Below are 72,089 nucleotides of genomic sequence, written 5' to 3'. Positions count from 1 at the left end.
AAGGTGGCTAGCGGGTGTCTGTCTCTCCCACTTTAGTCGGAACGGATTCGATGAAAAGGGTCCTTATGAAGGGTAAATAGAAATTGGCATATCACGTTGTGGTTTTACGTAGGTAAGAAACGTTCTTGCTAGAAACCTATACAAGCCACGTAAAAACTTGCAACAACAATTAGAGGACGTCTAACTTGTTTTTGCAGCATGTGCTATGTGATGTGATATGGCCAGAAGATGTGATGAATGATATATGTGATGCATGAGATTGATCATATTCTTGTAATAGGAATCACGACTTGCATGTCGATGAGTATGACAACCGGCAGGAGCCATAGGAGTTGTCTTTATTTTTTGTATGACCTGCGTGTCATTGAATAACGCCATGTAAATTACTTTACTTTATTGCTAAGCGCGTTAGCCATAGAAGTAGAAGTAATCGTTGGCGTGACAACTTCATGAAGACACAATGATGGAGATCATGATGATGGAGATCATGGTGTCATGCCAGTGACAAAGATGATCATGGTGCCCCGAAGATGGAGATCAAAGGAGCAAAATGATATTGGCCATATCATGTCACTATTTGATTGCATGTGATGTTTATCATGTTATGCATCTTATTTGCTTAGAACGACGGTAGTAAGTAAGATGATCCCTCACTAAAAATTTCAAGAGACGTGTTCCCCCTAACTGTGCACCGTTGCGAAGGTTCGTTGTTTCGAAGCACCACGTGATGATCGGGTGTGATAGATTCTAACGTTCGAATACAACGGGTGTTGACGAGCCTAGCATGTACAGACATGGCCTCGGAACACATGCGAAACACTTAGGTTGACTTGACGAGCCTAGCATGTACAAACATGGCCTCGGAACACAAGAGACCGAAAGGTCGAACATGAGTCGTATAGCAGATACGATCAACATGGAGATGTTCACCGATGATGACTAGTCCGTCTCACGTGATGATCGGACACGGCCTAGTTTGACTCGGATCATGTATCACTTAGATGACTAGAGGGATGTCTATCTGAGTGGGAGTTCATTAAATCAGATGAACTTCATTATCATGAACATAGTCAAAAGGTCTTTGCAAATTATGTCATACGCTTTAGTTCTACTGTTTAAGATATGTTCCTAGAGAAAATTTAGTTGAAAGTTGGTAGTAGCAATTATGCGGACTGGGTCCGTAAACTGAGGATTGTCCTCATTGCTGCACAGAAGGCTTATGTCCTTAATGCACCGCTCGGTGTGCTGAACCTCAGCGTCGTCTGTAGATGTTGCGAAACATCTGACATACACGTTTTGATGACTACGTGATAGTTCAGTGCGTAATGCTAAGAAGGCTACGTGGGCCAAGTGTAGGAGGGTACCAGCCCCAGGTGGGCTGGTGCGCCCCCCACCAAGGCCCAAGGCGCATGGGAGAGTGGGAGGGGGCAAACCCTAGGTCCAGATGGGCCTTAAGGCCCACCCTAGTGGCGCCCCCCCTCTCCTCCCCTTGGCCGCACCCTAGATGGGTTTGGGGGCTGCCGCCACCCCTGGGGAGGGAACCCTAGATGGGGGCGCAGCCCCTCCCCTTCCCCTATATATACTGGAGGTATTTGGGGCTGCCCAACACACGAGAACGTCTCTCTTTCGGTGCAGCCCTACCCCTCTTCTTCCTCCTCCTCTCCCGCGGTGCTTGGCGAAGCCCTGTTGGAATCCCGCTACTTCCACCACCATGACGTCGTGCTGCTGGATCTCCATCAACCTCTCCTCCCCCCTTGCTGGATCAAGAAGGAGGAGACGTCGCTGCTCCGTACGTGTGTTGAACGCGGAGGTGCCGTCCGTTCGGCGCTAGGATCATTGGTGATTTGGATCACGACGAGTACGACTCCATCAACCCCGTTCTCTTGAACGCTTCCGCTCGCGATCTACAAGGGTATGTAGATGCACTCCCCTTCCCCTCGTTGCTATATTACTCCATAGATTGATCTTGGTGATGCGTAGAAAATGTTGAATTTCTGCTATGTTCCCCAACAGTGGCATCATGAGCTAGGTCTATGCGTAGTTTCTATGCACGAGTAGAACACAAAGTAGTTGTGGGCGTCGATGTTGCCAATTCTTCTTGCCGCTACTAGTCTTATCTTGTTTCGGCGGCATTGTGGGATGAAGCGGCCCGGACCGACCTTACACGTACGCTTACGTGAGACAGGTTCCACCGACTGACATGCACTAGTTGCATAAGGTGGCTAGCGGGTGTCTGTCTCTCCCACTTTAGTCGGAACGGATTCGATGAAAAGGGTCCTTATGAAGGGTAAATAGAAATTGGCATATCACGTTGTGGTTTTACGTAGGTAAGAAACGTTCTTGCTAGAAACCTATACAAGCCACGTAAAAACTTGCAACAACAATTAGAGGACGTCTAACTTGTTTTTGCAGCATGTGCTATGTGATGTGATATGGCCAGAAGATGTGATGAATGATATATGTGATGTATGAGATTGATCATATTCTTGTAATAGGAATCACGACTTGCATGTCGATGAGTATGACAACCGGCAGGAGCCATAGGAGTTGTCTTTATTTTTTGTATGACCTGCGTGTCATTGAATAACGCCATGTAAATTACTTTACTTTATTGCTAAGCGCGTTAGCCATAGAAGTAGAAGTAATCGTTGGTGTGACAACTTCATGAAGACACAATGATGGAGATCATGATGATGGAGATCATGGTGTCATGCCGGTGACAAAGATGATCATGGTGCCCCGAAGATGGAGATCAAAGGAGCAAAATGATATTGGCCATATCATGTCACTATTTGATTACATGTGATGTTTATCATGTTATGCATCTTATTTGCTTAGAACGACGGTAGCATAAATAAGATGATCCCTCACTAAATATTTCAAGAGACGTGTTCCCCCTAACTGTGCACCGTTGCGAGGGTTCGTTGTTTCGAAGCACCACGTGATGATCGGGTGTGATAGATTCTAACGTTCGAATACAACGGGTGTTGACGAGCCTAGCATGTACAGACATGGCCTCGGAACACATGCAAACACTTAGGTTGACTTGACGAGCCTAGCATGTACAGACATGGCCTCGGAACACAAGAGACTGAAAGGTCGAACATGAGTCGTATAGTAGATACGATCAACATGGAGATGTTCACCGATGATGACTAGTCCGTCTCACGTGATGATCGGACACGGCCTAGTTTGACTCGGATCATGTATCACTTAGATGACTAGAGGGATGTCTATCTGAGTGGGAGTTCATTAATCAGATGAACTTCATTATCATGAACATAGTCAAAAGGTCTTTGCAAATTATGTCATACGCTTTAGTTCTACTGTTTAAGATATGTTCCTAGAGAAAATTTAGTTGAAAGTTGGTAGTAGCAATTATGCGGACTGGGTCCGTAAACTGAGGATTGTCCTCATTGCTGCACAGAAGGCTTATGTCCTTAATGCACCGCTCGGTGTGCTGAACCTCAGCGTTGTCTGTAGATGTTGCGAAACATCTGGCATACACGTTTTGATGACTACGTGATAGTTCAGTGCGTAATGCTAACGGTTTAGAATTGTGGCACCAAAGACGTCTTGAAACGTCGCAGAACATGTGAGATGTTCCGAACACTGAAATTGGGATTTCAGACTAGTGCCCACGTCAAGAGGTATGAGACCTCTGACAAGTTTCTTAAGCCTGCAAACTAAGGGAGAAAAGCTCAATCGTTGAGCATGTGCTCAGATTGTCTGAGTACCACAATCGCTTGAATCGAGTGGGAGTTAATCTCCCAGATGAGATAGTGATGGTTCTCCATAGTCACTGCCACCAAGCTAGTAGAACTTCGTGATGAACTATAACATATCAGGGATAGTTATGATGATCCTTGAGCTATTCGCGATGTTTGACACCGCGAGAGTAGAAATCAAGAAGGAGCATCAATTGTTGATGGTTAGTAAAACCACTAGTTTAAGAAGGGCAAGGGCAAAAGGGATACTTCATGAAACAGCAAGTCGTTTGCTGCTCTAGTGAAGAATCCCAAGGTTGAACCCAAACCTGAGACTAAGTGCTTCTGTAATGAGGGGAACGGTCACTGAAGCAGTACTACCCTAGATACTTGGTAGATGAGAAGGCAGGCAAGGTCGACAGAAGTATATTGGATATACGTTATATGAATGTGTACTTTACCAGTACTCCTAGCAGCACCAGGGTATTAGACACCGTTCGGTTGCTAAGTGTTAGTAACTCGAAATAAAAGCTGCGGAATAAACGGAGACTAGCTAAAGGTGAGATGGCGATATGTGTTGGAAGGGTTTCCAAGGTTAATGTGATCAAGCATCGCATGCTCCCTCTACCATCGAGATTTGGTGTTTGCGTTGAGCATGATTGGATTATGTTTATCGCAATACGGTTATTCATTTAAGGAGAATAATGGTTACTCTGTTTATTTGAATAATACCTTCAATGGTCTTGCACCTAAAATGAATCTCGATCGTAGTGAGATACACATGTTCGTGCCAAAAGATATAAAATAGTAATGATAGTTCCACATACTTGTGGCACTGCCATTTGAGTCATATTGGTATAGAACGCATGAAGAAGCTCCATGTAGATGGATCTTTGGACTCACTCGTTTTTGAAAAGATTGAGACATGCGAACCATGTCTATTGGTATATATGCATGAAGAAACTCCATGCAGATGGATCGTTTGGACTCACTTGATTTTGAATCATTTGAGACATGCAAATCATACCACATGGGCAAGATGACTGAAAGGCCTCGTTTTCAGTAAGATGGAACAAGCGAGCAACTTATTGGGAGTAATACATTTTGATGTATGTAGTCCAATGAGTGCTGAGGCATGCAGTGGATATCGTTATGTTCTTACTTCACAGATGATTTGAGTAGATGCTAAGTGTATTTACTTGAAGAAACACAAGTCTGAATTATTGAAAGGTTCAAGTAATTTCAGAGTGAAGTTGAAGATCGTCGTGACAAGAGGATAAAATGTCTGTGATATGATCATAGAGATGAGTATCTGAGTTACGAGTTTGGCACACAGTTAAGACATTGTGGAAAGTGTTTCACAATTAATACCGCCTGGAACACCATAGTGTGATGGTGTGTCCGGACATCATAGCTGCACCCTATTGGATATGGTGCATACCATGATGTCTCTTATCGAGTTACCACTATCGTTTATGGGTTAGGCATTAGAGACAACCGCATTCACTTTAAAAGGGGCACCACGCAATTCCGTTGAGACGACACCGTTTAGAGAAACCTAAGTTGTCGTTTCTTAAAAGTTTGGGGTTGCGAAGCTTATGTGAAAAAGTTTCAGGCTGATAAGCTCGAACCCAAAGCGGATAAATACATCTTCATAAGAATACCCAAAACAGTTCGGTATACCTCCTATTTCAGATCTGGAAGCAAAAGTAATTGCTTCTAGAAACGAGTCCTTTCTCGAGGAAAAGTTTCTCTTGAAAGAATTGAGTGGGATGATGGTGGAGACTTGATAAGGTTATTGAACCGTCACTTCAACTAGTGTGTAGCAGGGCACAGGAAGTTGTTCCTGTGGCACCTACACCAATTGAAGTGGAAGCTTATGATGGTGATCATGAAACTTTGGATCAAGTCACTACCAAACCTCGTAGGACGACGAGGATGCGTAATACTTCAGAGTAGTACGTGATCCTGTCTTGGAAGTCATGTTGTTGGACAACGATGAACCTATGAGCTATGGAGAAGCGAAGGTGGGCCCATATTCCGACAAATGGTTAGAAGCCATGAAATCCGAGATAAATGGATCTTTAAGAAGAAGACGGACGTGGACGGTAATGTTACCGTCTATGAAGCTCGACTTGTGGCAAAGAGTATTTCCACAAGTTCAAGGAGTTGACTACGATGAGATTTTCCCATCCGTAGCGATGCTTAAGTCCGTCGGAATCATGGTAGCATTAGCTGCATTTATGAAATCTGGCAGATGGATGTCAAAACAAGTTTCCTTACCTGTTTTCGTAAGGAAAGGTTGTATGTGATACAATCAGAAAGGTTTTGTCGATCCTAAGGATGCTAAAAGGTATGCTAGCTCCAGCGATCCTTCCATGGACTAGAGCAAGCATCTCGGAGTCAGAATATACGCTTTGATGGAGTGATCAAAGTTTTTGGGTTTATACAAAGTTTGTTAGAAACTTGTATTTACAATAAAGTGAGTGGGAGCGCTACAACATTTCTGATAAGTATATGTGAATGACATATTGTTGATCCGAAATGATGTAAAATTTCCTGGAAAGCATAAAGGGTTGTTTGAAAGGAGTTTTTCAAAGGAAGACCTGGATAAAGCTGCTTACATATTGGGCATCAAGATCTATAGAGATAGATCAAGACGCCTGATGATACTTTCAAAGAACGCACACCTTGACATGATTTTGAAAGAGTTCAAAATAGATCAGCAAAGAAGGAGTTCTTGGCTGTGTTACAAGGTGTGAGTATTGAGTAAGACTCAAGACCTGACCACAGCAGAAGAGAGAGAAAGGACGAAGGTCGTCCCCTATGCTTTAGACGTAGGCTCTACAGTATGCTATGTTGTGTACCGCACATGAAGTGTGCCTTGCCATGAGTTGGTCAAGGGGTACAATAGTGATCCGGGAATGGATCACATGACAGCGGTCGAACTTATCCTTAGTATCTAGTGGACTAAGGATTTTCTCGATTATGGAGGTGAAAAGGAGTTCGTCGTAAAGGGTTACGTCGATGCGAACTTTGACACTAATCCGGATGACTCTGAGTAGTAAACCGGATTCGTATAGTAGAGCAATTATTTGAAATGGCTCCAAATAGCGCGTGGTAGCATCCACAAGATGACATAGATATTCGTAAAGCACACACGGATCTGAAAGGTTCAGACCCGTTGACTAAATAACCTCTCTCACAAGCATAACATGATCAAACCAGAACTCGTTGAGTGTTAATCACATAGAGATGTGAACTAGATTGTTGACTCTAGTAAACTCTTTGGATGTTGGTCACATGGTGATGTGACCTGTGAGTGTTAATCACATGGTGATGTGGACTAGATTATTGACTCTAGTGCAAGTGGGAGACTGTTGGAAATATGCCCTAGAGGCAATAATAAATAGGTTATTATTATATTTCCTTGTTCATGATAATCGTTTATTATCCATGCTAGAATTGTATTGATAGGAAACTCAGATACATGTGTGGATACATAGACAACACCATGTCCCTAGTAAGCCTCTAGTTGACTAGTTCGTTGATCAATAGATGGTTACGGTTTCCTGACCATGGACATTGGATGTCGTTGATAACGGGATCACATCATTAGGAGAATGATGTGATGGACAAGACCCAATCCTAAGCCTAGCACAAGATCGTGTAGTTCGTTTGCTCAGAGCTTTTCTAATGTCAAGTATCATTTCCTTAGACCATGAGATTGTGCAACTCCCGGATACCGTAGGAATGCTTTGGGTGTACCAAACGTCACAACGTAACTGGGTGGCTATAAAGGTGCACTACAGGTATCTCCGAAAGTGTCTGTTCGGTTGGCACGAATCGAGACTGGGATTTGTCACTTCGTGTAAACGGAGAGGTATCTCTGGGCCCACTCGGTAGGACATCATCATAATGTGCACAATGTGACCAAGGAGTTGATCACGGGATGATGTGAGTTACGGAACGAGTAAAGAGACTTGCCGGTAACGAGATTGAACAAGGTATAGGGATACCGACGATCGAATCTCGGGCAAGTACCATACCGATTGACAAAGGGAATTGGGTACGGGATTGATTGAATCCTCGACATCGTGGTTCATCCGATGAGATCATCGAGGAGCATGTGGGAGCCAACATGGGTATCCAGATCCCGCTGTTGGTTATTGACCGGAGAGTCGTCTCGGTCATGTCTACCTGTCTCCCGAACCCGTAGGGTCTACACACTTAAGGTTCGGTGACGCTAGGGTTATAGAGATATTAGTATGCGGTAACCCGAAAGTTGTTCGGAGTCCCGGATGAGATCCCGGACATCACGAGGAGTTCCGGAATGGTCCGGAGGTAAAGATTTATATATGGGAAGTCTTATTTTGGTCGCCGGAAAAGTTTCGCACTTTATCGGTATTGTACCGGGAGTGCCGAAAGGGGTCCGGGGATCCACCAGCCCCGGGGGGCCACATGGGCTGTAGGGGGTGCGCCTTGGCCTATATGGGCCAAGGGAACCAGCCTCAAGAGGCCCATGCGCCAAGGGATAAGATAAATGGAGGGTCCTAAAGGGGGAAGGCACCTCTGAGGTGCCTTGGGGAGGAAGGACTCCTCCCTGGCCGCACCCTTCCTTGGAGGAAGGGCCAAGGCTGCGCCCCCCCCCTCTCCCTTGGCCCTATATATAGTGGGGGGAAGGGAGGGCAGCAAAACCTAAGCCCTGGCGCCTCCCTCTCCCTCCCGTGACACACCTCCCTCCTCCTGCAGCGCTTGGCGAAGCCCTGTTGGAATCCCGCTACTTCCACCACCACGCCGTCATGCTGCTGGATCTCCATCAACCTCTCCTCCCCCCTTGCTGGATCAAGAAGGAGGAGACGTCGCTGCTCCGTACGTGTGTTGAACGCGGAGGTGCCGTCCGTTCGGCGCTAGGATCATCGGTGATTTGGATCACGACGAGTACGACTCCATCAACCCCGTTCTCTTGAACGCTTCCGCTCGCGATCTACAAGGGTATGTAGATGCACTCCCCTTCCCCTCGTTGCTAGATTACTCCATAGATTGATCTTGGTGATGCGTAGAAAATTTTGAATTTTTGCTACGTTCCCCAACAGAAGAAGCAGGCTACGACGATGATCAAACAATGGAGGAGGTCGGACACTGTGATGATGGCTCCGGTGACCGAATGGAGGAAGAAGGACACCGTTATGATGGCTCCGGTGACCGAATGGAGGAGGAAGGACACCGTGCTGACGGCTCCGGTGACCGAATGGAGTCCGGCCACGTATATATATTAATTAAGCATGTGCTGACTATAGCTAATTGATGCATTAATTATTTTTGGTATGTACACATATTAACTCTCTTCTTTTTCTTCTTTTCTAGCCCTCCGGATCGAGCAACACTTCGGTAGTGAGACGAGGCCCGAAGAGAAAGTTGCGCACGAATGAAAGGTACACGATCATCGAAATTGATCGTGCTAGCCAACCGATTGAACCCCTCCGGACCAAGCAAAAATTTAATGCTCAGTGTGGGGTTCTAGTTAGGGACATGATCCCGATCAGCATAGAGCAATGGTTGAAGCCTAAGGACAAAGACTCTCAGGTGTCTTATGTCAGCGATAGGTAGAAAGCTGATCTTTGGACCGCGCTGCAGGAAAATTTCACCTTCCCGCCAGAGGAGGATCCGGAGAATCCAGTTAAAAGCCAATGATCAAGGCTTATGCTCTTAAGAAGATGGCTGAGCTATTCAGGAGATGGAAGAATGAGCTGAAATCATTGTTTGTCGACCAAGACAAGACTCCAGAATTCATCGGCCGATTTGAGAAGATCAAAGATCAGTGGGCCGCATTTGTTGCCAAAAAGAAATCTGAAAGAGCAGCGAAGATGTCAGCGACAAACAATAAAAATGCTGCAAATAAGAAGCATCACCATCGCACGGGGTCAGGTGGCTAACTGAAAGCACGGCCGTTGTGGGACAAGGCTGAGAATGACCTCCTTGATAAAGGGATCGAACCAGAGACGCGACACTGGGCAGACCGTTGCAGGACTTGGTTCTTCGGGGTTGGGGGAAAATTGGACCCTGTAACAGGGAAGTGCGTTTGGACCAACGAGAAGCTGAACACACCCATCGGGAAGCTTCAGGAGTATATCGAAAAAGCGCAGCAAGGGACGTTCGTTCCGGACAGAGAGAACGACGAGCTCACGGAGGCCCTCGGGAATCCTGAGCACCCCCACGCCAGGCTCCCTTTCGTGGAAGGCTGGATTTCCCGACGCAGGCGGTTACAAACGCCGGGAGAGGAAGAAGAAAAATGAGTCGACCCAGGCGCTGCACGCAAGGGTACAAGCGCTAGAGGAACGAGACGCAGTTCGCAGCACGCGACCTGCCGAAGCTACACCCGAAGCTACCCCGCCATCTCAGCGGAGAAGCAGCGTGGCTTCCACCGAGCTGCTTCAGGAGCCTGTCTTCACGGCTCCTGCTTGCTACCCCGTGGATGCTATCACTGGGTCTCAGCATTGCCACCTTATGACGCAATGGATGAAATTGAAAGTCAAGGCGGCTGTTGGCTCTGTTGCACCTCCTGAACTTGACGCAACTTTTCACTGCCGACAGATTCCAGAAGGATATGCTAGGGTGATGGTGGATGAAATCACGGACGGATTTGAGGAGCTCGAGCACCACCCTACGGGTGACGGGGAGACTTGGTTGGGTTCTTGTCTGAAGACTCCATGCCTATGGTGGAAGGTGCTCATCAACCTTCCGAACTGGACGCCTCCGCCTCCTCCTCCTCCTCCGGCGAGTCAGGGCACTCCGCCTCCTCCTCCGGCGAGTGATCAGGGCACTCAGCCTCCTTCTCCGGCGCGTGGCGGCACTTCGCCTCCTTCTCCGCCTGCGTCGGCGCGCCCGAGCAGCCAGCCTCCTCCTTCCAAGCCTCGTCAGCAAGGACGGAAGAGACCCGCTGCCGCTCCAGCTGCTCCGGCGCGTCGTAGTCCTTCTCCTTTGCCTCGTAAGCAAGGAAAGAAGACAGCTGCAGCCGCTCTGTCTGCTCCGGCGTCTAGCAGTATAGCCAGAGGCGGGAGGCAATACAGATTCGGCCCTTCTCTGAAGACTCCAGAGAAGTTACCATACGAGAGGACCGAGGAGGAAACCAGGAAGATCGTGCGAGCCGAAGTGACGAGCTTCTTTGAAGGGGTGAAAGCAAAGAAACATCCACCTCCGGAGGAGAAGATAGATCCGGTGAAAGCAAAGCGCACTCTGGCTGCCCTGAAGAAACCACCAAAGTCTCCGCCGAAAGGCAACTATGACCGCGTTATTGAGAAGTCATTTGTCGAAGCGGATCGGTCAGGAAGGACTATCAGTGATCAAAGGTTAGCAGAACGACGAGCTAGGAAAACAATTGCCCAGCTCGGCGAACAAGCAAACCAATCGTGCCCCCAGCTCAAGATGCCTAGCGATAGCGTCGCTAATGATCCGAGGATGGTGCCCGGTTATACCAATCTTGGAGATTACCTGCCCGACGATGTACATTATGATTTCTTGGAGGTGGACGAACACAGATACCAGTACGGGAAGCTCTCGTCAAAGATGAAAGATCCCTAACAACGATGATGCGAAGATTCCATGATTGGTACATGAAAACCTGCAGAGAGTCTGATGGGATGAATACTTTGACGCTGAGAGTTAAAGAGGAGCATGACCTCGTTGGAATTGATCTGTTGAATGTTCCATTTGAGGAGTTCTTCGAGTTTTTCAATCAAAAGGCCCTCGATAAATTAACGGTCACTTGCTACTGTCTGTAAGTACTACTTCTGTCATTAAGTCTCTATATATAGGTCAGCTCTTTCATTGCATGTATATATAATTATCCTCACTATATTATGCAGGTTGAAGATCGCCGAATTGAAGAAAAAACAAATTGGTGATATTGGGTTCATTAACACAAATCTCATAGATGCTTATCAGGTTGAAAAACATGCTAGAGACGCCGAGACCAACTAGCTACGATCGTTGGTATTAAATCAAAACAAAGCTATAATACTCTTTCCTTACAACTTCAAATGAGTGTTACTGTCTTTTGCATATTCGGTTTCCCTTATTACTCGAGGTTATAGTAATCTAATTGATGAGTTATGCATGCGTGCGCAGGTTTCACTATATTCTCCTGGAGATTAAGCTTGAGCAGGGACTAGTAACCCTCTTCGACTCGAGACGAAAAGATCCCCAGGAGTATGCGGACATGACTCAAATGCTCGACAAGTAAGTTAAATCGATCATTATCGCACCATATCGGCAACTTTGTTCATTTCTTGATATCAAGTAATTGTTTTCTTTGTCTGGCAGGGTTTGGAAAAAAATCACCTCAAAAGCTCCGGGACTGCCGAAGAAGCTGCAATTTAAACACCTGAAAGTAAGTACTACTAGCTAGTTCCGCGCATCTCCTAGTGATTAAAGCGCTAGTTTCATCAATACCATTTAGTATGCTTGCTTATCAGTTTGATTGACCTCTATTTCTTGTGAAGTGGTTGTGGCAGGTCGCCGGAAATAATTACTGTGGATACTACGTTTGCGAGTGCATCCGCCACACGACCTGTGAGCGGGGCTACTCTGAGAAACAATATGAAGTGCGTAAGCAATAATATTCATAATTTTATTTTATTACCATCATTTTGTGTTGAGTTTCATTCATTCATATATATGTATTGGCCCCATTCTTCAAATTTAGGTGTTTCGGATGCGGGATGAACTCCTAGCACCAGATCGCATGCGAGGAATTCAAGAGGAATTGGCGGCATTCTTTCTTGACCACGTGATCGATAAAGACGGAGAATACCATGTGGACCCTAAGTTCGTATATAATTAGGGGATTATATTGTAAGAGATACGAAAACTTGTTGTTCGACCAATCTCTCGGAGAAGGAGAGGTCGATATCACTTCTATCTGTATGCATACGTACGTTCATGACGATCTTCTGTTTCCTTCATTTGCTTAGTAGCTAGCGTGTCGAGTCCTCTCTATACGTACAGTACGTAGCGTCGACCGAGCAAAGGAGATAAGAGAGGACACGTACTTCTCTCTATTAATTAGCTAGCTAACATAATATATGAAACACCTAAATTAACCCCCCAAAACCCCCTAACCCCCCCCCCCCTCTTCAAAAAAAAATAAAAACCCCAGCCCCTGAAATGCTGACGCGTGGACGCTTATTGGTCCCGGTACCAACCGGGACCAAAGGCCCTCCTGCCTGGCTCGCCGCAGCGGCCACGTGGAGGCCCATCTGTCCCGGTTCGTATAAGAACCGGGACTAAAGGTACAGGGCATTAGTAACGACCCTTTAGTCCCGGTTCCACAACCGGGACAAATGGGCCTTATGAACCGGGACAAATGACCATTTTTCTACTAGTGCACGTTTTCGTTGTTGTCGATTATTTGCCACATCTTTCTCAGTTTCTTGATGATTTGACGGTACAGACCCATAGGGAAATATCTAAGATGCCCCTCGTGACACCCAGTCTCGTTCTCGTTCCCTTCGTCCTCGTCTCGTTCAAAAGCGTGGCAGACGAAAGCGGCTCCGGCTGATCGTGAGCTCGTTGTCGTTCAGACAAGTCAAGATGTGAGGACGAGAGCAGAGGCGGGGGAGGGAGCCGATCCTGATAAGTTGTTGCAAGGGAGGAGCATGTCGAGGCGGCCGGGGAGCAACGCGACGGGCAGCAAGAGCAAGGTCATGCAGCCTGTGCGTGCGTCGCACCCGACGCCTGACCAAGACCAGGGGTGGTTGTCGTCGTCCATCCACTTGGCGAGGCAGCCCAGCGGATCGGCGACGCCAGTTTTGATGACCACCACGCACCCACGCGGGCACGCCGTCGGTGAGCACGGTGATGGTCTTCGTCGTGGCCTAGGAGGACGGGCAACGAAGAGCAGCGCAAAAGGGGAGGGAGGTGGCGATGGCCGTTGCTGCGGCCCGGGAGGGGATGCGTGCGGGGTGGTGGGATCACACCGGAAGCTCCTACCTCAAGTAATATATATGTCGTCGGATCCAGCAAGTCATATGACATATCGTCCTCGTTGGGAGGGGAAGGGGGTACCACAACGACTCAAGAATCAGAACGGGTGCGGCGCTCAGCAGCCTTCATGGAATCGTAGGATGCGCTGCTACATGTCTTCGTCGACCTAGTAATTGATATCGCCCGTGCACTGGACCAGTCAAATACAATCAAGAGTTTCACGCCCGCCGCCGGCGCTGGCACGATCAAGAGGTCCTCCAGCACGGCCTCGCTGAGATGGAGCACGACGCCCGCCTCAAGTATGAGACAGGCCGGCGGAAGGAGAGGGATGAGGCCGAAAGGCTGCGCCACGAGCACGACGTCGCGGCCCCGACCGATGCCACATTGTCTATAAACTTTTCAACGTGTCTGTGTGCGAGGGGTACCGAAGCAAAACTCATCCGAAGTATGTTTAAATTTCGGCTACTTGCATGTGTTAGAAATGTTTAAATTCCAGGTTTTTTCCTATCTTGCATGACCGGCGTCTGCCCGGCTGCCCGCAGAAACATCTAGACATGTCCTCGGACAAATGGAGACTTCCGTTGGGATAGCCTCGAAGATGCCCTTAGCTTGACCCGCAGCTCTAAGAGATGGGAATTTTTTTAGACAATATGGAAACCCCGGAATATACCAACTCATATTGGTCGTGTGATTTATATCAAGGGGGGAGTTTTATTAATGTAATGTTTGATTCCAAGATCAACGAGAATGCAGGCTATGTTCGGGTCAATTTGATGCAGTGGGAGCCTAAAATGATGATTTTGTACGTACTAACTCTTTTCTTGAAATGGAATTCTCGTAGCTAGGTTTTTCTTTTCTGGAACGGAATCCTGTAGCCAGCTTTGCTGCTAGTACACGTCGACGCGCGCGCACGTTTGCTGTTCAAATGGAACTTGTAGGGACTCCCACAATGCATAGGTGAAACGGACGTGTTATGGTTGGCTATCCAGTGGTCCAAATGATTAAGCGCGTTAGCTACTCCACGCATGATGCCTATTAGTACCTTGCGCAACAAAATTAACAAACAAATATTATGCTTTCAGTTTTCGTGAGCTACATGTTACCCTACTTTTGCATGCACTTTGTGGTAGCCGTACGTACATACTTTTTTTATGGAGCATTGTTGACTAGTAGGACTATTCTTATGTGTGTGTCAATTATATGATTAATAAATTGTAAATTGTACTTCCTTTGTCCTATAATATAAGAACGTTTTTCAAACTGTTTTAACTTGACAAACGTTCTTATATTATAGGATGGAGGGAATATATCCCTCTGCAAATAAAAATGAAATTGTATATCCAAATCTACCATCAAGTTGGTGCAAAATCTCTGCGCTTGAAAAGTGCGGAACACGACCTGCAAGAGACTACGACCTGTGCATTCTGTACGTGCATCCAAGGAGGCTGTCCGCCCAACCTACCTTTCTGTGGAGTGCCATATATATAATAATCGAAAGCGCGCACGACGGCATGAGCACCAAAGATTGTCCGGCGACCAGCATTCATCAAGAATACAAGATAGATAGCACAATGCACGGGAACCTACCGGCCCGCGTGCTCCTCCTCACCGCCGGCCCTTCTCCTCGTGGCGTCTGCCTCTCCAGCCCCGGGAGAATACAGCGGCCGGGTCGTCACTAGCCACGCCGCGGCGGGGGTGAGGGCTGGCGCTCATCTCCCTACGGCGTCGACGCTGGGGAGGCGGCTGGAGGACGAGGTGGAGCAGGAGGTGAGTTGGGTGGACAGCCTCCATGGGGGAGGTCCCGTCTACGGCAGGGCCCTCGACCCGAACAGGGCGGGGTGCGTGAAGAACTGCCCGGCTAAAGGACCAGGCGACGCCTACACCCCGCACTGGCCGTGCATCTACAGGGAACATTGCGGGTAGCCTGGCACAATGGGAGGTTGCTAGCACGAGACGAGATGTATGCAGCTGCCCCGATTCTGAATAAACGCAAGTACCACACCAAATACTAAAATGGTTACAGTGTTTCAGAAGGAACACGTACTCCAGTATTCCTTCTTCGAGTGATTGGAGGTCCTTAGAGCATCTCCAACAAGCGCGTTGCACGCGACGCACTAAAACAAGTTTTACAGCGCCGAAATAGCATGTTTTTGCGCGCAGTAGAGCGCTGGCTTCAGCGGGCACTGCAAAATATTGCGTGCGCGAGCCGCTCTAATAGGTGCTGCAAAAACAAGGCATGCGCGAGCAACCAAAGCACGTACGAACAATATTTGAGAAACAATATATAGATAAAATTCAACTAACATAGTTCAACCCAACACCACAAACTAGTCTTACGATACAAATAAAAAATAGATAATAAACGATACTACGATGCAAATAAACTAGAAACTACTTCGAGTCGTCCTCTTCTTCGGTGGTGTCGTCCGACGTCGACAGAAACACGTCTTCCCACCGAGGATCGTTGTCGTCAAAGAATGACGCCTGTCCTAGTTCACACTGCGATATCACCAGTGCCTTCCGCCGGCGCCTGTCCACCGTTCTGCGCGCCGCTTTGCCCTCCTCTCCGCCCAGAAGGCGTTCTCTTTGGCGACGTCCTGCGGGTAGCATTGGCGCCACTCCTCCATGGCTTGCTCGTCCGCCTCAGCGATGAGGAAGCGGCGCTGCCGCCTACAGTGTCCGAGACGGTCCTCGTCGGTTACTAGACGCGGCGGAGGCGTGAGGTCCTGCGCCTGCTGGCATGTCCGCGCGTCCTCGAAGTTCATATGCGAGCGTGGCCTCGAGAGGCGCCATGTGGCTGCGTCGTACGCGTGGGCGGCCTCGTGCGCGGTCTCGAACGTCCCGAGACCGTGACGCACGCCACCGGAGCGGATCTCCGCGTAGAACATGCCGGAGGAGCGGACACGGACGCCGCGGTAGCCGAAGCTGCTCCGGGCGCGCGGCGCCAGGGGAGTCGGCGGCGGGGGAGAAGGCGACGGGAGAAAGGCGCGGTGGTGGCGGCGGGGGCGGGGCGCTGGATGCGAGGAAGAAGGGGGCAGCGGGGGGAAGAAGAAGGCGGCGGGGCGCTCGAGTGTGCGGTTGGCCAGCTCGGGTGCGCGTGTTTTATAGAGCGTGCCGAGCCGCTTTTTCGGCGCGCGTGCGATTTTTTGCTGCCCGCCATAATCTCCCGCGCTTGCTGGAGCGCGCGAAACCGCTCCGCGCGTGCTAAAACACAGGTTTCCCCCACGCACACGATATTTACCGCCGCTGTTGGAGAAGCTCTTACACTAGGTGAAAAATTCGAATATTCTTCTATGAACTTTGATATTCCAGCATGAAGTCAAAAATCCCAAAATTGTAGGTGGCTGCTTCTTCTCAGAGACACGATCCATGGGGAGGACGATGCGGGGTAAGGGCACCTCCAACCTAACCCGCAAACCGGATATCGCATCCATCCGTGGATAGAGAAAGGTAGTCCGGAGACACGGATGCGGAAGACAGTCATCCAATGCTATTCTCATATATTTCAAAACAAGTTTAAACAAACAGGACAAAATTCATGCAAACTAGATGCTTTTCATACAAAACGGAACGCTTTCATTACATTTCGGACGGTGTTCATTAAAAGGTGTGTGTTGGGGGGCTAAATCTAGACTATGGTGGCGTCCATTGTGAAAGTCCTTGTTGCTTCCTTCCGACGACCGCGTCCCCCATCTGTCGTCTCCATGAGCCGCTATAAGACCCGTGAAATGAAGGTACGGTTGCCGGCGAGGAAGAGTGCAACATGGGAGAGGACTGGCCCACATAGGACACAATGCCCTGCCGCCTCCAATGCTCTATTCATCCTCGACGGAGTTCGTGTCCTGTCCGCCGTTGATGGACGTAACACTAGTAGAAAAAGGGCCTAATATGAAGCTCATTAGTCCCAGTTTGTAATTGAACCGGCACTAATGTGACCATTAGTGCCGGTTCCAACGGCTAGGCGGGCGGAGCTCATTAGGACCGGTTCGTGGCGAACCTTTAGTACCGGTTCGTGCCACGAACCGGTACTAAAGAGGTGGTGGCCTTTTGTACGGCTTGGTGGCTCCAACCGGTACTAAAGACTAGTGCGGGTTTGTACCACCAACCGGTATTATAGGGGTGCGCTGCCACCCGCAGTGCACAATGTTTAGTCCCACATCGCTAGTTGAGAGGAGCTCGCACCGGTTTATAAGCCCCGCCGCGGCTACCGTGTCGAGTTCCTCTCTAAGCAGGCCTTTGTGGGCCTATTGCAAGTCTTCTGCCCTGTGGGGCCTACTGGGCTGTACGGGCCTGCATCCTGGCCCAACTAGAGGTTGGGTTTCTAGTCGTATGCAGGCCGTGCCGGCCCAGTAGGCGGGTTGTTTTTGCTTTATTTCAAAAAAATCAAAAAAAAAAAATCACCAACCGGGACTAAAGGTCGCAGACCAAGGCGCGCCTCGTGCCACGTGGTGGCCCTTTAGTGACGGTTCGTGTTGAACTGGTACTAAAGGGGGAGGGCCTTTAGTCTCCACACTTTAGTGCCGGTTGCAGAACCGGCATTAAAGGGCCTTACGAACCGGTGCTAAAGCCCGGTTCTGCACTAGTGTAAGGTCCACGATGGAAGACACGCAGCTGGTGGCTGAAGACGCATGGATAGGAGGGGATCGAAGGGGGTTCGAAGGGGTTGGGCTGTGCAAACCCCGTGAAACAAATGGGCTGACGAGGATTAGCGAGGTTTCGGGGCCACGCGGGGTTAATCTTCTAGAAACCCTGTCGACCCGCTTGTACCAAACGAGGCCTTTGTCTCAAAAAAAAACGAGGCCTAAGGTGCCCCTGAACGGTAACAATGCATTGTTTCAGGGAGTAGGAGTGCAGTAATGCTACGATTATTGGTAGGAGGTAGTACTGAACAAATTCCGGTAGCTTGTAAATGCATTGTTGCTGCAGAGTAAAGAATGCAGTACTATCGACGAAAGTGCTCTTCCACTGGCGAATTGTGTAACCGCGACGCAACGTGCGGTGCAAAACCGTAACGTGTAACACCGTACGCATGGCTGCCGATGTGGGTCCACTTGCAGACGGCAAGATCCCTGTTGATCTCTGTCAGGTTGGGTCAGTAGCTACATATGAGTTGTGCATCATGAGCCAGCCATTTGAGCATGAGTGAAGTCTATTTTAAACAGATCGTCAGTTGCATTTTTGGGAGAGAGGGAATGGCAACCGTGGATTGAAAATGAACATGACATGTGGGCCAGTGTAGTAAGTGAAAGTAAAGATTGATCCCGGTCGGGATAATCTTTTTCCTGATCCGCCAAACGGATTCAAGGTCGAGATAGACCGGGATCAGTGAGTATAGGGTACATATTTCAAGGATTTAAAGGTGAGGATGCATTTACGACAAGCTCTACAACCTTAAAGTTTAAAACAGACTTCACTCTTTGAGCATCCATCGAATCATCGAAAGCACCTACGCTGCACGCATGGAGCAGCAGACTCAGCAGAGTGCTTGGCTTCTGACGCCACTGTCAAGGCACAAGGACACCACCGACGGCAACGAGTCCAGCCGCACCGAGCTGCACGTCCTCGAGCGCGCCGCCATGGCCGGCGCAGGACTCGTGGGCCTCCTCCGCCAGCTCGGAGACCTCGCAGATACGTAGCTCCTACCCCTCCCTCCTACTGTCTGAAACTGAATTAGCTCTCTGATCTTCCTCGGGCTCGCCGCGGAGGTGTTCCACGGCCTGCACGACCAGGCCATGGCGGTGTTCGCTCGGGGGCGCGGCCTCACGCTGGAGGCGCGACGCCTGGGGGCGCAACTGCCGCTCATCGAGGAACGTCTCCGCCGTTGTGAGAACGAACTGCCCTGCTTCCTTCAGCAGGACGTGGCCGCTACCTGCAGCAGTTCAGTCTTCTCGTGAGGCATTCGATCAGAAGGCTTGTGTCGCGTCGCATGCCACGGCGTGGATCGGCGCCGCGCAAGTGCCAGGCCGGTGAACCACGGCGTGATTGTGGTGGGAGGAACGAAGCCTCGTTCCATCGCGGAGCACATCCGGCGGTGCTGCGGGCCTCCGCAACTGTCTACGCTTGACAAGTAGTAACACCTGATCCCGTGCCTAGGAAAACCTCAGCAGCTGCCTCAAAAATGATATTTTCCTGGTTAATTCTGGCATGATTCGGTTGCAGGTATGACGCCCGGCGGCGAGGGGGCGTGCCTGAAGCGATACACGGACCCATCCTTGTTCAGAGCCCAGTCTGCCAAGCATGAGCTTTTCGTGCAGGAAACCAAACCAAACCTCCTGCCGAGGAAGCCCACCACAAATGCTCCAAGTAAAACTTTTTTTTCTTCTGAAGCTTATTTCTCCCTTTTCCATCTTCCGGTCTCAGTTTTCATTCTTTAGCATCTAAATTAACTTCCAATTTGAACCTCCTGTAGATTCAAAACAAGCGCGTTGCTCGATACGCTCCGGCAACTTAAATATCGACACATTATCGGAAGAATCAGACGTCAAATGCACATCACTCACAATCAGGATTCGCCAAAAGATGAAGCATCCGAAGCACACGTTTTGTCTTCAGCTGATTCGCCTGAAACATCAAACACCAGACTGTTGTGCTCTGCTGTGCCGGAGAAGGAGAGAAGCAGTGACCTCATCGAGAGGACAAGTTCGTTCCGGGCATTGCTCTCCGAATGCAGCTTCTACTCATGCTTATGACATCTTACAAGAAACCAATGCTGATGGATCTGCCAGCCATGCGCAAAGAAGGCCGACGAGAATGCCAACATTGCGACAAATGCTCGTAGCGCCTTTAACGAATTCATTGCCTTGAGCGTCGAAAGCTCGCCGAGGAAGCTCTCTGTCAAGAAGCACAGTGACCCTTTAACAGAATCCTTTGAGAACATTGCTAAGAGCATCTTCAGCCGCGTCCCCAACAGGCCCCCAGGGCGACTTTTTTCGCGCCGGCGCCGAAAAAACCCTCAGTCGCGCCCCAAGACGCCGAAATCCGCCGGCGCGGCCCATTTTTGGGCCCGGCGATCCCAAGCCGAACCCAGCGCACTGGGGGGCGCTCGGGGGCTCCGGCGGAAGGGGAAAACACGCCGGGGCTACACTGTCAGGAGAAAAGTCAAGGCGATCGTCCAGATTCGCCCCCACCCCCGCGCGCTCGGCCACCACCCCGCCGATCCCGGCGCCGCCCACTGCCCAGCACCGCTAGATAGGTCATTCCCCGTCGGTAAAGGGAGAAGGTTTCGCTGCGGCAACCTCTCCACCACCTTCCGGGCGAGTTTTCCAGCGCTCCGGCCACGCAGGGCGCCATACCGGCGGCTCTACGCCCACCGCGCCCGCCAGGTGTTCGGCGATTTGCCTGCTCGGGCAATGGACTCGGACGACGAGGAGGCGCTCATGGTGTTCCTGGAGGAGAAAGCCGATGCCGACGCCCAGGACGAGGAGCATCTCATGGTCCTCGCCGCCCTCGTCGGCCTGCTCGTGAGCAATGAAAAGCCACGGCGAGGAGGCTCGGTGCCGGGGCGGCTGAAAGCAAAGAACCGACATCGTCTGGAAGGCTATTGCATGCTCTACTCCGACTACTTCGCCGACGCTTCATTGCACGGCAACAAAGTATTTCGGTGCCGTTATCGGATGAGCCGAAAGCTTTTCCTCAGGATTGTGAATTCCATCCGGGAGTTCGACGGCTACTTCAAGTGCAAGAAGGATTGCACCGGCAAACTTGGATTCACCTCAATCCAGAAGTACACGACATTTGTGAGGATGCTTGCATACGGAGCTCCCGGTGATTCACTCGACGACTACAGGCGCATGGCCGAGTCCACGACCATTGAGTGTTTCTACAAGTTCTGCAGGGCAGTGGTGGCACTGTTTGGACCGCAATACTTGCGATCACCCAATGCTGAAGGCACTGCTCGGATCCTAGCACAGAATGCAGTAAGAGGATTTCCTGGGATGCTTGGAAGCATCGACTGCTTGCATTGGAAATGGAAGAACTGTCCATTTGCTTGGCAGGTGATGTACAAAGGCGCCAAAGGCGGTTGCAGTGTGGTACTTGAGGCGGTGGCCACACAGAACCTCCGGATTTGGCACTCCTTCTTTGGTATGCCAGGAACTCACAATGACATCAACGTGCTGCAGTGTTCCCTTGTCTTTGCCAAGCTTGTTGAAGGTCATGCTCCTCCGGTGAACTTCGAGGTCAATGGCCGGCACTATAACAAGGGGTACTACCTAGCTGATGGCATCTATCCGAGATGGTCTACGTTTGTGAATACTATCTCAAACGATGTGCCAGGAGGCAAGAAATCCCACTTTGCGAAGGTTCAGGAGGCTTGCAGGAAGGATGTCGAGCGGGCATTTGGTGTGCTCCAATCTCGATTTGCTGTTGTCCGGTACCCCGCTCAGACCTGGTCGAATGATCAAATGTGGGAGATCATGACTTGATGTATCATCTTGCACAACATGATCATTGAGAGTGAGCAGGAAGAGTCAGTGTTTGACACTGAACCGTAATACAGATAGTGTCCTCTTGCGCAAGTTGATCACCAGCTACCGTACAATCTGGACAGCCTTTCTCAATATGCGTCAGGAGATCCGAGAACCACAGGTGCATCAACAACTGCAGCAGGATGTGGTGGAGCACCTATGGAGGTTCAAGGACGACGCCTAGCTCGGCGTGTGATGAAATATGAGTTTTTATTCGTGAACTATATAATTTGTATTGAACTATTTGTTGAATTATTTGATTTCTATTGATTTTCTGTGAACTATGTGATAAAAATTTACTTTAATTGAATTTGCGCCGAACCACGGCGAATATGGGTCGATATGCGCCGATGTCGGACCGACTTTTAGCCGAAACTAGGTCGAAAAGCGGTAACATTTGCGTCAAAAATGGACCGATATCGGCGCCTGGGGATAACCTGGGGACAGCGCCTGGGATACCAATCGCCTCCAGCACCGATTTTAGCGCTGGCTCGCTACAGGCGGCGATTTTTAAGCCTTCTTGGGGGCCAACGGCTCAAGATGATCTAAGAATATTCTACTTGAGAACAAACCAACAGCTGAATTTTGGAACACTAGTGCATTCTGAAGACGCATCTGATCTGGATGAAGTTGCACTTTACAGCAAAAGCGCGAGTAGGCTTAGCAAGAGGCGTCCTCGGAGCAATGTGACGATCCTTGTCAATTGACTGTCTAGCTAGCATCGGTGAAGAAGCAAGTGGTGGTATCACCAGTCGCAAGCCGAAAAGGGCAAATTTGTGTATGTTGGCTACCAATCCGGTATTCAGAAACAAACTGGCAAAAGTCAGCGAGATCAAGGCCTCCATCAGACCATCAATGGATCTTTGGAGACCAGCAGGAGCAAAACGTTTAGAGACCCCACCTAAATCTGGGAATATTTTCAGAAACTCCACCTAAATCTAGGTGGGTTCCGGGTCGTGCCTTGGCAGGATGGCCTAAGTCCGGGAGGACCTACTCTGCACATGCAGCAGGCTGATTCAGCCGCACGCAGACACTCGGTCCATCGTTTTTTTCCATTTTAGTGGAACGTATCCATATACTCACTCACTCACTCGGCCCATCTATTTCATTCTTTCAATCCTCAAAGGAAAATTTCCATTTTTCCAATTTGTTTACATTACATTATCAAGTATTTTTTATTGTTTTCATTTATTTGATTTGTTAAATAATAAATCATTTATCCTTGAATAAACATGAGCTAGCACATTTCTGCGTAATTTCACCAAAAAGAATACGAATGCACATTATTGATCTGCAAGAGATAATTTCGAATCGAATGCGCATTAGCGGTCTGCGAGAGATAATTTTGACTCAGAATTGAATCATCACAGTGAATCGATCAACCTGGAAGCTAAACGTATTCATAAGGTGATTATGCACACACACACACAAAGTACTTGCTACCCAAAGATTATTTCTTTGTTCATCTGTGACTAGTAATTAGCTATAACAGTACCATTCATCACAGTAAGCATTCCTTCTCCTTTTTGCAAATACTGATGCTCGAAACAAAAGGACATCCAGTACACTTGTTTTTGTTGTTAATGCCTACACACTTTTGTTTTTATTTCTGTTTGAACAAGCTAAATTTTGGTCAATCCAATCTATACCGAGGCGAACAAGCAAGACATCTTTATCATGTCACCACTCTCGGTCAGTAGTCGGTTTGTCTTAAGAGTTAAGATATTGCTACATGTTTTGTTCCCCCTCTGCCAGATGCGTCGTTCAACTGATGAATTAGAAATAAGAAAACTCAAAATTTAGAGATAATCATTTGAATTTTTCTTTTTTTACGAGAATAAGGCTTTGCATTTTACAAGAATTATGTTCTAAATTCGTCGTGCTAAGGTCATGCAGTACCAACCGCCAGAGAAGAAGCCGCTATCTTAGCTTGGTGGCACAGTAACTAGTGGATGAATTTTTTACTCGATCTGTTTAACTGAATGGTTCGTGTGATGAGCGATGCATTGGACATTGGCCAGTGCTTTAACAACCGGCCTCATCCAGCCTCAAGTACTAGTCTTAGAGCACCAACATAATAAGTAGGGCAGCACTTACATGCCGAACTAGAAGTTCACTACTGTTTTTGAAAAATCACCAATTGACACTACAAAGGGACTATGCTCCACACCTCTTAAAGCTTCACCAACAGCTTCAGATGCACAACACGGACCAAACCCACGGTCCAGATGAAAATCCAAGATGCCAGTCAGTGATCGGGCAACGTTTCTTCACATAATAGACTCACAATGTGCTAAGCAAAAAGTGTGTCTCCTCCGACGAGCGAACAAGTTCTGGTCAAGACAAAAAGACATAATGAATTGATAGACTATAAACCTTTGGTACAGTTGACTGCAGTGGATATTCTACTGACAATCAATGAGATAGATAGATACGTACGACAAATATTACTGCTGATCTTTAATTTAACAACTAGAGCATTATTTCATCTGCACATGGTAACTAAATCCATTATAATTAAACTACTACAAGTTCAGGTCAGAAAATATTAATCGGTACAACTCCTATGACTAGAGCATTTAGACACTGATTCCTACTTCAAAGATGCAACAAAATGTTATCATACCTGGTGTGCGGTGCGGACTAGACAAAGTCACATAATTCAATGGATATGCGAGCCTTCAGGGGACTAGGCAAATGAACCTTACTCAATGGAACCATAGGCCATTCAGCCCGTAAAATCTCTTTGTTAAGCATGAGACACCTTCTAAGTTTCAAAATGCCCTTGACATGTACACGGGATCCAACAGGAAGTGCAAGAACATGCCTAAGCAAGGGGATTTCAACTGTTGTCCGACTAACAACACGTGCAATAACAATCGGGACTTGACTTTTGAATATTGTGAAATTTGCATCATACTCTTCAATAGATAATGTAAGCTCACCCCGGGCATTAAACTGCTTGACAAAACTGACATCCAAGGGACCATCAAGAACAAATTTGATTGTAGAACGAACCGCGTTGCTGAATGTGATGGATGAGATGTTTACTAATCCACCTCTGATGGATATTAAACTGCATCTAAGTTTATCCATATAATCACCATTCAAGGACATCGTTGTTTCGAATATTTTCCCACGCATTTCAGAGTCTTCGGGCTCAAAAGTTGACTCAACGGGCACATCCATCTCAATGATCCAGCACTCCGCATGAGTAGTCATGGGATGGGTTGGGCCTCTAGAACAAGAGGATCCCGCATATACCATTAAAATATCAGCAAAGACTACACCACAATCATTAAAAGAAATGATCTAGTTGATGAATAAGTATAATACAATTAAATCAGACAGGGTTTTCCGATATTCTTTGACAACAAATGGAACGCCTTCTAATGAACCGATCCTTGTCTCCTTCCTTGGATTTGTAGACTAAGGTACCACTTTGATCATCATAAAGCACGATGGTCTTTATCAAGCACAAGTTGGTGTCTACTGAAAAATTTTCAAAGAAAGTCTGGCCAGTAGGAATTGAAATTGAGGGGATAAGTTTGTTAGTCATCTATTCCTCAAGCGAACTCCCAGTTAAAGTAGTGTCACTCGTGAACAGGCCTTTAACCTCACCCAAACCTGGTCTGCGTGAACATAAGCAGTTTTCTTTAGGATCAACTCTAGCAACTCCTCATATCAGTTTATGTTTGGGAATTTAAAAGCAATTTTATAACAATAAGTAATTAATCATTAAAACTCATTTACCTAGTTGTGCACGTAATAATGCATCTCAAAGTTATTTATAATAAACTTTTATACTTATTTATAACTCATTTTTATAATCTGAAAATTAGAGTAGATGATAATTATGCTAAATATTAATAGTGGTTTTGTTTAACAAAGATGTACTGTGCTAAATTTGAACAGTGCTTCTAATCAAAATTACATTAATTTTGTTTTCTTTCGCTACGTTAAGCCCTAAAACACATTTAAAATCAATGTCCCTGATTGTGACGAAAATAAGAAGCGCACAATCAAATTATTTTGTAGATTTATTTTATATACTTACATGGACATAATGTATATATCTACGTAGGTATCTTCAAATATCCTAGTAGAGATCTTTGAAATCTTCTGTCTCGAAAATATCTTGATATCGGCTATAGTTTATGATTAGGTTTATGTAAATAAGAAAATTGTAGAGTATATAAATATTTACAAGGAGCTTGCCACCGAATCATGTGTGCAATGACACGCACCGCCGCCGCGTCCTCGAAAAAAGGTAGGGTTCCTTTGTCTCCAATCGGCAAATAAATCCAGTGATGAGAATGGTAGTTTCAGAAAAGATGCTAAAGCTGATTCAAGAAGTGCTAGTAAGGCCGTTGATCAAAATCCTCAGCCACCAAAGCAAGATTTCATCCAAGTGAGGGCAAGAAGGGGTCAAGCAACTGACAGCCATATCCTTGCAGAGAGGGTCAGTTCAATGCACAGTTTTCACTTCTACATTACGTGAGTAAATTGATATGATTAAACGGGATTAAATGATTTATACTTGGAGTGTTTGTAACATCTGCATATACTTCATCTCAAAATAAGCACGTGCTTCATAATACTTGCTCTATTTTGAGAATGTAGATTCATTCATTTGGGATATTATTGGTATTGGAGTCCGTGTGTTGCAACGGGAGATTAAATAATATGCATTTAAAGTTAGTGAGAATTATATGTGCAAGCAATACCCTATATGCACACGAAAAAGGAACATTTAGTTTCTCGGTTTCGCCGTGTGTGAACGAATCAATCCGCTATTTTTTCTTTCATTGATCGAGGGCATATAAGAGTTTTGTTACATCATCGTACGCCAGAGAAGGTCCATGAGTTATTCAATCTACTCTTCCTTTCAATCCTTTGAATTGATGGGATTTTAAGGTATGAAGTTTCTGAAAATTCCAGTAAACATGAACAATTTTTTAAATCCTGTTCACTTTTTTGAAAATTATGTACACTTTCGAAAAAAGGGGAACAACATATGAAAGGGAACATCTTTCAAAATTCACAAACATTTTCTGGAAACACCAATTTTTTTTATAAAAACAGTAAAATTATTTGAATTTGTGAACATTTTTTAAAAACTGGAATATGTGTTGAAATATCATAAGATTTTTAGAAAATGTGTATCTTTCATACACGAATATAATTTTTAATTTTGAACATTTCTCTAAAACTTGAATATTTTTTATGTTTGGAGCATTTTTTGAAATGTCATTTTCTCTTTAGAAATCCAGAACTATTTTGAAAACCAATATTTTCTAAAAAAAATGGGCAAATTTTTGCAAGTCTCATTTATTTTTTCAAAATAGCAACAAAATTTTGGAATTATGAACATATTCCAATTTTTTTAATTCTGACTATTTTTTGAGAAATTTTAATTTACAAAATAAATTCTAAAAGAAAAATAAACGTGGAAGGGAAAAAGAGATAGGGAAAAGAGATTAAAAATAGAAGTGAAACAAAGAAAACAAGAAAAATGGGCCGGCCCATTATTTGTTGTCCTGTGCGAAACTCCAACTATTTGTCGCCCTTTGCGAAAAATAGAATTTTCCTAGCTGCGTGGGCAGAAAAATAAGTGGGCTGGCTTCGCTGGGCCACAGCGCGCCGCCCACGTACGAAAATTATTTTTGTAGCAGACAAACGCATAAGAATTTAGTACCACCTCGGATAGAAAAAAAATATTTTCGACGGTGAACGAGGGAAAAATTGGCGAAACACACCTTGCTTTATTAGTAGGTATAGATTGGAGTATTACATATCCATTGTGAATAATTTTAGACTATTCCGTTGAAGCATTTTCTCCTTATGCAATTTTTATTACATGAAATGACTTAATATTATGACTGTGATGATATATTTCTTGAGAAGATGATTCTATTTGTTTGTTTTCTAGCATGTTCAGAATTGCACGCATGCTTTTATTGCTATAAAATGTGCTTCAGAAAACTAAGTGTTCACAATTGCATATATACTTTTGTAGGTAAACATACAAAACATGCAAGATAAAGCATGCTATAAATTATCAAATATAATTGTGAGATTTCATTAAAAAAAGTTTACTTGGCTATGCAAATTTAGGCAATGAACTATGTTCATCACTTAAAAAGTTAGGGGTATGCCACACTTGCAATGTCCAGAATAAACTGTTAGCCTAAAATCTCTGAAGGATCTGTTTTTCTTCATCAGTTGCAGCCCACCTAATAGGAATGCTTGATTAGATCTACAATTAATCAATTGTATGGCTATGCGATTTTTATAAGCTGGCACTATCTCCATTGGTATTCTTCATTTGCAATTTGATGGCCCATGCTCACCAAACATGATCCTAATCTAATAACTATTGCACTTTTAGAGAAGAGAAAGATCCAGACATATTCATACCTGATAAGAGGAGTCCCCACGATTCCATGCTTCATCTCCGTCTTGCAAAATTGTCGTTGAGGATATAGCGGCAACGCTCATTTTGGGCTCAAACTCTGGCGTATTCAACAACAATATCTCTCTCAATTCTTAAGATATCGAAGGGTTTTGGTTACCTCATCCAAATGGCTAAATTCAGGATCATGCATATATATATTTAGCACACCGAAAGGATATGCAAGCAAGAATTCTGACAATAAAGTTATCTCTGAAGGTGTTCCCCATCTAGAGGAGATTGTTTGATTTTCTTTGACATCGCTTAGGCATAGCTTTGGTCTTATATGACTTTATTATTTGCGGGCTTTTTGTGTGTGTGTGTGTGTGTGCATTGATGTTGGATGTGTGCATTCTATCTATACAGAGACCGGGTGTGTACTCACTGTGTTTGTATGCACTTAATGCTTCATTTGGAGTCAATAAAATTCATCATTTGTCCAAAAAAAGAGGAGATTGCGTTGGATTGTACTATCAATATGAAAAAAAAACCGCTGCACTGCATCTTCCTCCGACATAGTTGCTATTAGTTGATATGAGATTGCATTATCTTAAATTGGAATACTAAAATCAACATTATAGATTGTGCAGCTAATAACAATTAGCAACCCATTGCAAGCTGTCAGAAAACACAATGCTGAAAAGATTCACGCAGGTAGTCAGTTGAAAAGATCCAGACAATGATGTTCATGCTCATATTATCCATGGAGATGCCGCATGCAGATATATCAATTTTTTTTTCTTGATAAGGAGCATGAAGATACTTTTTTTAGTAAATAAAGAGCATGAAGAGACAAAATCATGGAGTCATCGAGAAACATTCAGACCAAAATCTTGTCCAGAATTTAGAAGTGAAGTGAGTTTTTCAAACTATGTTAGGTTGCAAAAACGTAATTCTAACAGAATTGCTGGAGTATGCCTCATGCCTCATTGCTAAGCGCTAAATATTTTGCTCCTGAAGACCTAACACGGACACGGTATATTTGGATTATTCTCTCTCTTTTTTTTTGCAGGAACATTTTGATTATTCTAACAGAATTGTGACAATTTTACAGAGGGTTGATGGCATTTGTTGGGGAAAAGCAGGCTGCACGCGTTTACGACTTGAGCGAAACAAAAAAGATTTATCATGCACGCGTTACATGCAACTTGACCAAATAGCCACTGATCTGTATCATGCATGTACCTCAAGACTGAAGAACCACGACTTGAGACTTGTGGTTGCCCGGCCTTGCCCGTCGTCTCACGTCTCCTTGAAAAGGATCGCCTAGACAGTGTGCAGTCACTCTAGACAGCAGGGCAGAGAGCATATTTTCCAGACCCCATCCATATGCATTCCCATTTCAGCCGATAGGGCTACCAGAATTCTCATCACCACAGCTCAAAAAAGTTCTCCTGAGCGGGCTACCGTTCAGCGCTCAGGCACCCCAGGTACCTTAGCCAAGAATACGAGAGCCATGCTTCTCAAGCCTTACCACTTGGTCGCTCCGCTCGTCCTGCTCCTCGTGGCCGCCGTTCGCTGCTGTCTCGTGGCCGCCGGCAGCAGCGGTGGCAGCCATGATGGTCGGCAGTTCGCTCTCAACGGCTTTGCGGGCGCGAACCTGACGCTCGGCGGCGCGAGCACGGTCATGCCGAACGGCCTGCTCATGCTGACCAACGGTGCCACCAAAAAGGCGAAGGGCCATGCCTTCCACCCGTCCCTGCTGTTGTTCGGCTCCGGGTCGAACGGCACCGGCCCTGTGCGGTCCTTCTCGACCACCTTCGTCTTAGCCATCTTCGGCCACGGCCAGCACGCCGACCTTACCGTTGGCGGCCTGGCCTTTTTCATCTCTTCATCCTGGGAGGTGCTCTCCACTGTGTTGTCAGGCCAGCCCTTGGGCCTCAGCAACGGCAACCAGAGCGCCAGCATCTTCGCCGTGGAGTTCGACACGCTCTACAATGCCGAGTTCCGCCACATCCACAACAAGTACGTCGGCATCGACGGTGATAGTCTGGTGTCCCTCAATTCCGCCAACACTGGGTACTACGATGACGGCACCGGGCGGCTACTAAACCTATCTGTTATAAGCTGGAAAGCCATCCAAATGTGGGTGGACTACGACGGCATGGCAAAGATGATCAGTATAACCATGGCTCCGCTGGGCATGGTCATGCCCAAGAAGCCCATGCTGCAGACCACCATCGACCTCTCTGGTGTGGTGCAGAGCACGGCTTTCGTCGGCTTCTCGTCGGTGATGCGCAATATCACCTCCGGACACTTCATCCTCGGCTGGAGCTTCGCGCTGGACGGGCCGGCCCCGGTGCTGGACATCTCGGTGCTGCCGGCCTTGCCATCGGCCTGGACCAAGAACAACTCATCCAACTCATCGTTCATGTCCATGTCACTGAAGCTTGTGCTGGCCTTAGCATCGGTGGCGCTGGTTTTGGTTGGCATCGGAACCTACATCTCTACAAGACGGCGTCAAAATTGCTCCGAGTTGCAAGAGGACTGGGAGGTTTCGTTAGGCCCCAGCCGATTCTCTTACAAGGACTTGTTTCATGCGACAGAGGGGTTTAGTGAGAAGAACCTGCTTGGGAGAGGAGGTTTCGGAAGTGTATATAAGGGTGTGCTTCGCAAGCCTGACATGGAGGTTGCAGTGAAGAGAATGTCACGTGATTCAAGGCAAGGGGTTAAGGAGTTCATTGCCGAGGTGGTGAGCATTGGTCGTCTTCGACATCGAAATATCACACAATTATTGGGCTACTGCAGGCATAAGGGTGAACTTCTCCTGGTTTATGACTACATGAAAAATGGTAGTCTTGACAAGTACCTACACACAAGAAATGGCCAAACTCTATGTTGGTCCGAGAGGTATTCAATCATCAAAGGTGTGGCATCAAGCTTATTGTATCTACATGAGGAATGGGAGCAAGTCATCGTCCACCGAGATATAAAGGCAAGTAATGTGCTTTTGGACAACAAGATGAATGGACGGTTGGGTGATTTTGGTCTTGCAAGGATATATGACCACGAAACTGCCGTTGAAACCACCCATATGGCTGGCACCATGGGATATCTTGCACCAGAACTCTCCCGTGCAGGGAGGCCAACACCCTTCTCCGATGTATATGCATTTGGCGTGTTTCTTCTAGAGGTGACATGTGGACGCAGGCCAATCTTCATCGATGAGCAAAACAACCGGGTGTTGTTAGTCGAGTGGGTGCTTGAGCACCACCACAACGGCTCAATGCTCGACACGGTGGATGCACGACTCAGAGGGGAATTCAACACGGAGGAGGTAACCATCGTGCTCAAATTGGGTTTGCTATGCACGTACCCATCGCCAAACGCGCGGCCTCTCATGCGAAAAGTCATGCAGTACCTTGACCATGATCAATCACCTCCTGATTTATCGCCGGCCTACATAAGCTACCTCATGATGGCCCAAATGCAAAATGAAGGGTTTGATCCACACAGCATACCATGTTCTCGAACCGCAATGAGTGTCGCCACTGTGTCGGGTGAGTCTTCAGCGACAATTTTGCGAGAGGGAAGATGAAGCATGTATGTAATTGACCTCTCTCTCTCTCTCTCTCTCTCTCTCTCTCTCTCTCTCTCATTTGGTGGTAAGGAGTTGTATTAAGAAGTTATGCTACACTGCTCCATCCTGCATGTCGGAACTGTCCGTTCTCTGGTACATAAGTGTTGGTTTATCACTATATGTATAAGTTCAAGTGGTTAAGAAAATTTCATGCATAGCTTTGAAGGTTGGAGTATACAAGTACTCTGATGAGTCGTCGTCTCGTTGATCAGTCCTACAACCTGTAATTGTGTCCACCAAATGAATCGTTGTTACATATTACGTCCTCATGAACAGTGTGATTGAAGGCCAAGAGCATACGTTCACATGATTCCATTGGTTGTGCTCGTGATCGTTAGTCCGTGACTGAGTACTCAGGACACTGGGTTGGGGCCACCTGATCTTTGTCCGGTGGCATGTTACTACCGGGTACCGTTGTGTTCGATCACCGGCTCGGGGGTGGATCCCCTTGCAGACGGCAAGATCCCTGTTAATCTCCTCCGGGTACCGCTGAGGAGAGTGAAATGTTTATTTATTTATTTTGTGATTATTTGTAAAGAGATAAAACCAATGGAAGAGGTGGTGGGAGATGGATGGAAAAAAGCCAGACGAAAAATCCGGGTACCAGGCTATCAACTCCATCTTTTGGAGTAGAGATTCCTCCAATGCAGTGGCCATCAATACAGAATTAAAGATACGCAAGGAATCAGAGGTTTGCATCACCTGAACTTAGAATACTTGTACCAAAATCAGCAACGATGATTCCCCTATAAAGAATCACCAGCTATATATAAACCCTGCAGCTGAGACAGACTGAAAAGATTCAGGGAACTAGCCAGGTGAAAATATTCAGGCACAAGCAAATGATGTTCATGCTGATACCACCCATGGAGATGCATCTAGAAAAGACCCTGTCCAGAATACAGAAGAGAACGAAAGTGTGGTTATCTGTGCCACAGAACAGCTAAGAAATATGCCTCATCCGTAGTGCTAAGGCCGTTATATTTTGCGACCTAACACGGTATATTTGAATTATTCTGATAGAACCTTGACCATTTTTCTGAGGGCCGATGGCGTTCGTAAGATAACAGCACCAAGTTCAGCTGCAAACTCCGATCGGAGCCAAACAAATTAATTTTGAATTTCTGATGTTCATCTTAAAACACGACAACGGCGGCGATGATAAGCGTTCATGATAGTGCCAAAACCTGTAATAGTGCCTATAGTTTTAAATAGCCGGCTATAGCTCCGTTATTGCCTTTTCAGTAAGGTGCCGCTAAATGGTCGCCTTCACAAATAGCCCCCTAGCTATAGCTCGCTATAGTCCGCTATTTTTCATAGCCCGCTATTTGGAGATCCGCGCTATTTTTCATAACCTGCTATTTAAAATATTGATAGTGCCTAACCCCATATTACTTTTCAGGAGGTCGACGCTGCTAAGTCAAGAACGACGACTTGAGTTGAGACCTGTGGCTGTTGGGCATGGCCGGTCGACTCACGTCTCCTAGAAAACGATTGCATTCCACATGTGGCGTGTAGACACTGCAGTCATTTTTTGACAGCAGGGAAGAGAGCACCGTTTACATGCTTTTAGTCGGAAGACGTCCAACTCGCGACATGGTTCCCAGAAGTTTCCTCGCCCCAACTCGGAAGCACCGACAAGGAGAAAAAGCTCGCTTCACCGCGCTACCGCTCAGAAATACCAAGCACAAGGACGCAGAGTTTCTGCACCCGAGCTCATATAAAACAAAATCGAAAAAAATTCAAAAAATTCCAAATTTGGTTTGGGTGAAACATTGATAAAAGTTTTAAGTGCTTGCAAAAATTTGTCTTGAAATCACATTCCTAGAAGGCGTGGCAAAAAAAAATTGGTACTCTGAAAATGCTACTTCGAAAAGCATTTTGGAACATTGAATTTGTTTTTTTTTGGCCACGCCTCACAGGAATGTGATTCCATGATGAATTTTTGCAAGCAGGTAGAACTTTTGTCAATGTTTCATAAAAAAAAATTTTGATTTTTTTTCAATTTTTTTTCGATTTTACTGTTCACCGAGCTCAAATGAGCTCGGGAGCAGAAAGGTACTTTCGCAAGCACAATGCCTAAGGACGACAAAGATGAGACCATGCGCTGTGATACGAGGCAGCTCGAACGCAGGAACGTAAACGGACAGGATTTTCGTTCGTTTGGGTCGGTCAGACGAACACCAATGGTCGTTTTGTCTGCTAGGCCGTAGGTGTGACCTAACGGGGCCGATCCATTTCCACATTTTGTGATTTAAAAAAATCAACATTTTGAAAAATAAAATACTTCACATTGCCACAAATAGTACATTAAACTTAAACATAGTCCCAGCAGTTCAACATTTTAATTTAAACTTGAAAACATTAAAAAAAGGCCATAGATCTACCCTTGGGCCGCACCGCCGTTGTATCATCCGCGGTGAGGTCGATGAAGAGCGGTGGCTGCCACAGTACGACCATGGGACAAGTGGCAATGGTGTGGGCGACACCTGCTCCATCTCGGGCTGTTGCTGCACCACCGCCTGCCGCTCCGCAAGTGTGGTTGGACTATGACAGCAGGGACAGGGAGATCACCGTGACCATGGCTCTGCTGGGTGTGGCCAGGCCCAAGAGGCCACTCCTGCGGACCACCGTCGACCCCTCGGGTGTGGTGCAGAGCACAACATACGTCGGTTTCTCATCGATGACCTCATCAACGACGGGCAGCTTTTTTATCTCCGGATGACACTCCATCCTCGGCTGGAGCTTAGTGCTGGATGGGCCAGCCCCTACGCTGAATATCTCGATGCCGCCGGCCATGTTATCGGCCGCCCGGAGGCACTTGCCATACATTTACATATTAGATACCTGGACGATTGTGCTGGCCTTAGCATCGGCGACGCTGGTTTCATAGGCATCGGAATCTACATCTTTGTAAGACGGCGGCGTCTCAAGTACTCTGAGGTGCGTGAGGACTGGGAGGTCCCGTTCGGCCCGAACTGGTTCTCTTACAAGGACTTGTTTCATGCAACAGAGGGTTTCAGTGACAAGAACTTGCTTGGGAAGGGAGGCTTCAGAAGTGTCTAGAAGGGTGTGCTTCAAGAGCCTGAGATGCAGGTTGCCATGAAGAGAATGTCACACGATTCAAGGCAAGGGGTAAAGAAGTTCATCGCCAAGGTGGTGAGCATTGGTCGTCTTCGGCACCGTAACCTCGCGCAGTTGTTGGGCTACTGTAGACGGAAAGATGAACTTCTCCTGCTTTATGACTACATGAAAAATGGTAGCCTTGGCAAATACCTACATAGTAGAAATGGCTAATTGCTATGTTGGTCTTAGAGGTATTCAATCATCAAAGGTGTGGCATCAAGTTTGTTGTATCTACATGAGGACTGGGAGCAGGTAGTCATCCACAGAGATATAAAGGCAAGCAATATGCTCTTGGATAGTAAGATGAATGGAAGGTTGGGCGATTTTGCTCTTGCAAGGATATACGACCACGAAACCACAGCTGAAACCACCTATGTGGCGGGTACCATGGGATATCTTGCACCTGAACTATCGCGCGCGGGGAGGCCAGCACCCTTCTCTAATGTGTACGCATTTGGTGTGTTTGTCCTAGAGGTCACATGTGAACACATGCCAATGTTCATCGATGAGAAAAACAACAGGGTGTTATTGGTCGAGTGGGTGCTTGAGCTCCATGGAAGGTGAGCAAGGCCCTGTCTACTTGGAAAAGCAATGTGAAGAGAATGATCGAGAAAGGTGAGAGTTATGAGAAGATCAAGGAGAAAAATCCTTCGATCACCGAAGATGACTACAACGACTTCAAGATCAATTGCTCGAGCACCGCAAACTCCGAATCAAGTAAGTGGGGGAAAGAAATGCGGGAGCTGAACTTAGGGGAACACACACTCGGTCCCGGCGGTTACAGAGTGGCGGAGCCTATATGGGACAAGGAGGAGGCGGACCGTGCCGAGCAAGGCCTACCGCCCCTCTTCGATAAATACGGTGACAAGCAGACCAGGAACTTTGTCAGGGCCCGGTACAAGAAGGACCCGAAAACAAAGGAGCTTACCACGGATCCGAAGACCAGGGCGCTTGAGCTTGTTCTGGTAAGGAATACACCCCCTCGTAATTAGCTCCATATGGTTGCATTCTAATTAATGAAGCCAAATTTCTAAATGGTTCACATTCCTTCCGCAGGCGACTGAAAGCAGTAGCGCGGGGTCGACTAAGAGCAACCCTTGGGACACCACTCTAAATAGGGTGTTGAATGTAATGAAGAACAAGGATAAGCTCAGTAAGCCGACGTCAGCTGGTCGTGTGGCCGGCAAAGGCTTGTCGACAAAATGGTCGTCATACTATGACACTGCTGGGCGAAAGGAGAAAAAGACCAGCTCGGAAAGCCAGGCGCGCGAGGTTCAAGAACTCAGGGCACAGGTGGCGCGGATTCCAGAGATTGTCCAAGAGCAAGTGCAACAACAACTCGGAGCGACGATCACCGCCATTGCGCCTACCTTGATCCAGGGGATTAGTGCGTGGATTGCGGGCGGCCAACAGGGGCCGCCCCCGATTCCTAGCTTCACGGCCAGCAACTCGCTGAACGCGATGGCGGGGCCATTGGTGTCTCCGGCGGAGGCGGCATTGGTGTCTCCGACGCCGGCACGGGAGCTTAATGCACCCGGGTGTACGCCGGCCGGCACCTCTGCAGCAAGCGGCCCCTCCGTCAACTGCACGCCCGCCGTTGGCGGTGCCTCGACATTAGCCGAGCTCGACGCCATCATCACGGTAACTAATTAAGCCTCTCTCGGCCGAGGACTTCATCTCCTTGCCTTTGACTGGGCATCCCTAACGCCCTACATGTTTTCGCAGGGCGCCGCCGACGTTCCGTGCACTCTCCTGCACTTCGTGAACAACGAGTTAGTCGATGTCGCCAAGGGCAAAATCGTTCAACCGGGCAACCCCTTGTTCCACGGTACCCAGATGCCACCCAACTTGTTTAGGGTTCAACTGGTTCGGGTGCTGCCAGGCTGCGACGAGGTGTTACCTCCGATTCGACCCATGGGGGCCGACGATGATGACGTGATGAACCTCAACGCCTACCTGAGCTGGCCCCTGCTTTGGCCGAAGAGCCAGATTCGTTTGGGGGCGGGGGACACCACCCCAAAGACAACACCGCCAGTCGTGCCGGCGCCAAGTCGGCCCCATGGCAAGACCGCCGCAACGGTGCCGGACATCCCTATGCCACTGGATCCAAACATGCATATGGCACAGGATCAGAACGACGACGACGACGATACATTTGCCAACGTCGATCAGTACTTTGCCGATCATGGGGACGGTGGCAACTTCATGGGGCCTCCTTCTCAAGAACCCAACCCAACAAAAGACGTGTGCGATCTAGCTGGTACCGCGGAGAAGCCAAGTTGCAACAGGCGTCGTCTGCAGTTCAGCTCTCAGGAGACGCCTCCAGCTGCCGACTTCACCGAGCCTCAGTTAGGCGAGGTGCCAAATATGATCAGCCCCAACACACTCAAGAAGGCGGTCTGTGAGCAGAACTCGGTCCCATTACAGGAGATCAAGAAGAAGGCACGCAAAAGAAAGACTAACAAGGGTGCGGGCCAGCCGGCACCGAGTACGATCCGTGCTCAGGACGGGCCACCTTCAACTGCGGATATCTCGAGGAGGGTGCATGTGGCGGGTAGGCCGATGCTACCGAGAAATATGCTCGATGCTGCAACCGGTGCTATGCGGAGTCTGCATGACAGTGTGCTTTCTTTGGAGAAGCGGCGTCTCCGAGAGAAGGATGTGGCATACCCGGTTTTCGCGGCCAAGGTGCCAGAGGGCAAGGGCTTTGTGGATAAATCCATCGGGGGTACGATCGTCCTGCGGTTTGATGACATCCACGCTATGTTGAACCTTCATCCGCTGCACTACACCTTCGTTCGGCTATTTTCGCTGAGTATGGAGATGCGGATCATTCGCGACAAGACCCTGGACATCGTGATAGTCGACCCCTTCTACATGCGTGCCAAGATCTTGGGCAGCGCTGGGGACCGGCAAGTCGCGAGTTCTTACCTCGAAGGCGTCATTCTGGCAAACCAAGATAAGGACAACTTCCTCGTGCCTTACTTTCCCGAGTAAGTCCTCCCCTCAACAGCCCCGTAACATATCAATTCTGAGATTTCGATCGTTTTTCTTTTAACATTCCGTGTTTTCTGCAGTGACACACATTGCACGCTCATCCTCCTAAGCCCCAAATATTCCATGGCCACGTATTTCGACCCGGACCGTCAGTCGAACGTAGACTACACAAATGTCAAGAAGGTTCTTGATGATGTTCTCCCCGGCTACGTCAAATCTGGAGGCACCTTCACCAGGCCTATTCGTAAGTACGGCAAGCACGTGTTCTCCCACAATACGACGTTCTGCTGCGTCAAGCAGCCGCCTGACGATCAGAAGGATGCCTACTACGCCATCCATCACATGCGAGCGATCGTGCGGGACCATAATCACCTTCTCCTACCAAATAATCTCAAAGATTGGGCCGCAAGCTTGGGGGCAATCCAGGACGCGGACATCAGACAAGAATTCTTTCGCATCCAGTCGGAGTTTGCGGAAATCATCCATCAAGATGTCCTTCGTACCTCGGGGCAGTTCTACCTCAGAAATCAACCGTCCAACAGTGACATCGACACAATCCTACAAATGCAGGCTGACAACGCCCGTTGTTTCATGACTCCCACGATAGACGGCGGCTTCATCCACGCTCCGGTCCCTTGAGTCGAGTCGAAAGCAGTGATGCTGTGTCTAGTTCTGAAACATCGATTGGCTCATGTTGTAATTAAACTTTAATGAACTTGTAGTATGTCTCTTTGGTTTCGAGAGTCGTTCAACTTAGATGTAATCGATGCTATTAATGTCTTGCTTTTCTCTTCCGATCGTTCTGTTGCATACTTATATATTGCTTATGTATTGTCTGTGAATTGGTACTAACGTTTCGTTTGGCTACTGCATAGCGATGTCGTGGTATGTCGTGTACAAGGATAAGGTTCCCGGAGTCTACGACGACTGGGAGGAGTGTCGGAGACAGGTTCACCGATTCAGCGGTAACAGTTACAAAGGGTACGCCACTAGGGCCGAGGCCGAATCTAGATACGACCGCTATCTAGCGGGAGAGGGGAGGGAACGTTGGAGGAACCGGATGAAGACGAGTTTCATCGTGATGATGCTCATCGTGATGACCGCAGCTCTCTTCTATGTGATGGTAGTTTAGATGATCGATATCGACTTGTAATGTGAAGACAAACTCGCGGTCTCGAGACTTGTAATATAATGTTCTATCTTTGTTTGGTCTTTTCAATTCGGAGACTAATATGATGAATTGTATTCGGAGACTAAAATGATGAATTGTATAATCTTCTATTGTATTCGATGAATCTGTTATTGATGTGTGCTGTCTATATTTTGTCCAATTATACATTTTGTAACCTGTGCAAAAAACAGAAAATAAAAAAATAAAAAAAACCTAATATTCATACTAATGGCGCATCACATCATAGTGCGCCATTAGTATGCCAGAGCATACTAATGGCGCATCACTAAACAGTGCGCCATTAGTATGCCGAAGTTACTAATGGCGCATCCCGTTGCTGTGCGCCATTAGTATGCCAAAGCACCTGGGTATAGATGGCACCCTGGGAGGCATACTAATGGCGCACTGTTGTATATACTAATGGCGCATCTGGGGTGCGCCATTAGTATACCAGATACTAATGGCGCACCAGTGGTGCGTCATTAGTAAAATATACTAATGACGCACCACTAATGCGCCATTAATGGCCAAATTAGGTGCGCCATTAGTAGGCCTTTTCCTAGTAGTGCCACCACAACGGCTCAATGCTCAACATGGGTGGATCCACGACTCGGAGGGGAATTCAACACGGAGGAAGTAGCCATCGTGCTCAAATTGGGTTTGCTATGCACGTACCCGTCACCCAATGCGCTACCTATCATGCAAAAGGTCATGCAGTGCCTCGACTATGATCAATTGCCTCCTGATTTATCACCAGCCTACATAAGCTACATCATGATGGCACAAATGCAAAATGAAGGGTTCGATTCACACAACTTGTCGTGTTCTCAGCACGCAATGAGTGTCGCCACTTTGTCGGGTGAGTCTTCGCCGACAATTTTGGGAGAGGGAAGATGAAGAGCATACATTCACATGATTCAATTGGTTGTGCTCGTGATCGTGAGTCCGTGTCTGATTAGTCAGGACACTGGGTTGGGGCCTAACTGATCTTTGTCCAGTGGCATGTTACTACCATGTATCGTTGTGTTCGATCACCGGCTAGGGGGTGGGTCCGCTTGCGGACGGTAAGATCCCTGTCAATCTCCTCCAGGTACCGCTAAGGAGAGTGGAATGTTGTTTCTTTTCTTTTGCGATTATTTGTAAAGCGAAAAAACCAGTGGGAGGTGGGATGAAAAAAACCAAACAAAAAAACCGGGTACCAGGCTACCAACTCCAGATTCCTTCGATGCAGTGGTCATCAATACAGAATTAAAGATACGCTAGGAATCAGAGGTTTGCATCACCTGAACTTTGAATACTTGGAGCAAAATCACCAACGATGATTTCCCTATAAAGAATCACCAGCGATAAACCCTGCAGCTGAGAAAGACTGAAAAGATTCAGGGAACTAGCTAGGTGAAAATATTCAGGCACAGGCAAACGATGTTCATGCTGATATCACCCATGGAGATGCATCTAGAAAAGACCCTGTCCAGAATTCAGAAGAGAACGGAAGTGTGGTTATCTGTGCCGCAGTACAGCTAAGAAATATGCCTCATCCGTCAATGCTAAGGCCGTTATATTTTGCGACCTAACACGATATATTTGAATTATTCTGATAGAACCTTGACCATTTTTCTGAGGGCCGATGGCACTCGTAAGATAACAACACCAAGTTCAGCTGCAATTCCAACTTGAGCCAAACAAATTAAGTCTGAATTTCTGATGTTCATTTTAAAACAGGGTCACATATACAGAAAACGAGCATGACTACGGCAGCGATGATACCTAATAAGCGTCCACGGCGGTGTCAAAACCTGTAATACTGCGCCTAACCCCCATATTACTTTTCAAGATGCCTGCATTGCTAAGTGAAGACTCAAGAACGACGACTTGAGTTGAGACCTGTGGCTGTTCGGCATGGCCGATCGACTCACGTCTCCTAGAAAACGATTGCATTCGGCCACATGTGGTGGTGTAGACACGGCCGTCACTTTTGGACAGCAGGGAAGAGAGCACAGTTTCTAGATTCCGTCCGAGTATTTCCATTTCAGTCGGTAGACGTCCAACTCCCCACGAGAACGACCACAAAGCTCCCAGAATTTTGAGTAAATGGCACTGGCGGTCCAAGAACTTGCGCTGCAGGTGCACTCAAGTCACGGTACTTGCAAATCGGAAAAACCCATCATAGAACTTGCATTGCGGGTGCAGATAGGTCACATATGCCATCTGACCAGCCAGCTGACGAAGGGAGGCGGCGGGGCGGCGGCGCAGCGGCGCGGGACTAGAAGGGAGGCGGCGGCGCAGACAAATCGAGGGGAGGAGCGAGTCGCGAGGAGGAGCGGAGTCGGGGGTGGTAAGGAAGCCTTTACCGGTGGGGGGGTGGGGGGTATCGTTCGATAACTGACCTGGAACTGATTACAGAGGAACGTGATTACGGAGGTGTCTCACCAAATGCCCGTAAGGGTATCCGTTTACATTGTAAATAGGTGACGGGCAGAATTTGACGAAACAAACACCAAATGGCTAGCGTCGGTTGTGTTGTTGCCTCCAGGAATCGGATCGTTGGCATTTTATTTGGGAATCGTCAAGGATAGTTGGCATTTTATTTGGGGATCGGTTGTGTTGCTGCCGCTCGTCAAGGAACGCCTCCACCGTCTTGAGAACGAACTGCCCTGCTTCCTGCAGCAGGACGTCGCCGTTGCTTCGAACATTGGTACGTACTACTCCCTTGTGTAAAGTTGGGTCATCTATTTTGAAACGGAGGGAATATATCAATTCAGATTTCTCGTCCTGCCTCGAGGGTCGAAAGCCTACCGACGAAGCTCTCTGCCAAGAGGCACGGTGACCCATTGACCGAATCCTTCCGAAACATGGCTGCTGCTTGAGAATGAATCAGCACAGTATTTCAGTTACAACGAACTAGTGCATTCTGAAGACGTGTCCACCAGCTAGCATCGATGAAGAAGCAAGTGGCGGTTAACGATCCTTGTGGATTGACTTGTCCACCAGCTAGCATCGATGAAGAAGCAAGTGGCGGTTAACGATCCTTGTGGATTGACTTGTCCACCAGCTAGCATCGATGAAGAAGCAAGTGGCGGTTAACGATCCTTGTGGATTGACTTGTCCACCAGCTAGCATCGATGAAGAAGCAAGTGGCGGTTAACGATCCTTGTGGATTGACTTGTCCACCAGCTAGCATCGATGAAGAAGCAAGTGGCGGTTAACGATCCTTGTGGATTGACTTGTCCACCAGCTAGCATCGATGAAGAAGCAAGTGGCGGTTAACGATCCTTGTGGATTGACTTGTCCACCAGCTAGCATCGATGAAGAAGCAAGTGGCGGTATCACCGATCGCAACCGTCCGAGAGGGACTTAGCACCCAATCCGGCATTCACCGGTGATAGTGAACAGTGTAGTTTACATGTACTACATCAACCTAGCATAAATCAGAAACAGAATGGTTGCTCTGAAGGTACCGAAGAGGTCACAATACCGCCGCCGCTGCCTATTCCACCCATGCAGCGGCTGTCAGTCAAGGTACATAAGGGGTCTGGGATTGCATCACGTGAACTTAGAAAATGCTTGGACCAAAATCACCGGTGATAAACCCGTGCAGCTAAGAACAACCCATTGCAAGCTGTCAGAAGCACGAGATTGAAAAGATTCAGGCAAGTAGTCAGCTGAAAGAATTCAGGAGAGGATGTTCACGCTGATATCACCAATGGAGATGCTACTGGAGAACTGTTTTACTCGATAATGAGCCTGAAGAAAAAAAGTCGCCGAGAAACACTAAGAAAACACCCTGTCCAGAATCCAGAGGAGAAGGAAATTCTGGTTGTTTGTGCAGCAGAGCAGCTAAGACAAATACCTCCTCTGTAAGTGCTACGGCCTGAACATTCTCTCCCTACAAATGTAACAAGGTATATTTGGATTATTCTGACAGAATTGTGACCATTTTGCACAGGGCTGGTCACACTCGTCAGGTAACAACACCAAGTTCAGCTCCGTTTCCGACTTGAGCGAAACAAATCAGTCATGAATTTCTGATTGTTCATCGTAAAACCAGGCTCGCATATACGGATGAACGAGAAAATGATAGCGATTATTGATACTTTGAGTGACACCCAGGTAGAAGACGCTAGCATGGGAGGCACCAATAATTTGACGATCTAATGACCAGAATTTTTCCCTCGAGCGCGGTCATCACAAAGTGGTCAGACATGTCATGTACGCGTTAAACGCACTCATCTCCACAAGTGGACGACGACTGCCGGTCTACTCACGTCTCAAGAACGACGACTTGATACTTCACACTGCAGTCTCAAGACTTCATAAGACAGCCGAGCAGAGAGCACAATCTCTGGACCTCATCCATTTCGATTTCATCAGCCGTTAGCCAGAGACCAGCCTGCGGTCCTTCGCGACACACTGGTGATACGAGAGAGCCATGCTTCTCAAGCCTTACCAGTTGGGCACACTGCTCCTTCTGGTGGCTGCCGGCTCCGGCCCCGCCGCCACCGGCGGCGAAGACGGCTTTGAAGGTCAACAGTTCGCCTACAACGGCTTCAAGGGCGCGAACCTGACGCTCGATGGCGCGGTCGTCACGTCGAAGGGCCTCCTCGTGCTGACCGACGGTACCAGCCAGATTAAAGGCCAGGCCTTCCACCCGTCTCCTCTGCCGTTCCTCGCCGTGACGAACGGCACCGGCGCCGTGCGGTCCTTCTCCACTACTTTCGTTTTCGCCATCTTCGGGCCGTACACCGACCTGAGCAGCCATGGCATGGCCTTCTTCATCTCCGCTTCCAGGGAGGTGCTCTCCACTGCGCTGCCAGGCCGGTACTTGGGCCTCCTCAACAGCAGCAACGATGGCAGCCGGACCGCTCGCGTCTTCGCCGTGGAGCTTGACACGATCCTTAACCCCGAGTTCAACGACATCAGCGGCAACCACGTCGGCATCGACGTTGATAGCCTGGTGTCGCTCGATTCCACGGACGCCGGGTACTACGATGACGGCACCGGGCGGTTCCTGAACCTAAGCCTGATAAGCCGGACGGCCATGCAAGTGTGGGTGGACTACGACAGCGGTGCAACGAAGATCACGGTGACCATGGCTCCCCTCGGCGTGGCCAGGCCGAAGAAGCCCCTCCTGCAGATCACAGTCGACCTCTCGGGTGTGGTGCAGAGCACGGCGTATGTTGGCTTCTCGTCCGCAACAGGCATCATGAACGCACGCCACTTCGTCCTCGGCTGGAGCTTCGCGATGGATGGACTAGCACCGGCACTCGACATCTCGATGCTGCCAGCCTTGCCACAGGTCTGGCCGAACCAAAGGTTCATGTCCGTCTCAGTGAAAATGGGGCTGGCCTTAGCATCGGTGACCCTGGTTTCGGTAGGCATTGGAATCTACATCTTTGTAAGATGGCGGCGTCTCAAATACTCGGAGGTGCATGAGGACTGGGAGATTCCGTTCGGCCCGAACCGATTCTCTTACAAGGACTTGTTTCATGCGACTGGGGGGTTTAGTGACAAAAACCTGCTTGGGAGGGGAGGTTTTGGAAGTGTCTATAAGGGTGTGCTTCGCAAGCCTGACATGAAGGTCGCTGTGAAAAGGTTGTCACACAATTCAAGACAAGGGAAAAGGGAGTTCATCGCCGAGGTAGTAAGCATTGGTCGTCTTCGACACCGGAATATCGCGCGATTGTTGGGCTACTGCAGACGGAAGGGTGAGCTTCTCCTGGTTTATGAGTACATGGAGAATGGTAGTCTTGACAAGTACCTACACAATAGAAATAGCTCAGTTTTGGACTGGTCTCACAGGTACTAGATCATCAGAGGTGTGGCCTCGAGCTTGTTGTATCTGCATGAGAAATGGGAGCAGGTCGTTATCCACCGAGATATAAAGGCAAGTAATGTGCTATTGGATGGTAAGAGGAATGGACGGCTAGGCGATTTTGGTCCTGCAAGGATATATGACCATGAAACCGTCGCTGGAGCTACCCACGTGGCTGGCACAATTGGATATCTCGCACCAGAACTCGGGCGCACAGGGAAACCAACCGCCTTCACAGATGTATACGCATTTGGCATGTTTCTCTTGGAGGTGACATGTGGACGTAGGCCAATCTTCACCAGCGAGCAAAAAAATCAGGTATTACTGGTAGATTGGGTGCTTGAGCACCACCAGAATGGCTCAATCCTCGACACGGTAGATCCACGACTCCAAGGGGAATTTAATAGGGAGGAGGTAACCATCGTGCTCAAACTAGGTTTGTTATGCACGTACCCATTGCCTGATGTGCGGCCTATTATGCGGAAGGTCATGCACTACCTCGACCATGGTCAGTCGCCCCCTGATTTATCTCCGGCCTACATAACCTACATGAACCTAGTGAAAAACGAAGGGTTGAATTCATACAACATGAACAGGCCAGGTTTGGGGCCCAAAATGAGCGTTGCCACTATATCCTCGGCGACAATTTTGCAAGACGGAAGATGAAGCATGGAATCATGGGGACTCCTCTTATCAGTTGTGGCCTCCTTTCATCAAAATTACTAGCCTAGTTAACAACAGTATCTCTCTCTATTCTTAATGCTTCATTTGGAGTCAATAAAATCCATCATTTGTCCCAAAAAATGAGAAGGTTGCGTTGGATTGTACTATCAATATGAAAAAAATACCGCTGCTACTGTATCTTCCTCCGACGCAGTTGCTATTAGTAGATATGAGATTGCATAATCTTAAATTGGAACACTTGATCAAAAATCACCATGATAGATGGTGCAGCTAATAACAATTAGCAACCCATTGCAAGCTGTCAGAAAACACAATACTGAAAAGATTCAGGCAAGTAGTCAGTTGAAAAGATCCAGACAAAGGATGTTGATGCTGATATCATCCATGGAGATGCAGCATGCAGATATATCAAACTATTTTTCTTGATAAGGAGCGCGAAGATACTTTCGTTTTAGTAATGAGCATGAAGAAACATTCAGAACAAAATCTTGTCCAGAATTTAGAAGAGTGAAGTGTGGTTATTTGTGCAACAGAACAGCTAGGAGGTACACGCACATTTGGATTATTCTCTTTTTTCTGGAGGAACATTTTTATTATTCTAACAGAATTGTGACTATTTTGCAGAGGGTTGATGACATTCGTTATGGAAAAGCAGGCTGCACGCGTTTCTGACTTGAGCGAGACAAAAATGGTCTATCATGCACGCGTTACATGCAACTTAACCAAATAGCCACCGATCTAGTATCACGCAACGACGACTTGAGACTTCTGGTTGCCGGTCGACTCACGTCTCCTAGAAAAGGACATGTGGTGTGTAGACAGTGTGCAGTTACTCTTAGACAGCAGGACAGAGAGCTACCAGAATTCTCATCATCACCACAGCTAAAAAAAGCTCTCCTGACCGAGCTACCGTTCAGCCCTCAGGCACCCCAGGTTCCATAGCCAAGAATACGAGAGCCATGCTTCTCAAGCCTTACCACTTGGTTGCTCCGCTCGTCCTGCTCCTCGTGGCCGCCGGCAGGTGACAGCGATGATGGTTGCTAGTTCGCTCTCAATGGCTTCGCGGGCGCGAACCTGACGCTCGGTGGCGCGAGCACGGTCATGCCGAACGGCCTGCTCATGCTGACCAACGGTGCCACCAGAAAGATGAAAGGTCATGCCTTCCACCCGTCCCTGCTGCTGTTCGGCTCAAGGCCGAACGGCACCGGCCCTGTGTGGTCCTTTTCGACCACCTTGTCTTAGCCATCTTTAGCCACGGCCAGCACGCCGGCCTTAACGTCCGTGGCCTGGCCTTTTTCATCTCTTCGTCTTGGGAGGTGCTCTCCACTGCCTTGTCAGGCCAGCCCTTGGGCCTCAACAACGGCAACCAGAGCGCCAGCATCTTAGCCGTGGAGTTCGACACGCTCTATGATGCCGAGTTCCGCGACATCCACAACAAGTACGTCGGCGTCGACGGTGATAGTCAGGTGTCCCTCAATTCCGCCAACACTGGGTACTACGATGACGGCACCGGGCGGCTACTAAACTTATATGTCATAAGCTGGAAAGCCATCCAAGTGTGGGTGGACTACAAAGGCATGGCAAAGATGATCACTATGACCATGGCTCCGCTGGGCATGGTCAGGCCCAAGAAGCCCATGCTGCAGACCACCATCGTGTAGGAGATATGCCCTAAAGGCAATAATAAATGATATTATTTATCTTCAAGTTCATAATTATGTTTATGTTCCATACTATAACTGCTATGGTTCTCAAGTCTGCAATAACACGAGGCTCGGAGGAAGAACATTTGTGTTGAATCGACCCAGATTGATGTTATGCTATGAGATTCATTCATCACAAGTTTATGGTTGATAACACAGAGATGGTTAATGTTTGCATAATTTCTTAGACCATGAGAGTATCGAGTTTCTTCATACTTGCTTCATGAACTTTGGAGTTTGTTAAACGTCATCCGTAAATGTGTGGCTATTACGGCGGCCTATGGGTTCATGGAAAAGTGTGTCAAGTAACTTGATAGCTCAATATTGGGATTTGCTCCTCCGACGATGGAGAGATATTCTCGGGCCCTCTCGGTGTTACGGTATCCACCATTGTCTGGCCAGACATAGTGTGATTTGATCACAGGGATGCCGGAATACGAAAACGAGAAAAAAGAACAAAACCAGTAACGAGGTTACTAGCATAGTGGACAAGTTGTTGATCCACGGGGATGCAAGTAAAGCTCACCTCGGGTCTTTGTAACATATCGCTAAGCAATAGGAATAGCACACAGCAACTGGAGGTTCACTCGAATATTCATTCGTGTGGGTATAGGGGTCAATATGGGTGTCCATGGCTCCGATGTCGACCATTGATCGGAAAGTGTTCCGGTCATGTCTATGCTTCACCGAACCTATAGGGTCACACGCTTAAGGGTCATCTATCTGCTGAATACTAGATAGGGAGTCTCAGAGAAATTTGCTGAAAAAGTTTCGGAGGCAATGGAAGAGTTCCGGAGAGAGAATAGCGAAATAGTTTCATAAAACCGAAAAGTTGTTTCGGGATATACCATTAAGTCAAATTGGTTTCGGGACACGCCTGATAATTCTTGGAGGGTGCCAAAATTATTCTTGAAACTTCTGGGAATTTTTCGGGATAAAAACCGAAAATGTTTCGGAGCTGCCGGTACCGCTTTGGTTGTTTTTCGCAGATGAAATTCACTAATCTGAAATTATTTCAGAAGGAATCCAAATCATTTTAGTGGGTACTGGAATTATTCTAAGAGCCACAAAAATATTTTCGGATTTAATCGACGCGAAAATTTTTCTTCATGAATAGTGAAAACACATTCTTATTTGTTTTTCCCAGATGAAAATCACTAAATTAAAATTGTTTCAGAACGCGTTGAAAATTATTTTAGTGGGTACTACAAATGTTCTGAGCCCACATAAATATTTTCAGTTCGAACGGACGCTGAAAAATGTCGTCATGAATAGTGAAAGTGCTTTTTGCTTGGCTTCTTGGAGAAGCCACCTTGAGGGCCTTTTGGTATTATCCCCTTGGCTTCTTGGAGAAGCCACCCTTGGGCTTGGCCTATAAATAGGGGTGGAGGGGGTTGCCTAAAGACACACTCTTGCTCTCATACAAATGACATGCATGATCTGGCTCTCTCTCTCTCTCTCCCTCCCAGCGAAATAGTTTCGTAGAGCCGAAAGACTGTCTGGGTTCCGGTAGGAACTAGTTCTGGACGGCGAAGCCCTGCCGGATAGATGACACCGTATGTGTGCAACCCCGTAGAGAGGTCATAGTTTCGATCTTTACGCCCGAGGGGCTGTTTTGAGAGTGCCTCCCGAAGGGCTGTCCAAGTGACGGTCCGAGTTCTGTGAGTCCTCCCGAAGGGCTGTCCGAGTTTTGACAGTCCTCCCGAAGGGCTGTCCGCGACACCATCCGAGGGACTGTCCGACCGCCTCCCGGAGGGCTGTCCGTGGGGCGGATGAGGGTATACATCCTCGCGGTTGGGAGGTTGTAAATCCTAGCTGCGGGGATCTGCACCGCCGTTCGTCATCGACTCTACTTCCACTGCGCTACGAGTCGGTAACGAAAAAGATCAAACCATGTATTTAGTCTCCATAGTGGTCCTGGGCTGGTGCGTAGGTCGGAATTTTTTTGTTTTCTGCTGCTTTACCCAACAATGGCATCAAGAGTCGTGCTATGCGTAGATGCAGGTTACGATCTAGAATACATGGAGATGTATGGGTATTGCATAATATAATTTTGGAGTAGATGAGATCTATTGCTGAAAATTATTTATGCGGGTGACAGATGAAATCTGTTACCCGACGTTCTTGTTGCTTCCCTAGAATTTGCGTTTTCTCAATCTCGAGACAGCATGGTGGAATTTGACAAAGTTCTGGCAATCCGTGATCCTGATTGATCATGGAAGTGCTATCAGTTATTTGGGTTCTGCCGTAGTCAAAAGAAAGATGAAATTCGTAGATGAAAGGGCATTGCAGATATGATCTACACGGGGGTCATGCGTATGACGAAGTTTAGTATGGGGCTCGAGATTTAATTATCTCGTGTGTCATACACCCCGAGATGTTAATCTAGCAACTTGAATAATCATACTTGATGATAAAACGTTGGTAGCTGCGGTTTAAGTCGAAACCTTAGAAGCCATGAAAAATAAGTTTTTGCATGAACCGATTAGAAATGTCTCACTTGGTTTTGCAGGAGGGTTTGCATGTGCATGTGATGTGGTATAGCAATGCTCATATTCCATTTGATTATGTATGAGATGACTATATGATGTAATTAACATGACCTGTGTGTCATGATTCGGCATGATGGCTGGAGCCATATGATTGCACTTTAATGACCTACGTGTCAACCTTAAGTAATGCATTTATTTTATCCGCTATGGAGTTAGCGATATTATCTGGTGCATCGACAAGGTGGTGGCAATCTTCGCGAAGGTGAACACCGACGCGAATGCCGAAGACGAAGAAATACTTGACTTCTCCGTCAGAAGAGGCTATACCATATCATGCTATTATGAATTGCCTGAGATGTTTATCCCTCTTGATGCACCCTTCTTGATTGCGTGGTAGTCGCTTTTATTAGGGTGATCTCTCAAAGAAAAAATATCAAGTAGTTAGTGTTCTCCCAAGTGTAGCACCGTCACGGCACCTAACTTTTTGGGGTATCGCAGGATCTCCCTGGGTACGAACGATTAGGGAAGTGTGAGGCGGGTGAGTTCAGACCTCGCAGCAAGATCACTTGGTTGTCTTGACGTTCTGGAAGGATCTCCCTGAGCTCGGAACACGCCCATCGAAAGATGAATAAGAGTCACATAGAGATGTGATCGGCAAGTTTGCCTACCGATTGAATTTCGCGCCATCAGTGTTCATCTCATTCAATGGCGTTGAATGGATATGCGGGTCTTGTGTCACTCATAATCAATTTTGAGAGATATTGATTTGAGTGGGAGCGCACTGTTGGATTAACATGTTTAATTCTCAGTGCAATTAATTTTGAACACTGTCTAAGTGTTTCTTGCAAAATAGTTGTAGAATAATGGCTCGCGTTTCCACCTTCCCTGATAAAATTGAATAGCTATTAAATATTTGGTTAAAACTTTACGGTTGGTAACGTAATGTGAGGATTGTCCTCAAAAGTGCCGAGAAGGACTTTGTCCTATCGCATGCTTTCCGTATACTCCCGCTAAATGCTATGGATGATGAGACTCTCGTCCTTCGATCCAAAAGCTAGAATTCCGTTACGGTCAAGTGCAATATGTTTTCTTCCATGAAACCCGAACTTCGAAAGTTTGGGATAGTTATGTGATATTCATGGAACTGAAAATTGTTTTCAGATACAAGCAAAGCAATGTTTGTTTGCAAAGGATTAGTAAAGTGTTTACTAGGCATTTGACTGATAAGAGAGGGATCCAGAAGAACACCTGTCATATGATGAAAGATGAATAAAACAACAACTTAAAGAGAAAGGAAGTGTCCAAAGGGTGCTAGTATGACTTACACGCCTACGAAGTCCGGGGCTAATGCCACTCGTAAGTTGGGTGCTTCTTTTGCGAGTAGGGGAAATACTAAAAGTTAAACTGTTAGAAGTATAAAGGCAAAAGGAGTGAAGATTGGAATATCCAGCTCATATGTATGAATGTCATACGAGTTATTGATGTATAGAAGGCTGGTCAGAAGAAATAGTTCTTGGGAATTATGATTAAACTTGTCAATCACTAATTCTTGGGTATTGTGAGTTTATCACAAAGATACCCGCTCGATTGCATTCTGTTGCGAATCCATGCAAGAACTACTACCGCCTGAAAGACTGGCCAGGAATGAGGTTTAGATACACACATGGAACATAGTAAATGTTACTATATCTTCCATCGGTGTATTACCATATGTATTTATTTTCATAAAACATTTTAGAGTTTTACACACTCTAGCCCATTGCATAAAGTATCTTGCAAGAAGGTTGTTCATAAGAGAATTTTTGATGTTCGATGTTATGAATAACAGAAGAGCCATACTTTCATTGTGAATGAGATGTATGTTATGAATAATAATATTAATATATTACCTCTATGTTTACTTTCATAATTCATTTTAGAGTTTCTTACACTCTAGCCCATTGCACAATGTTTATTGCAAAAGGGATGTTCATAAAAGAACAATTGTTGTTCAGTATTATGAATAACATGAAGGGCCATGCTTCCATCCAAGATGGGATGTATGTTATGAATATTGATGGTAAAATGATACATCCATAACACTGACGCTAAATGTCGCAAGATTATGAGAATACCACACATGTGTGGCACTGCATTTGGTCACATTGGAGAATCCCGCATGGAAAAATTCCATTATGATGGATTTTAAAGTCGTTTGATTTTGAATCATCTGACACTTGTAACTTTTCTCCGAAATGTGAAGTGACTGAAATACCGTTCACAGCCATAAGGAACGAGCAACAAACTTATTGGTGATCATACATTTTGATCTGTGTAGTTCAATAAATGTTGTTGCAAGTAGTGGATTTATATATCTTCAGAAATGACTCAAGTAGATATATGGATATTTGCTTGATGAGACGTAAGTCTGGATCTTTTGAAATCATTCGAAGGGTTTTCAAAAATGAATTAGAAGTTATTGTAACAAGGAAATTATGTTTCTGCAATTTTATTGCAGAAAGGAATATTTGAGTTACAAGTTTAGCGAATGTCTGATGAGTTGTGAAAAGAGTTTCATAACTTACAACTCCCGGAACACCACAATGTCTGTGAAGATGTAATCAAACCATTTATGACATGGTAAGATCAAAGATGACATAAATAAATTTGCCATTATCACTTTTAAAGAGTAATGCTTTAGAGACTGCGGCTTTTACACTGAAAAGAGCTCCATCAGGTCTGTTGAAATGATGGCATGGTATGGTACGCCCAACCATGTTATATCTTTTCTTAACATTTGGAATATGGGGCTTGTGTAAAAGGTTACAAACATATTCCAAATCAGACAAGTGCTACTTTGTAAGTTATCCCAAGTCATTGAGTGCTTCCCCCACCACTATACCGAGGCAAAGGATTTTCGCCACAAAACGGTATGCTTTTAAAGAGAATAGTTCTTGCAAAAGGGTAAGTGGGAGGACAGTGCAACTCGACGAGATAACAAGTATCTTCGTCATCAGGTCAAAGGAAAGGAACCTTGGAAGTAATTCCAGAGTTTTCTACTGCGACTGATACGGAAGCCTCTACATTAGATGTATGGACTTCGGTCGAACTTGTAGCTGAACAACATAGGCAAAGCTCGTGCAAACCTCTCAGGTGCGCAAACGAGATATTGTTGTTAGACAACAGTATACCTATGATACACAAGGAAGCGTTGATGGGCCCTGTCTCTGGAATTGGCTGAATGCCAATATAATCCGAGATAGTTTCCATAAATGATTCAAGATTTAAATCTTGATAAACCCTCCGAAAGACTTGGAGTCTAACGGATTGTAATGGGACTATAAACTGATATGGATAAAAATGTTTTATCCATTAAGCTCGACTTGTTGCAATAACAAGTTCAAGGAGTTGACTACAATGAGATTGTCTCACCGTAGCAATGCTTAAAGTCGGTTCGGGTTAAACTAGCAATTAATACATATTTCAAAACATGAGATATGCAACATGGATGACAAAATAATTTCCATGAAATGGAAATACAACCTAGGACTTGTATGTGAGACAATCCAAAGTATTTTGTCAGTCCAGAGTATGCTAGTAAGTATGCAAACTTCAGAGTTCCAGCAATGGACAGAAGAGAGCAAAATGAAGTTGGAATCTTCGTTTTTGATGGAATGGTCAAAGGGGTTTGACTTCATCAATGAGTAACGAAGATGCTTGTGGTTTCAAGAAAGTAAGTGGGAGCATAATAATATTTCTGAAAACCTTGTGTGTTAGACACATTGTTAATTGGAAATAAGTTTCTTGACACGAATTAGGACTTCATTTGAAAATAGTTTTCTGATGAAGCGCTTGGGCTAAATAGCCTTGATATTAGGCATAATGATCTATGGAGATAGATTTATCTAATGGGGCTGAGCAAAAAAACATATTGACAAGATGCTAAAACCGTTTAGCACTAAGAACCACAAGGAATGATTCTTGCCGAAGTCACATGGAAAGAGTTTTTGCAAGAATCAGTGTCCCAAAACACTGACGAGCAAAATACATGATGGAGATTCCACACACTCATGTGTTTGGATTAATCATGTATTCCATGGTATGTAAAACAACCAGATATGTCCAATACTCCCAAGCTCTTGTGAGTATAGATACCAGTGTGATCAAAAGTATGATCATGGGACAACAGTGAAAAAGGATCATTGAGTACTAAAGTAGCACTGATGACATGTTTTCTCGCAAGTGGAGATCATGAAGAGTTCGTTGTAAAAGGTTACATCGATACAATCTTCATCATTTCTCCATGCGATTTTCGATTTAAATTGAGGGTTTTGTGTAACACACAATATGGTGGTGCAATTAGTTGGAAATTGTTCCAAACAAGTTACTGTGGCGAATTCTATAACAGAGGCGAATTATGTTGCCGCTTTAGAAGTGACAAAGACAAAGATGTTGAATCATATAGTTCATTCATGAACTTAGTATGGTTCCAAGAAGGCTTTGGTCAATGGGACACTATTGCAGATAGTTGCTCCATAACTCAGTCTGAGAATCATGTTTCAAACAATGATTCACATATATACATAGCCAAGTCCACACAAAATATGAATTTTGTGAAAGCATGAAAATGCGAGGATATGCAGAGATACACACGGAGCTGAAGTTGTCAGATCCGATGGACATCAGGCTATACCACATGCGAAGCATTTTTTACACCAGTATGCCATAGGTGTAAAGTGCATTAGCATTAACTAGATTATTGACTCTAGTGCAAGTGGGAGTCTGTAGGAGATATGCCCTAGAGGCAATAATAAATGATATATTTATCTCTAAGTTCATAATTATGTTTATGTTCCATGCTATAACTGCTATAGTTCTCAAGTATGCAATAACACGAGGCTCGGAGGAAGACTCATATGCACGTGTGGAATAATAAACGGTAAGAAGTATTCTTAGTTTGGCCTCTAAGACTAGCTCAAGTGTTGCATGCTGGTTCTGTTTTCCTGATCATGGGCATGTCTATGCCAGCAACTTTGAGGGCACAATGTTAAGAGAACATTTGTGTTGAATCGACCCGGATTGATGTTATGCTATGAGATTCATTCGTCACAAGTTTATGGTTGATAACACAGAGATGGTTAATGTTTGCATAATTCCTTAGACCATGAGAGTATTGAGTTTCTTCATACTTGCTTCATGAACTTTGGGGTTTGTTAAACGTCATCCGTAAATGGGTGGCTATTACGGCGGCTTACGGGTTCATGGAAAAGTGTGTCAAGTAACTTGATAGCTCAATATTGGGATTTGCTCCTCCGACGATGGAGAGATATTCTCGGGCCCTCTCGGTGTTACGGTATCCATCATCGTCTGGCCAGACACAGTGTGATTTGATCACAGGGATGCCGGAACACGGAAACGAGAAAAGAGAACAAAACCAGTAACGAGGTAACTAGCATAGTGGACAAGTTGTTGATCCACGGGGATGCAAGTAAATCTCACCTCGGGTCTTTGTAACATATCGCAAAGCAACAAGAATAGCACACGGCAACTGGAGGTTCACTCGAATATTCATTCGTGTGGGTATAGGGGTCAATATGGGTGTCCACGGCTCCGATGTTGATCATTGATCGGAAAGTGTTCCGGTCATGTCTATGCTTCACCGAACCTATAGTGTCACACGCTTAAGGGTCATCTATCTGCTGAATACTAGATAGGGAGTCTGAGAGAAATTTGCCGAAAAAGTTTCGGAGACAATGGAAGAATTCCGGAGAGAGAATAGCGAAATAGTTTCGTAAAACCGAAAAGTTATTTGGGATATACATTTAAGTCAAATTGGTTTCGGGACACGCCTGATAATTCTTGGAGGGTGCCAGAATTATTCTGGAAACTTCTGGGAATTTTTCGGGATAAAAACCGGAAATGTTTCGGAGCTGCTGGTACCGCTTTGGTTGTTTTTCGCACATGAAATTCACTAATCTGAAATTGTTTCAGAACGAATCCAAAATCATTTTAGTGGGTACTGGAATTATTCTAAGACCCATAGAAATATTTTCGGATTTAATGGACGCGAAAAATTGTCTTCATGAATAGTGAAAACGCATTCTTGTTTGCTTTTCGCAGATGAAAATCACTAAACTGAAATTGTTTCGGAACGCGTTGAAAATTATTTTAGTGGGTACTGGAAATGTTCTGAACCCACATAAATATTTTCAGTTCGAACGGACGCTGAAAAATGTCGTCATGAATAGTGAAAGTGCTTTTTGCTTGGCTTCTTGGAGAAGCCACCTTGAGGGCCTTTTGGTATTATCCCCTTGTTTCTGGGAGAAGTCACCCTTGGGCTTGGCCTATAAATAGGGGTGGAGGGGGCTGCCTAAAGACACACTCTTGCTCTCATACAAATGCCATGCATGATCTGGCTCTCTCTCTCCCTCCCAGCGAAATAGTTTCGTAGAGCCGAAAGGCTGTCTGGGTTCCGGCAAGAACTAGTTCTGGACGGCGAAGCCCTGCCGGATAGATGACATCGTATGTGTGCAACCCCGTAGAGAGGTCGTAGTTTCGATCTTTACGCCCGAGGGGCTGATTTGAGAGTGCCTCCCGAAGGGCTGTCCAAGTGACGGTCCGAGTTATGTGAGTCCTCCCAAAGGGCTGTCCGAGTGACCGTTCAAGTTTTGAGGGTCCTCCTGAAGGGCTGTCCGCGACACCATCCGAGGGACTGTCCGACCGCCTCCCAGAGGGCTGTCCGTGGGGCGGATGTGGGTATACATCCTCGCGGTTGGGAGGTTGTAAATCCTAGCTGCAGGGATCTGCACCGCCGTTCGTCATCGACTCTACTTCCGCTGCGCTACGATCCGGTAACGAAAAAGATCAAACCATGTATGTAGTCTCCATAGTGGTCCTGGGCTGGTGCGTAGGTCGGAATTTTTTTTGTTTTCTGCTGCGTTACCCAACACATCGACCTCTCTGGCGTGGTGCAGAGCACGGCATACGTCGGCTTCTCCTCGGCAATGCGCGATATCTCCTCCGGACACTTCAACATCGGCTAGAGCTTTGCGCTGGACGGGCCGACCCCGGTTCTGAACATCTCGGTGTTGTCGGCCTTACCATCGGCCTGGACGAAGACCAACTGGTCCAACTCACCGTCAATGTCCATGTCGCTGAAGCTAGTGCTGGCCTTAGCATCGGTGACGCTGGTTTCGGTTGGCATCAGAATCGACGTCTGTGCAAGACGGCGTCTCAATTGCTCTGAGGTGCAAGAGGACTGGGAGGTTTTGTTAGGCCCTGACCGATTCTCTTACAAAGACTTGTTTCATGCGACCGAGGGGTTCAGTGAGAAGAACCTGCTTGGGAGAGGAGGTTTCGGAAGTGTATATAAGGGTGTGCTTCGCAAGCTTGACATGGAGGTTGCAGTGAAGAGAATGTCACATGATTCGAGGCAAGGGGTAAAGGAGTTCATCGCCGAGGTGGTGAGCATTGGTCGTCTTCGACATAGAAATATCGCACAATTGTTGGGCTACTGCAGGTGTAAGGGTGAACTGTTGGGGAACATAGTAATTTCAAAATTCCTACGCACACGCAAGATCATGGTGATGCATAGCAACGAGAGGGGAGAGTGTTGTCTATGTACCCTCGTAGACCGTAAGCGGAAGCGTTTATCAACGCGGTTGGTCGTACACCTTCACGACCCATCCCGATCAAGTACCGAATGTACGGCACCTCCGCGTTCAGCACACGTTCAGCTCGATGACGTCCTCGCCTTCTTGATCCAGCAAGAGGGGCGAAGTAGTAGATGAGTTCCGGCAGCACGACGGCGTGGTGACGGTGTTGGTGAAGAACAATCTTCACAAGGCTTCGCCTAAGCACTACGAATACTATGACGGAGGATAAACTAGAGGGGACGGGGTTGCCGGCAAACGGCTTGGTGTTTCTTGATGTGTCTTGGGTGCTAGCCCTACCCCTCTATTTATATGTTGAGCCCTGGGGTCGAAACTTGGAGGAAAAGCCTCCTCAAAGTCGGTTTTGCCCGAAAGGCAAGAGTCCTTCTCGGACTCCAGGGCTAGACGCCAGGGTTCCCGGCGTCTACCCCCTAGACGCCAGGGTTCCTGGCGTCTAGCCTCTGGTCTCCGCAAAACTTTCTTTTGCACTTCCCAAAAGCCTCGTGGGCTTTTCCCTTTTGCTCAAATAAAGTGTTCTTGTACCCAAACATTTCGGGAGACATCCGGAACCCCTTCCGGTGAATTCCGGAACCCTTCCGGAGATCAAACACTACTATCCCATATATTAAACTTTACCTCTGGACCATTCCGGAGCTCCTCGTCATGTCCATGATCTCATCAGGGACTCTGAACAACATTCGGCCACCAACATACATAACTCATATAATACTATATCGTCAAGGAACGTTAAGCGTGCGGACCCTACGGGTTCGAGAACTATGTAGACATGACCGAGACACCTCTCTGGTCAATAACCAATAGCGGAGCCTGGATGCCCATATTGGCTCCTACATATTCTACGAAGATCTTTATCGGTTGAACCGCATAACAACATACGTTGTTCCCTTTGTCATCGGTATGTTTACTTGCCCAAGATTCGATCGTCGGTATCTCTATACCTAGTTCAATCTCGTTACCGGTAAGTCTCTTTACTCGTTCCGTAATGCATCATCCCTTGACTAACTCATTAGTCACATTGCTTGCAAGGCTTATAGTTATGTGCATTACCGAGAGGGCCCAAAGATACCTCTCCGACAACCGGAGTGACAAATCCTAATCTCGATCTATGCCAACTCAACAAACACCATCGGAGACACCTGTAGAGCACCTTTATAATCACCCAGTTACGTTGTGACGTTTGGTAGCACACAAAGTGTTCCTCCGGTATTCGGGAGTTGCATAATCTCATAGTCATAGGAACATGTATAAGTCGTGAAGAAAGCAATAGCGACATACTAAACGATCAAATGCTAAGCTAACGGAATGGGTCAAGTCAATCACATCATTCTCTAATGATGTGCTCCCGTTAATCAAATGACAACTCATGTCTATGGCTAGGAAACTAACCATCTTTGATTCAACGAGCTAGTCAAGTAGAGGCATACTAGTGACACTCTGTTTGTCTATGTATTCACACATGTACTAAGTTTCCGGTTAATATAATTCTAGCATGAATAATAAACATTTATCATGAAATAAGAAAATAAATAATAACTTTATTATTTCTTCTAGGGCATATTTCCTTCATGAAGTTCTCCTCATGTATGACTACATGTAAAATGGTAGTCTTGACAAGTACCTACACACAAGAAATGGCCCAACTCTATGTTGGTCCCAGAGGTATTCAATCATCAAAGGTGTGGCCTCAAGCTTATTGTACTACATGAGGAATGGGAGCAGGTCATCATCCATCGAGATGTAAAGGCAAGTAATGTGCTCTTGGACAACAAGATGAATGGACAGTTGGGTGATTTTGGTCTTCCGAGAAAATATGAGCACGAAACTGCCGCTGAAACCACCCATGTGGCTGGCACCATGGGATACCTTGCGCCAGAACTCTTGCGCGCCGGGAGGCCAACACCTTTCTCTGATGTATATGCATTTGGCGTGTTTCTCCTAGAAGTCACATGTGGACGAAGGCCAATCTTCATCGATGAGCAAAACAATCGGGTATTGTTGGTCGAATGGGTCCTTGAGCACCACCATGACGGCTCAATGCTCGACACGGTGGATCCACGACTCGGTGGAGAATTCAACACGGAGGAGGTAACCATCGTGCTCAAATTGGGTTTGCTATGCACGTACCCGTCGCCCAATGCACGGCCTATCATGCGAAAGGTCATGCAGTACCTCGACCATGGTCAATCGCCTCCTGATTTATCTCCGGCCTACATAAGCTACGTAATGATGGCCCAAATGCAAAATGAAGGATTTGATTCGCACAACATGCCATGTCCTCTGCCCGCAATGAGTGTCGCCACTATGTCGGGTGAGTCTTCAGCGACCATATTGCGAGAGGGAAGATGAAGCATGTATGTAATTGACCGACCTCTCTCTCTCTCTCTCTTCACTAATTTGGTGGTAAGGAGTTGTAGTAAGAAGTTATGCTTTGTTGCTGTCAAAGAAAAAGGTTATGCTTGTGGTTCGGCACTGCTCCGTCCTGCATGTTGGAACTGTCCGTTTTCCGTTAAATGAATGTTGGTTAATCACTATATGAATAAGTAAAAGTGGTTAAGAAAGATTTCATGCATAGCTTTGAAGGTTGGAGTGTACAAGTACTGTGACGAGTCGTCGTCTTGTTGACCAGCCTGTCAACCTGTAATTGTGTCCACCGACCAAATGAATCGGCCGGTAACAGCACATTGCGTGTTCATGAACAGCTTGATTGAAAGTCAAGAGCTACGTTCACAACATTATTCCAATGGTTGTATGCGCCGTTGTGTGTTCTTTGATTTGTACATCGATCAAGCACCAGCGGGCAATTCATTGAGCAGGCGGCTCGGCAGAGTGCTGCTCAGCTTCTGACGCTACTGTCGAAGGCCCAAGGTTACCACCGACAGCAACGAGTCCAGCCACACCGAGCTGCCCGAGGCCGCCATGGCCTGCCTCGTGGGCCTCCTCCGCCAGCTCGGAGACCTAGCGCAGTACGTTGTTCCTGTCCCTCCCTCGCTTTCTGCACGTGCGTGCTACCGTCTGAAACTGCGCTAGCTCTTGATCTTCTTCAGGCTCACCGCAGAGGTGTTCCACGGCCGCGTCAGCACGGGCGCGCGGCCTCACGCTGCTTGCTCGGCTGCTCGAGGCGGAGCTTCCGCTCATCGAGGAAGGTCTCTTATTATCATTTCCCAAGCTCATTTCTCCGTTTTCTAGCTTTCCAATTCTGTGCTTTTTATACCATAAAAAATTAACTTGCCATTTGAACCTCCTACAGATTAAAAACAGAGGCATTATCCGATACGCTCCAACAACTTAAACATCGACACAACATCCAAAGAATCAGGCGTCAGATACACAACTAACACAATCAAGATTCGTCACAAGATGAAGCATCGGAAGCAAACATGTTGTCTTCAGCTGATTCGCCTGAAACATCAAACACGAGACTGCCATGCTCTGCTGTGCCGGTGAACAAGGAGAGAAGCAGTGACTTCGTCAAGAAGACCACTTCGTTTAGGGCATGGCTCTCTCCAAGTGCAGCCTGTACCCATGCGTGTGGCATCACACAATGCAATGCTGATGAATTTACCAGCCATGGCACCAACAAGGCTGACGAGAATGCCAACATTACAACAAATTCTCGTAGTGCCCTTGTTGACTTCATTGCCTCGAGAGTCGAAAGCTTCCCAAGGAAGCTTTCTGCCAGGAAGCACGGTGACCCGTTGACCGAATCCTTCCGGAACATGGCTAGGAAGCTACTGCTTGAGAATGAATCACCAGAGAATTTCAGTACCAGCAAACTAGTGCATTCTGAAGACGTGCCAGATCCAGATGAAGTTGCATTTTCTAGCAAAAACACCAAGGACACTCAGCAAGAGGCGAGCAATGTCTTACGGGATCTATTTGGTCCGTCTTCTTCGACCAAAACTGTAAATTTACGGGTTTGACCACTTTTTTTGGATCTGCTAGAGATGCTCTTACAGCCACAGTTAGGTAGATAGTCTTCTGTCACACGCAAAAAGCGCGTGCGCTCGCGTGGACTTTGGACGCTTGCCGCGATTGCCCGATGCCTCCCCTTTTTTTTTCTTTTTTCAAACAAAAGTCGAAAGTATTAGAAACATCGTGCAAATTGTTGATTGGTCCCGTAGTTTCTATGGATGGAAATCATGTCGACGTTGATTGTACAAGTGGTTAAAAAAAATCCATGCGTACCTCTGAAGGTTGGAGTATACTGTATACAAGTACTCTGACAACAACCTGTAATTGTGTCCACCAAATGATCGGTAACAACATATCGCGTGTTTATGAATAGCTCGATTGAAGGTTAAGATCGTGCATTACGCTGTAGGATGCAAATTTCAAACCTTTAAGGTACCCTCGCACACTTTTTAGTTCAACGAAATGAACTCGGACAATAAAGTTACCTCTGAAGATGCGCCTGATCTCCAGAAGGTCGTGTTGGACTGTATTAACATAAATACTCTCTCTGTAAAGAAATATAAAAACATTTAGATCACTATTTTAGTGATCCAAACGCTCTTATATTTCTTTACGGAGGGAGTAACAAATAAATAAATAAAATAAAATTCCCCGAACACAGTTGCTATCAGTCAGGGTACATAAGCGATCTGGGACTGCATCCTGTGAAATTAGTATACTTTGGACAAAAATCACTACAATAGACCGTGCAGCTAATAACAACTAGTTTCAGAAACACAAAGTGGAGCCATGGCGGTCGAGGCAGGCATGCAACCGCGGCTGGCTCTCCGGGAGTGATGGGTGGGACCCTTAGGCTGGCTTTGATGTGCTCGACGAGCACATCTTGCCGCACATCAAGAGGTGCCGCGGCGACGAGCACGAAGTGGCGGCCGGAGAGGAAGGTGCGGTCTGCCACCTCACCGCCGCCAAGGAGGAGCACGGCCTTGCCACCGCGCTTCGCATGATGGCAATGCAGTTTTATCTCGGCATCGACGAGCGACCGCCAATTTATGGTTAAATTTCTAGCGCGGGGTATGTATTTCCTATGCATGCACTGTGGTGGGATGATGAACAATTTTAGTGCGAAGTTGTTTTAAAAATTTGAAGCACCGATTTACAGGATCTATTATGTCATTGATAGACCTCAAATGATTTTTACGGTATCGAATTTTAGCGGATCTGCTAGAGATGCTCTAAGCAATCGGATACTGCATCACATGAAATTAGTATACTTGGGCAAAACTCACTACAATAGACGGTGTAGCTAATAACAACTCGTTTCAGAAGTTTCGCAAACAAAAAGAAACTTGTTTCAGAAACACAAGACAGAAAAGATTCAGGCAAGTAGTCAGTCAGCTGAAATGATTCAGGACAGGATGTTCACGCTGATATTATCTTTTACTCGATAATTAAGAAGCCGGAATAATTTTTTTAATAAAGAGCTTGAAGATACTAATCATCCAGAAACATTCAGACAAGGTCCTGTCCAGAATTTAGAATAGAACGGAAGTGTAGTTACTGTGCATCAGATCAGCTAAGAAATACTATGCCTCATCCGTCGGTGCTACAGCCAGAATATTCCATTCCTGCAGACCACATGGCTGATGGCACTCGTTGGGGAGTTAAATGGACGGAACCACCACTTACCAGCGAAAAACCATCATTTTACGATTTGTGACATTTGCACTGAACCGAAATTTTGACAGTGGCAAAAAAACACCAACGGTAGATGCTAATCGTGACACAAAAGTAGAGGTTCTATGCATCCAACTCCCCGTCGGATAACATCACTTAAGCCACGTTTCCGACTTGAGCGAAACAAATTAATTGTGAATTTTTGACTATTCATCGTAAAAACAGGCTCACATTACATATGCGGATGAACACGAATGACAGCGATGGTACTTGAGTGGAAACTCCAAGTAGAAACCCTAGCATACCTACGCGCCATTAATTGGACGATCTGATGAGTGATGACCATATTTTCCCCATCGAGCACGGTGCCGAATAACACCGACATCAGAAAATGACTAGATCCAACAAAGCATTAAGTGAGTGGATTGCCAGTTTGTCACCGGGCATTGGCCTGAATCGTACGTATCAAGAACTACAAGGACGACTTGAGACTTGAGGTTGCCTGGCCTTGCCGGTCCTCTCACGTCTCAAATACAGTAAGACTTGAGACTTGAGAGTTGAGACTTGAGGTTGCCTTGCCTCCCCTTGATGGTGCTTGAGACTTGAGGGGGCCTTGCCTTGCCCTCAAAAGTATTGCATTCAACCACAAGGATCGCAGTGTTCTCGTCACCACACCTCGGAAGGACTCACAAGGAGATATTGTCACGGTTCAGAAATCCCAAGCACCATGCCCAAGGACAAAGAGATCGGCGTGCGATCCTTCTGCGCCGCTGGTGATACGAGAGCCATGCTTCTTCCCGAGCCTTACCACTTAGTTGCTCTGGTCCTTCTCCTGGTCGCAGCTTCGCGGCCACCGGCGAAGCCGGCAGCGGCGATGTGCAGTTCGTCTACAGCGGCTTCGCGGGCGCGAACCTGACGCTCGACGGCGCGGTTGAGGTCATGCCGAGCGGCCTCCTGATGCTGACCAACGGTGTCACCAGAAATATGAAAGGTCAGGCCTTCTACCCGATCCCGCTGCCGTTCCGCAACGCCACCGGCGCCGTGCGGTCCTTCTCGACCATCTTCGCGTTCGCAATCTTCGGCCAATACGACGACCTGAGCAGCGACGGCATGGCCTTCTTCGTCTCCACATCCAAGGAGGTGCTCTCCACGGCGTTGCCAGGCCAGTTTTTGGGTCTCCTCAACGACACCAATAATGGCAACCAGAGCGCCCGCATCGTCGCCGTGGAGCTAGACACGTTCCAAGACGCCGAGTTGCAAGACATCGACAACAACCACGTCGGTGTCGACGTCGATAGCCTGGTGTCGCGCCGTTCCCACTTCTCCGGGTATTACGATGATGACACCGGTATGTTTCAGAACCTAAGCCTGATAAGCCGGAAGGCCATACAAGTGTGGGTTGACTACGACAGAACTGCAACGAAGATCACGGTGACCATGGCTCCCCTCGGCGTGGCCAGGCCCAAGAGGCCCCTCCTGCAGACAACAGTCGACCTCTCTGATGTGGTGCAGAGCACGGCGTACGTTGGGTTCTCGTCAGCAAGTGGCGGTCTCGTCAGCGCACGACACTTCCTCCTTGGCTGGAGCTTCGCGCTGGATGGGCCAGCTCCTCCACTGAACATCTTGAGGCTGCCGGCCCTTCCATCAACCAACGCATGGTCCCTGTCCATCTCTATGAAGATCGTGCTGGCCTTAGCATCAGCGGCGCTGGTTTTGGCGGGCATAGGAATCTATATCTTTATAAGACGGCGTCTCAAGTACTCAGAGGTGCATGAGGACTGGGAGATTACATTCAGTCCAAACCGATTCTCTTACAAAGACTTGTTTCATGCGACCGAGGGGTTCAGTGACAACAACCTACTTGGCAGGGGAGGTTTTGGAAGTGTCTATAAGGGTATGCTTCGCAAGCCTGCCATGGAGGTCGCCGTAAAGAGGATGTCACACGATTCAAGGCAAGGAGTAAGGGAGTTCATTGCAGAGGTGGTGAGCATTGGTCGTCTTCGACACCGACATATCACACAATTGTTAGGCTACTGCAGACGGAAGGGTGAGCTTCTCCTGGTTTATGATTACATGGAAAATGATAGTCTTGACAAGTATCTGCACACAAGAAATGGCCCAACGCTATGTTGGTCCCAGAGGTATTCAATCATCAAAGGTGTGGCATCAAGTTTATTGTATCTACATGAGGAATGGGAGCAGGTTGTCATTCACCGAGATATAAAGGCAAGCAATGTGCTATTGGATAGTAAGATGAATGGATGGTTAGGCGATTTTGGTTTGGCAAGGATATATGACCATGAAAACACCGCTGAAACCACCCATGTGGCTGGCACCATGGGATATCTTGCGCCTGAACTCTCACGCGCGGGGAGGCCAACACCCTTCTCCGATGTGTACGCATTTGGCGTGTTTCTCCTAGAGGTCACATGTGGACGCAAGCCAATCTTCATCGATGAGCAGAACAGTCGGGTGTTGTTGATCGAGTGGGTGCTTGAGCACCACCACAACGGCTCAATGCTCGACATGGTGGATCCACGACTCGGGCGGGAATTCAACACGGAAGAGGTAACCATCGTGCTCAAATTAGGTTTGCTATGCACATATCCATTGCCCAACGCGCGGCCTATCATGCGAAAGGTCATGCAGTACCTCGACCATGATCAATTGCCTCCTGATTTATCACCAGCCTACATAAGCTACATCATGATGGCCCAAATGCAAAATGAAGGGTTTGATTCGCACAACATGCCATGTTCTCAACCCATAGCGAGTGTTGCCACTGTATCAGGAGAGTCCTCGGCGACTATTTTGCGAGAGGGAAGATGAAGTGTGTATTTAATTGACCTCTTTCTCTCTCTCTCTCTCTCTCTCTCTCTCTGTGTGTGTGTTGAATTACTAAGAAGTCGTGCTCTGTTGTCCGGCATTGTTGCGTCCTGGATGTCGGAACTGTCCATTTTCTATTATATGAATGTTGGCTAATCAATATATGTGTAAGTGATTAAGAAAGGCTTCATGCATAGATTTGAAGGTTGGAGTGTATAAGTACCGCTGACTAGTCGTTGATCAGCCCGACAACTTGTAATTGTGTCCACCAAACGAATCCGCTGGTAACAACATATTGTGCGTTGATGAACAGCTTGATTGAAGGTCAAGAGCTGCATGCGCATGATTCGATTGGCTTGCGGCGTGAACTAACCCTGGGACGGTAACTAGGTTGTGCTCGTGATCGTGAGTTCGGTGACTGGGTACTCCAGACACCACTGGGTTGGGCCCTATCTGATATTTGTCCGCTGGCATGTTACAAAAACAGCTAGCTAGCGTTTGTTGTGTTCTTGCCTCCAGGAATTGGATCCTTTTAATGCCTAGAGATCACGAGGCATGTGATCTACTCCCTCCGTTCCTAAATACTTGTCTTTCTAGGCATTTCAAATGACTATCACATACGGATGTATGTAGACCTAATTTAGAGTGTAGATTCACTCATTTTACAAGGGTGTAGTCACTTGTTAAAATGCCTAGAAAGATAAGTATTTAGGAACGGAGGGAGTACTTCTACAAGGGTAAGTGAAGCTTATTTTCATCAGGAAGCATTACCATGGTAAATACGCAATATTCCTTGTGTATTTCCAGGCTGGCATATCATAAATTGAGAACCTTTCATACGTTAAGAACGTATAAAAGTAAGAACCTAACGATTTTTCGTAGCTTGTAAATGCATTGTACGCAGTCGATGTATCGCCAAAGGTGTAAAGATTGGAGGAAGCGTTGAACCCTTTGGTCTCGGGCCGTTGTATATATTGAGAATCTGTCGTGGGTTACAAGTTTGGGAGGTTGCTAGGACTCTCTAGGATTACACGAGAAAGAGAGACAGAAGGTTACACGAGAGGGAGAAGAGATAGAAGTTTGAATACACATATATCTCTATCTATCTATCTAACATCCTCCCTCAATCTAAACCTATGAAACTCTGTCAAGATTTAGATTGTATATGAACTCATTCATCCTCCTCGTGGAAAGTGGCTTAGTAAACCCATCAGCAAGTTGACCTCCTGTTGGAATAAACCTGATGTCAAGTAGCTTTCGAGCCACTCGTTCTCTGACAAAATGGAAATCAACTTCTATATGTTTTGTTCGTGCATGGAAAATAGGATTTGCTGAAAGGTAGGTTGCACCAATGTTGTCACACCATAATCTTGCAGCTTGTGAAACTTTAATCCCAAGTTCATATAGCAGAGTCTGAATCCACATGACTTCAGCAGTTTCATTTGCCAGTGCTTTATATTCCGCTTCAGTACTGGATCTAGAGACAGTTGCTTGTTTCCTTGCATTCCATGATATAAGATTTGATCTCAAGAATACAGCAAATCCTCTTGTGGACCTTCTATCATCAACACATCCTGCCCAATCTGCATCAGAATATGCACTCACTAGCATAGATGGTGACTTAGTAATTTTAACTCCAAGTCCCATTGTATACTTAAGATACCTCACAATCCGCTTAACAGCTGTCCAATGAACTGTACTAGGAGCATGCAAATACTGGCATACCTTGTTCACAGAATATGAAATATCTGGACGGGTTAAAGTCAAATACTGAAGTGCACCAACAATGCTTCTGTAATTTGTTGCATCCTCTGGACCAAGTACCTCTCCTCCCTCAACTGAAAGTTTTTCTGAAGTTGAGAGTGGTGTACTTACATGCTTACAGAATTCCAGTCCAACCCTTTTTATAATATCAACATTATATTTTTCCTGTGTCAAAAGTATTCCATCTTTCACCTGTTTCACTTCAATACCAAGGAAATAGTGAAGGTTGCCCAAATCCTTCAATGCAAACTCCATATTAAGATCATGAAGAAGACTTGTAGTAGCATCTGGATTGGAACTAGCAACAATAATGTCATCAACATAAACAAGAACACATATTGTTATACTGCCTTTGTTATAAAAGAATAGTGAGGTATCTGCCTTTGATGGAGTAAACCCAAGTCGTTGTAACTTAGTACTTAACCTTGAGTACCAGGCTCTGGGTGCCTGCTTTAATCCATACAAAGCTTTATCTAGCTTGCAAACATTATGTGGTGTGTTTTTGTTCTCATACCCTGGTGGTTGCCGCATGAACACTTCTTCCTCAAGAACACCATGAAGAAACGCGTTCTGTACATCTAGCTGTCGTAAACTCCAACCTCTAGAAATAGCAATAGACAGTACAAGTCTGATGGTAGCTGATTTGATAACAGGGCTGAATGTGTCCTCATAATCAATCCGAAATCTCTGTTTAAACCCCTTTGCAACTAGTCTAGCCTTGTATCTGTCTATACTTCCATCTGCCTTTCTTTTAATCTTGTAAACCCATTTGCAATCAATCACATTTTTACCTTTCCCTGGTGGAACTAAGTGCCAAGTTTTATTTTTCATGAGTGCTAGATATTCTCCGTCCATAGCTTATTTCCACTCTTTATGTGCTAGTGCATCACTGAGACTTTCTGGTTCACCAATACTAGTAAGAAAAGCATACTTGCGTTTGTCATACCTTATGGTGCCATCTTTGTATTCCTTCGGCTTGAATATCCCAGACTAAGATCTGGTAGTTCGCTGAGACACCTGAGGTACACTAGCAGAAGTTTTTGACACAGCAACTGTAGCAGCAGAATTGTTATTTTCGAAACCACACACCTCTGATGTAGCAGATCCTGAGATAGTAGGGTGAGTCACAGAAGATCCAGGCACATTACACGGAGAAGATCGGCCGCCCTGGCGCTCCAGATCCGAGAAATCCAGACCAGCAGAGGGAATCAGCTTCGTATCGGGTGACATCCTCGTATCGGGCGACCCAACAGGGAAACTCCGCGTGGCATCGGCTGAGACCGCCCGCTCGGGTGTGCGGTAGGCCGCCTCGTGCGCGGGCCCCGCCTCGGTCAGCTTGTCTCCCATGGGCCTGGCCAGCCCACGCGTGGCGGCCGGAGAGTCGCGGAGGCTGCCCGCATCCAGGCCTGCGCCTAGGCTAGCGGGGCCGCCTACCGCTGACGCTGACGCTGCTGCAGGATCCTCGGATCGCGCGTTCTGAAGGCTGGTGCACTGCGCCAAATCGTCATAGGATCCGGTGCCGTTTTCGTCCTGTTCTGCACACATAAAATCATGTCTGGAAACTGCATTTTTATCATCAGATGCACTGTTTTCATCTGAATTTTTTTCGGTTGGACTAATCTCATGATCAGTTTCAATTAATTCACCCCAGTGATCAGGATAAGTCAAAGGATCAGAAAGAAGGGAGATTTCTTTACGAAGAAGAGCACCTGCATTTGGATGAAGTTGAGCAAACGGGAAAAGAGTTTCATCAAAAGCAACATCACGAGAGATATAGACTCGTCCCGTGGAAACTTCAAGACACTTGTAGCCTTTGTGAAGATTGCTATAACCAATGAAAACACACTTAGTTGACCGAAACTCGAGTTTGTGACCATTGTATGGTCGAAGATTGGGATAACAAGCACACCCAAATATTTTTAGGGTTTTGTAATCAGGTTTTTGATGATACAGACGCTCTAGAGGAGTTGAATTACCAATGACTTTGCTAGGGAGCCGATTTATAAGATATGTGGATAAAAGCCTCATCCCAATATTTGAGGGGCATAGAAGCATGAGCAAGTAGTGACAGCAATCCTACTTTGACAATGTGACGGTGTTTGCGCTTGGCAGAACCGTTCTGTTGATGAGCATGGGGACAAGAGACATGATGTTCAATGCCTATACTCCGAAAGAAGGAGTTGAGTTTTTCATACTCCCCTCCCCAATCACTTTGGACTGCAAGGATTTTTATGTCGAAGTGACGTTCAACAAGCTTTTGAAATTCTTGAAAAATAGCAAAAACTTCAGATTTGTGTTTAAGAAGATATATCCAAGTAAACTTGCCATAATCATCATTGAAACTAACATAATACTTCTTTCTTCCAAAGAATCTCTTGCATGACCCCACACATCACTAAAAATAAGCTGTAAAGGAGCATGAGAAACACTACTAGACTTCGGATAGGGAAGTTGGTTACCCTTGGCACATTGACAAGCTTCACAAACAGACTCACTATTTTCTCTACCTGACAATGGAAGATTGTCTTTATTAACTACTTGCTCAACTATAACAGAAGACGGATGTCCTAATCTTTGATGCCATCTTGCCAAGGAGGGCTTGACGACGGAGTAAACTTGACGATGATGCTTGCGGCTAAAAAACCTTGATGTAATAGGGTAGAGACCACCGATGCATCTACCGTGATGAAGAAGTTCCCTCGTTGCCTGATCCTTGATGAAAAAATATTTTGGATGAGTTTCGAAAAAGACATTATTATCAGCTGATAAGTGAGACATAGATGCAAGATTTTTGTTAGCTTGAGGAACATGAAGGACATCTTCAAGAACAAGATCACGTTTAGAAGTAGGGGAATTAATGAAAGCACGACCAATATGATGTATGTCCATACCTCCACCGGTTGCAGCAGTGTTCACTTGATCGTTGCCGTAATATCTTTCATGAGTTGCAAGCTTCTCAAGTTCACCCGTGATGTGATCGGTTGCACCAGAGTCAGCGTACCACACGGTTTCTCCTTCTCCTGCTTGTTCTCTCAAGGCAGCAAGGACATGGCGCTCTTCAGGCACATAGTCCTCATCATACCTATGCCAGCACTCAAGTACTTCATGACCAGGCTTCTTGCAGAGCTGGCATCGGGGTCGAGGCTGTCCACCAGATCGGCCGCCATTGCTGTTGTTGAACGAGCGTGCACCATTATTGCTGTTGCTATTGGAGCGTCCACGTCCATAGTTGCTGTTGCCGCCTCGGCCACGCCCTTGCTGGCCTTGGTGACCATGGCCTCGACCACCATAGCCACGGCCACGGGTCAAGGCGTTTACCGAGGATTGGCGCAGATTTCCTTGCTGGAGCAGATTGATGCGGGCTTCAAAGCTAAGAAGCTGGTTGTAGAGCTCGGTGACGGTGACGGTGACGGGCTCGACGCGGGCAGAGAGGGCCGAGACAACAGAGTTATACTCCATGTCCAGGCCCTTCAGGACGAAGGAGACGATCTCGCCATCGCCGAGCGGAGATCCGGTGCAGGCGATCTCATCCGTCATGGCCTTGATCTTGGCGAGGTACTCTGGCATCCCCATGTTTCCCTTCTGGAGATTTGCAAGTGCGACGCGAGTATTGACGAGCTGCGACTGGGTTTGCGTAGCGAAGAAGGCGTGGATGGCGCTCCACACCCCAGCCGGCGTGTGGAGAGTTACGACGTGCGCAAGAACCTCACGTGATAGAGATCCCATAAGGTAACCTTGTACCTGCTACTGCTGGGCGTACCAGATCGTCCTGGCATAGTTGAAGACCTGCTCTTCCTTCCCATCCTTAGTGATGGTGATGGTGGCAGGGGGCGCCGTGCTTGTGGTGTCCAGGAAGTGCTCCATTTGTGCCCCCTTGATCTGGGGTAGCACGATGGCCTTCCAGAGAAGAAAGTTCGTCCTCGTCAGCTTCTCTGACGGAGGCGATCCGAGGGAGCTAGCGCCGTTGCTGGAGGTGGAAGAAGAAGCGTAGGAGGAACCAGCGAACTGGGTAGTCAGGGCGCTCATGGTGGATGTGGTAAGCGTGGAGATGGTAGCGGCGGCGGTGGATGCATCGGTTCCTGCCAT

General features: G+C 46.8%; 3 protein-coding genes and 3 pseudogenes across 4 annotated transcripts; all 6 read left to right on the top strand.

Moving 5' to 3' along the window:
* The first annotated feature begins 19,802 nt into the window (after positions 1-19,802).
* LOC123048600 (uncharacterized) lies at positions 19,803-20,635 on the top strand. Its single transcript, XM_044471672.1, has 2 exons — positions 19,803-19,994; positions 20,101-20,635. The coding sequence occupies exons 1-2, from the start codon at positions 19,853-19,855 to the stop codon at positions 20,493-20,495; spliced, it is 537 nt and encodes a 178-aa protein (XP_044327607.1). The 5' UTR covers positions 19,803-19,852; the 3' UTR covers positions 20,496-20,635.
* A 9,294-nt stretch (positions 20,636-29,929) lies between these two features.
* On the top strand, positions 29,930-32,446 carry LOC123051421 (L-type lectin-domain containing receptor kinase SIT2). The gene has a single exon (XM_044474288.1). The coding sequence runs from the start codon at positions 30,067-30,069 to the stop codon at positions 32,146-32,148; it is 2,082 nt and encodes a 693-aa protein (XP_044330223.1). The 5' UTR covers positions 29,930-30,066; the 3' UTR covers positions 32,149-32,446.
* A 2,202-nt stretch (positions 32,447-34,648) lies between these two features.
* Positions 34,649-35,487, top strand: LOC123055607 (L-type lectin-domain containing receptor kinase SIT2-like; annotated as a pseudogene).
* Positions 35,488-43,818: 8,331 nt separating this feature from the next.
* LOC123051420 (L-type lectin-domain containing receptor kinase SIT2) lies at positions 43,819-46,726 on the top strand. Of its 2 annotated transcripts, XM_044474287.1 has the most exons (3): positions 43,819-45,189; positions 45,284-46,525; positions 46,605-46,726. In XM_044474287.1, exons 1-2 carry the CDS (start codon positions 43,914-43,916, stop codon positions 45,364-45,366), a joined length of 1,359 nt encoding a protein of 452 aa, XP_044330222.1. In that variant the 5' UTR covers positions 43,819-43,913; the 3' UTR covers positions 45,367-46,525; positions 46,605-46,726. The 2 variants fall into 2 exon arrangements, with proteins under 2 accessions (XP_044330222.1, XP_044330221.1); XM_044474286.1 differs by having other exon boundaries at positions 43,819-46,525.
* Positions 46,727-46,918: 192 nt separating this feature from the next.
* LOC123051419 (L-type lectin-domain containing receptor kinase SIT2-like) lies at positions 46,919-60,173 on the top strand (annotated as a pseudogene).
* Positions 60,174-64,055: 3,882 nt separating this feature from the next.
* On the top strand, positions 64,056-66,242 carry LOC123048599 (L-type lectin-domain containing receptor kinase SIT2-like; annotated as a pseudogene).
* Positions 66,243-72,089: the final 5,847 nt, after the last annotated feature.

Source organism: Triticum aestivum, chromosome 2D, assembly GCF_018294505.1.
Source record: "Triticum aestivum cultivar Chinese Spring chromosome 2D, IWGSC CS RefSeq v2.1, whole genome shotgun sequence".
Classification (NCBI taxonomy): Eukaryota; Viridiplantae; Streptophyta; class Magnoliopsida; order Poales; family Poaceae; genus Triticum; species Triticum aestivum.
The sequence above is the reverse complement of the archived record's forward strand: the minus strand, read 5'-3'. Positions and strand labels throughout refer to the sequence as shown.

Bases quoted from the DNA above. Each gene is read 5' to 3' on its own strand.
- LOC123048600 (XM_044471672.1), top strand. From the start codon at position 19,853: ATGACGCCCGGCGGCGAGGGGGCGTGCCTGAAGCGATACACGGACCCA. The intron at 19,995-20,100 runs GTAAAACTTTTT...AACCTCCTGTAG, and splicing joins GCCCACCACAAATGCTCCAA to ATTCAAAACAAGCGCGTTGC.
- LOC123051421 (XM_044474288.1), top strand. From the start codon at position 30,067: ATGCTTCTCAAGCCTTACCACTTGGTCGCTCCGCTCGTCCTGCTCCTC.
- LOC123051420 (XM_044474286.1), top strand. From the start codon at position 43,914: ATGCTTCTCAAGCCTTACCAGTTGGGCACACTGCTCCTTCTGGTGGCT.